General features: G+C 36.6%; 1 protein-coding gene across 1 annotated transcript; it reads right to left on the bottom strand.

The window, feature by feature from the left end:
* Positions 1-19,328: 19,328 nt before the first annotated feature.
* Positions 19,329-59,031, bottom strand: LOC144977961 (acetyl-coenzyme A synthetase 2-like, mitochondrial). The gene is made up of 14 exons (XM_078923374.1): positions 58,590-59,031; positions 48,924-49,020; positions 48,224-48,423; positions 47,641-47,816; positions 41,172-41,324; positions 39,653-39,800; positions 37,948-38,085; positions 36,792-36,884; positions 35,798-35,910; positions 35,194-35,320; positions 28,222-28,349; positions 27,212-27,275; positions 25,734-25,855; positions 19,329-24,256 (listed from the first exon to the last, which is right to left on the bottom strand). Exons 1-14 carry the CDS (start codon positions 58,939-58,941, stop codon positions 24,077-24,079), a joined length of 2,091 nt encoding a protein of 696 aa, XP_078779500.1. The 5' UTR covers positions 58,942-59,031; the 3' UTR covers positions 19,329-24,076.
* Between the last annotated feature and the right edge of the window lie 13,058 nt (positions 59,032-72,089).

Raw genomic sequence — 72,089 nt, 5'->3', positions numbered from 1 at the left:
ATTCGCGATGGTGGTGTACGAACGAATCGGCGGTCTCAAGAAGTGGGTGAGAGAGGGATCTAGTAATGACTTTGAGTTTGAAACGAATATTTAAGTGTTCGTGGATAGCTCACACGGTAGAGCCACGCTCTCACCTGCCAGGCGGAGTTGTCGTACCAATAAGGTCGCAGGTTCAAACCCCACCACCGCCGCGAAAAAATTTTATTCTCTATTGTCTTCTGGCACTTTTCTATTCACTTCATATCTTAATATTAGGCCTTTGTGTGATAATGAATATTTACAATAGTTTAGAATTTGGGGGCTAATACTAATAAAGAGAATATTAAGATGATGACGACGATGGTGACGATAATGATAATGATGATGATGATGATGATGATGATGATAATGATGTTATGATGATGACGACGATGATGATGATGATAATGGTGAACATAACTTCTTTCAAAGTAAATACACACAAAATTAGTAGTTTTAAATTATCACTCACCAGTACCCAGCAATGGATAGATCTATAATCCTTCATCTCTAGCTCTTGGTTACAATATTTTTTCATGTATAAAATATTCCGTTTTTACCCCGTCTTAATCACTGTTTCAATGGTTAGTTTTATCCATAATCTATCACAATTTAATGTCGTCTTTTCGTCGTGTCTATAAGTTTAAGTGCAATCAAAAGCAGAACATTTTCGAGGCATTTTCGGTAATAATAAATGATAAAATTGTTTATTATTTGCTTTAAATTATAAATACATTATAAATACATTATTGAATCCACTGTACAAAGAAAATGAGCAATAAACAACGGCGATCCACAACTACAACAAAACTTAATGGTCACTACAGGAAAATGAACTAGGCTATAAAATAACACAACTACAAGTGATCAATAAGAGCAAGACTGAATTCTGAAAAGTGCCACATACGAAACTACTTAACTCTCGTATATTTGATGATGCTATGTGTGTGTGTGTGTGTGTGTGTGTGTGTGTGTGTGTGTTTGTGTGTGTGTACGCGTGCGTCTTAGTATCAAAACTCTAGATTGCTTCGATATACGCGGGTGTGTTTGAGTCATGTAATTTAATTACTGCCATACCATACTAGTAACCGGGGTAACTCAACTTCACCCCTTCCCTCAGCTAAAAAAAAAAACATGGGCCTTCCAGATTTTTTTTGGCTACGGTCGTTCGAACTGCACGTCTCTAGATTGCTATGGTTCAGGTTCATCGTGAGAATTAGTACAAAGATAATGAAGAAACTAGTACAATTTATTAAATTCTTTGCGGTTTAAAGTATTTTTCGGTTTAGCTTCTTTCGGTTTAATATATATGAGCCAAGGTCAATAGGTGCCAATTTTTTTTCTCAAAATAAAAGTGACATAATAGTCCATTCATGTTTCTATATGTGTAGCAAAAACCCTGTACTTCATGAATCAAAGGCTCTTTAGATAACTTTAAGGTCTAACGCAGCATAATATCGTCAACAATGCCTTTAGGATGCTGGTGTCACCTGTGACCGGTGACACCAAAATGAGACAAAAAACTCAATAACCAAATGATTTTTGTTGAGTATCAAACTTTATTTAGTAAGTTATAGACAAAAAGACGCAATCAACAACAATCATAGTACAATAATATTACCAACTATTGAAGAAAAGGTTGCTTTTTGGTGTCATCGGTCACAAGCAACATAGAATGCAAATATATTATTTCATAAACATGTTTATGCATTAACAACAACAACAACAATATTGCATATGCTTAATACCAGCAATGTTCAAAAACTTTTGAAATAAAATGTTAGGAAATAATGTGACCAAATCATATCTTATTTAGCGACATTGTGTCACTTGTGACATTAGACCGATGACACCATTACTTATGTCACATGCAATACCAAATTGCAATTACGACAATATATCATTAATTTCAGTCAAACCAGTGTAATAACCACAGTTAAATATGGAATTTAATAATATTTCAGAAACCAAAGACTTCAAAAATAGAAATATACATGGAAATTAGAGCATCTGAATGTGACTTGTGACATAAGACCGGTGACACCATTACTTATGTCACAAGCAACACCAAATCACACTTTCGTCCATAATATATCATTATTTTCAGTCAAAAAAGCACAATAACCTACTCTAAAATTAAATTCAATAATATTTTAAGAAACAAAAAACTTTCAAATTGGAAATATACTTAGAAATTAGTAATACCATTGTTGCTATTACTTTGGTCAAAATCGGCACTAGAACGCAATTTTGCCTCAATAAATCAAGAATAGCAACTGAACACATGTAATATAGCCTGTTAAAATGTAATTCAATGACATTTCAAGCTTTGAAGAACATGAAAACAGAAATACATTAGAAACTTCAAACTTAAGTGTCACCTGTGACATTTTAACCAATGACACCAATGGTCACAAAAAGTACCCGAAGTCACACAAACACTAGATAAATATCAGCCATGGTAATGAATTCATGTAACCATACCGTAACATCCGCCCTACTGCTCAAATCTGCTAGTTTCTAGTAATTTAGTGTGTTAATAGTAAATGAAATCAAATTTCTTGTCAACCCTTCTTTTATCTGGATTCGTCAAAAGCTTGAGTTTTGTCTTTTTCTTGATTGATACAACCCTGAAACATAAAAAATTAGAATTACAAGGAAATAATTAATTGTGTCAAAATCAGTCTTATGTGATAAATAGAATAACAGATGAAAACATATTTTTTTGGTGGCACTTTGTAATATCCAATATCAAGTGCTGCTTGTGACAATGTAAAATAGCGATGACACCAACGTTCAACTTACCTTTTCTGCCTGGAGCCACGCTGGAAAGGCAAATGAAAGTGCTGCACTTCAAAGACTGGTAAGAAGGGTCGATCAAAATTGCGAATCGCCATTTAATGAAACAAACTTCCATGTGTTCACGCATGCCGTGTTGCTTGTGACAAATGACACCAAAACCAATAAACCTCAACATCGGCAAAACGGTATACATTTACTCCAAGATTTGAATTCAGATAGTAAATCTATGCTTTTTTCTCATAATAAAACATGTTATAAACATTAATCATGAGCTTTAAAGTTTCGTGTCGAGTCTTAATATTGTGCTGTGTTTGATGACACCAAAGGTCACAAGCAACACCAACTTTTTAAGAACTCTTTATGAAACTTAATCAGATATGTAATATACTGCAATTGCGTTTAAAATTAAATTTTGACTTTATACTATTAGTCAAATTTAAATCCGGTGAGCTAAAACATCACATTTAATTTCTACATGATTTCTAAAAAGGTGATGCGTTGACCTCGTTTAAGCACATGCCAAACAGCATTCAAATTTGACTTTCAAGTTGGAAATATCCTGTTGAACAGAGTATGTTGAGCTATCTCATTTTATCTCTTCTTCATATTATCAATTGATTACAAGCAACCCAATGAAAACAGCCCATAATTAAGTAAAAATCACATTTTCTTAACACTGGTATCAAGCGGGCACCTTTTAGATAGATAGATAGATAGATAGATATATAGATAGATAGATAGATAGATAGAATGAAGTTGATCAATAGTTTGATGTCATGTCGCCCAGCTCGGCGAGCAGCGTGGTTCTAAACAAAGAAAACCGGTATTTTATTTTATTTTTTAAAATTTATTCTTCATGCTGGCTAGAACTTTTTATATGTAATGTGATCAGAATGTAAAAAGTCAAAGAATGACCATATTTATAATGTTTTTCTCCTCTGGATACACTTTTATGCTCGTCGGATTTTGACGTCATTTTTTGGTCAGTGTCAGGCTATAACTTAACGATGGCAACGCTGACACTGACCAAAAAATGACGACAAAATGCCAGTCTTTGGCCACAAAAGAAAACAAATCATGAGTTGTATTCAATAGTTCAACCAGTGGGACCACTTGTTTCCATGAGCACTACAAACGACAACTCACTAGGCGGTGCAAAAAAAAAAACAAATGATGACGTCAAAATGCCAGTCTTTTCAGCATAGCCATCGTTAAGCCTGACACGAGATCCGTGGCCTTCGTAAAGTTATGGCCTGACACCGTCGCCATCGTTATGTTATAGCCTGACACTGAAATCCAAAAGGACTGGCAGTTTGACGTCATTATTTGTTTGTTGTTTTGTTTTGTTTTTTTTTTGCACCGCCTAGTGAGTTGTCGTTAGTAGAACTCATGGAAACAAGTTATTTCATTGGTTGAACTATTGAATACAACTCACGATTTGTTTTCTTTTGTGGCAAAAGACTGGCATTTTGACGTCATTTTTTGGTCAGTGGCAGGTTATGACTTTATGAAGGCCACGGTGCCAGGCTATAACATAACGATGGCTACGACATAATACAGATAGATCAAAGTTGACGTCACTCCGGCCTTTGTTATTGTTTTTTGCCATCAGCGTTTATGAGTAGTTCTCACATTAACTGTATTAAACAGACAAAAACGTTTAAGGTTACACATAGTTTTGTGTGTTAATCTGTTATACTTCCGGATGGCAATGTTGTGAGCTTCTTAGCCAAGCGCACACTATCTATAGATAGTATGCGCTTGGCTAAGAAGCACATAACATTGCCATCCGGAAGTGTAACGGACCAACACACAAAACTGTGTGTATCCATGAACGTTTATAGACGAGTTAACACAGTTCAGTGAGCATTACTCATAAACGCGGATGGCAAAAAACAATAACAAAGATCTGAGTGACGTCATCTTCGAACTATCTATAACTTCACAACCTTCTGGTGGATTTTAATGATAATTGGCTCGAGCACTAAAAGTGTTAGTGACATTAAGCCGATTTTTTTTTCATTGGTTACAGTACCATACATTGGGATTTTTCTTTCTTAGGTATATAAAAAACGAAAGGTCTGGGATGAGTGAATTTTTGGAGGGTATAGATAGTTCGAAGATGACGTCACTCGGGCCTTTGTTATTGTTTTTGCCATCCGCGTTTGTGAGTTGTTCTCACTAAACCTTATTAACCAGACTATAAAAGTTCAAGGTTACACATAGTTTTGTGTGTTGGTCCGTTATACTTCCGGATGGCAATGATGTGAACTCCTTGGCCAAGCACATTCTATCTATACGTTAACAATATTATACACAGTGAATTATGTTGTGGTCTTAATCACTCAACTCTCCACAGGCTTGACAAGGGGTTGGATTTTCACGAGATTAATGTGCACTACTTACGAGCATTGCCACTTTGAATTCAAAATAACACAGCACATTGTACACTTTGAACACATTTGACATAAACAATGGGAGTGATCTATATTCACGTTTTCGTCCAACATGGTTTGTTGATGTCCAACGATTGGATATTTCTTAACAAATATAAACACGCTGCTTTGTTTATGAAAGATGTAAACATACACATGTGTCAAGCTGAACAAAATGACCAATCGTGATGTTTGATATTTCAAAAGCTGTGAATACTTTTCACTATGTGGGTCACTTTGAGCACATATTCCAATGTGACCAATGACCTCGACCACAAGGAAAGGGAATGTAGATAATGCCCATTGCTACATTTTAATAGTTGAAAGCCAGAGGCGTGGCTTCCTGTTGTGACTTCTACATTCATAAAAACTGATTACAGTCATGAGGAAAATTTACAAGTAGCCTATTTCCACAAAGAGGCGAAGCGCAGATTTTTTTTCATGGCATAGGGCGAGTAGCAATACTATTCATAGATTGCCGACAGCCAGGAACTCAGAGCGGAGAGGTCAAATTAATAATTATATCATTTTAATTCTGCATCACATGTATTTGAAAACCGCGGTTCCTTAAAAGGTTATACTATACAAAACATACATGGAATAGGGTTCAGAATCGTGACGTCACTTCCCTCGTAATGACGCATAGTAACTAGTTCTAAACTATCGGAACAATGGTGGACACCATTATCTCCAGCACCGCCCTTATGAAATACGTCTCCGACATGCATAAAAATGTATTCAGATGAGAAAAACATTCTAAATCTGATCATTTTCTGACTTTTATACATTCTGATCACATGACATGTGAAAAAGTTCTAGCCAGCATGAAGAATAAAAAGTAACAATTTTCTTTGTTTAGAACCAAGCTGTTGGTTGCTGGGTGGGCGTGACATCAGGCTATTGAATCCTATTTGGTATTAAAGAAATTTAGCTTCAGTGATATTTCACATTATTACCAGCAAACATAATTCAAGAATAGCAAACATGTACCGTGCTCGATGGGAAACCAGTGAGTTTTCGTGACTGGCTTGTGTGACCCTTATAAGTTGTCTTGCTCAACAGTTGGTCAAAGAATATGTCTCGGTGAAAGGCATTTCTCCTCGCCCTATCGAAGATGAGCGTCACAATTTGGAAGGACCCCCCCCCCCCCCCCCCACACACACACACATTTAGGTTATATCAGCGCCAGAACGTTGTCATTGTCGAAATAATTACAAGCGTCATATATGTTTTGGACTCATTGTAAAGCACCTTGAGCATATTTAGTGGATATCGCCCTTTATACAAGTCATTTTAAAGGTCACTGTTGAAAAATGGGTAATTTTTCATGGTCTGAAAAATTATCCATTTTTCAACAGCGAACCATTAAAATGGCTTGTATATAGGGCAATATCCACTAAATATGCTCAAGGAATTCGACATATTTGTCTCGTATGTGTATCTTGTATTGACGAGTTACTTAGAATAAAGCGCCTTATATTTTGGATAACTTCCTCTAATCATATATGAGGTGTAGAAATAGATTTCGACTAGAAGATCGCCCATGAATTTGTATTCTTAAGTTTTGATGTAGTCATAGGGATGACAATTAAGTCGCGAATAATCTAAAACAAAAAGAAGCAAACCTTGCCTTTTCGCTTTCTGTAACCATACATATATATATATATATATATATATATATATATATATATATATATATATATATATATATATATATATATATATATAAAATCTTAATTAGGGATTTATTATTTTTGTTGTTTGTACACCTCACAATGATTAATCTCAAAGCTGATGAAAATTGCTGGGTGCAAACACAAAAAAATGGAGTAGCATACAATTGGTTGCTCTTCTTTCACGAATTGTACTTTGAATCCAAATTATGATCTGTTTGATGCATACCAAATTGTTCATTAAACGCATTGGCCTTGATTATAAGTGATATAAAATTATTGTCATATTTCATATCTACAATATAATCATCCCAACTGCTTTATATCAATATCACTTTTCTAACCATCTTAATCAAATAAAGGGACTTAATGCAATTCCATTCTTCATAATATTATAAGATATTTAAAGTGTTATTTCCTTTGTATTGAAAAGCATGCTTTTAACAATCTTAGGACATTAAGATAAATATCTGAAAACGTGTGTAAGAAACAGTGCAGACAAGGCAAGAAAGAAAAATACAAGAGAATAAATCAGTCTTCCTCGACTGGGGATCGAACCTCATACCTCTTGATTACCGATCAGACGTGCTGAAAGTACATCACAGAGGATAACATGAGTTAACCAATAGTTGGGACGATATCAATGCCCATATTCTTCACAAGGGTACGCATTTTACGCTGTGAACCCTCGCTTGCATCACAAAACACAAACATGAAACACGAGAGGATGGTGACAACGACTTTTTCCGATCTTTATCTTACACCAGTGCTTGTTCCCTAATTTCTCAATTTGAGAACTACATATAAAAATGGCTGGCTAAAAACAAAAACAAAGAGGTTATTGATGTCAACTTCGTTCTATCTATTGCTGATGAAATACTCACCAATTCTACCCATCATATCAATCTTACCAACTTACAAAACTATGTGCAACCATGAATCTCTGACATAAACCAGGTCTGTGCTGTAATCAATTAGGGTAAATTATGTTTGATGTCCGGTTATGCTCCTTTGCTATGGCGAAAACACTGCGAGAAACGGAATACTTGTTTGTCTTCCCTTGACTAAGACACTGACTTAACACACATTACTCCACTCGACGCAGATGTGAGTGAGTATCCCGCTTTAGGTAGAGACGGATATTAGAGAATGCAAGAACTGCAGAGCCGAACAGGCAGCTAGTAAGTAATAGAAATAATGTTCAAAATGGCCTGCTGATGGAATAAATGTAACATTGTGAAACGTACTGAACCGGTTTGAGAACTGGGAAATGTGCTATATAAATGATATGATTTATTCATTTAGTAATTCTTGTACCCTTATCCACGTAGCAATATTGTGTGTCCTTACCTTGAACGCTGAAATGACCATTTCGAACATTTCCGTTTTGTTTTGTTTTCTGTAGCAAAACCAACTGCTGCTACAGCAATCACAGGGTCACATTCACACATTCTATCTCATCGGGTTGCTCTGACGGATAGAATGGCGAATATAATTTTTCTGAAACGCATAGCATCAATATCACTATTTGATTGGCTTTGCTTGTAGACGAAAAATGATATCGAGACATGAAACTTTTAGGGGCTCATTCCGTATGTTTTTAACGTCAAGTCATTAAACATGGTATTTGAGTATTGATGATATGTGTTAGATAAAATACTTACCATTTCTGCCCGCTATATCAGTCGTACAAATCTATTTTTAAAAGAAATCGGGTTGGGGATCAACAGTTTTCCGTACAGCCAAGGTTACATTTTTATCATCGATCACAGAATTACTGGCAAATCTAAAAATTATAAAACTATTTTTTTATGGATTGATATACGAGCAAATTGCAAACCTTTATTAAATTAAGGTTAATGTATTGCCCCGTTGAATCAAATGATTATTTAGAATTTCTGCTAGGACGTAACCATGAGTCCTTTGGTCTTCGAATTTGCCATAATTTGGTCGCCCGTTATGCTCGACCCTTGGCCCTGGTAAATGGAAATTTGGCAGGCCACTAGGCACTTGATTGAATAAAAACGGAAAAAAAAAAAAAAACCACGGAGGCTGGGTTTAAAAGTAAAATAAATAAAAGCGTCCGTTCCCTCATCGGTCATTTGACGTTGCGAATGGCCATCTGGCCGGCTGCCCTATCGCCAAATTCATTCGCGCGCACCTAAACACTTTATACTTAACCAATTTTGTCCACAATGTGGTAGGATAGATATAACGAAATAGACGCCAATCAGGTCTTTGTTATTGTTTTTCGCCATCCATTTTTATTAGAAATTCCCACTAAACTGTATTAACCAGACTGTAAACGTTTAAGGGGCGGTTTGGGTCTTTTCAAAAAAAAAATTAATTACCAATATTGGGCGATTTTAATCATTCTGTATCGGCATTATAGGTTAAAAAACAACATTTATGGTGAAAAATTTTAATTATCTGTGTCGATACCCATTTTGCGACCTAATTTGGGGGTCTGACATCAAAAAATATAACAATCTTGTGGCTAACGTTCCACAAAAACTAATGAAGGAATGACCTCCATATTCTTCCCTCTTGTCAACATTGTATTATTTGTCACCATAGAGAGTTTTTACGGCTTTAGCTTATGGGATTTTTATTAGAACATTACAAAGTTAAGAATCAAAATATTATCACAAAATTGATGTTAAAAATTCAGAATTAGGATTATAATTCAAAATTCACATATCTTATCAAAAAAATCTCTCTATGGTGACACAATACATTATCTCTGTGATAACTGTGGAAATTTTCAGACAATTTCATTGAATAGATTCAGAGAAACGTTTGACACAGTATCCCATACCTTATAAATATGACATTTTGAGAAAATAGCAAAATAGCTTCCCATTTTTCACACTTTTCTTACTATCTGTACCATTTTCCACTGTGTTTTTCATGCCTTTATAGTCTAAAGAATTTGGACTTCAATTATATTATTTCTAGGGTAATAAAAGATCAATTTCCACCAAAATCTCAAAATCAATTTTTCGAAGGATTTTCCTAATAATTAGACCCAAACCGCCCCTTAAGGTTATACAACATTTTGTGTGTTGGTCCGTTATATTTCCGGATGGCAATGTTGTGAGTTTCTTTTTCAAGCGCAAAACATCTATAATAAGTAAAATAGATGAGTGTCTGTTTGTGACAGCCTTTATTTCCCCGCAAATATTGCGGGGATCTCAACTAGAATACAATAACTTTATAGTCTGAGAGAATTTAGTGAGAAAGAATCACCCAACTGAATAAAGATAATATGAAGTTGATGTCAATCAGGTCTTTGTTATTGCTTTTTGCCATCTGCGTTTATGAGTAATTCTCACTAAACTGCATTTACCAGACTATAAACATTCAAGGTTACACATAGTTTTGTGTGTTGGTCCGTTATACTTTTGGATAGCAATGTTGTGAGCTTACCAAGCGCATACTATCTCGAAAGATGCGAAAACCCGTGCCAAATTTCTTTTGTATTACATTCTGAGCGATAGGATGTTTACCGACTTGACACGGCTTGGCATATTGATGCTGTGCGTTCAGATATTTTACTCACAACAATCCGCCAGCGGGATATAACGAACCAACAAATAAAACTATGTATAACCTTCATAATCCGATTGATTCAATTTATTGAAGACTACTCTTAAAAATGGCTGGCTAAAAACAACGACGGCCATCGTGGTTCTAAACAAAGAAAATATGTACTTTTTATTCTTCATGCTGGCTCTAACTTTTCATATGTGTTGTGATCAGAATGTGTAAAAGTCAAAACATGATCAGATTTATAAAAAAATTCCCCCCCCCCCCCTGGATACGCTAGGACTGTTGAAGCGTCACTTCCCTCGTAATGACGCATGGTAACTTGGTAACTGGTTCTAAACTATCGGAACAATGGCGGACGCCCTTATAAAATATTTCTCCGACGAGCATAAAAGTGTACCAGAGGAGATGGTATTTTTGTTCATTATGGGGTATAAAACATGGTCTTGTCGGAAGCATTCTCGTAGAAGGTTGAAGATTTCTTTCCTGATAGAGGTTGTCACGTTTATACTGAAAGGGGGGGGGGGGGGGGGTTAAACCATGTTATCTTCCTTCTTCTTTTGTGCCTTATTGAGCGAATACATATTTCAGTGTATATTTGTATCCACATTCTGTAAGTGCGTCCGTGTAAGGTGACGTTGCGTCGTTGAATATTTCGCTGTTTGGGGAGTTGTTGGGTAGTCGTTTGTTAAGGCTCTTTGGAATATTGTTTATTATAGATGGGGGATGATTGCTATAGCTTTGGATGTACAATGGAGTGTTGGGTTTCGAGAATGGTTGGTATGCACCTTTGGTTAGATTGATTGTTATGTCCAAGAAATCAAATATCTTTTTGATAGTTTCGATTGTAATTTTTAGGTTGTTGCTGTTGAAGATTCTGCATATTTCTTTCTTTATCATTTCTGTTTGTCTGGGGGTTTTTTTGTTGCATAATTCGGGCCCGTCATCTATGTAGAGTCCAATTTTTATGTCAAGTTGTTGAAGGTGTGAGAGTTGGTATAATCCGACTAGCTCGCATGTCTCTGCTCCATGGTAATTCACCAATATGACATCAAAGTTGTTGGATTTCTTCATCCATGCATTTCCGTTTTTGTATAGGGTTGTTTTCTTGGAGTATAGAATGCTATGGGTTTCTTCGTCTGTGATGTTGTCATATTTACATTGCAGATTGTAGAGCTTTCAATAGAAGTGTTTTGTTGATTGAAGGATAGAAGCTACATGTATCAAAAATGATTGCATGCTGTTATTGCTCGTTTCCTATGTTTTTATACCAATTGATGACTTCTGTTGTGTTTTTCTATTGGTTGAGTGTGGTTTTCTTGGTGATTTTTGTTGTTTATTCTGCCTAAGATATTTTTACATTATTTTTCCAATTTGGGATTTGCAAGGGTTAATGAGTCGACATTGATCGTTATTACAGAAGTTTGGTTTATGATCTTTGAATGTGATGAAGGCGTTTGATTTTGCTGTGGTGTCTATCCTGTTGCTGACTTGTAGTCTTTCTGCGATGTTCTTCTCTTCTGCTGTGGTTTCGGTAGTCGTAGATGGTGTTTGTTATTTGTCCTCTTTCTTGATGTTTGCATAAAGTAAATCTGAGTATTCTTTGGGAGGCAATAATTTGTAAAAATTAGCAGTTTTGTCGGCGGCAACGTAAACATGAGGATTCCGTTTTATCGATAGAATATCTTGTTTTAATTTATTTTGGAAGTTATCGTTGATTTGTATAAATTTTATGCTACGAATAATGCCTTTGACTTTTCTAGCTCAGTAATGTCTGGGGCAGGTTTAGTTGATTGTCTTTCATGGCTTGGTCCGGGTTTAAAAAGAAAAAAAAGCTCTCCTTCTGATGTTTCTAATAATTTTTTTCTGTTTTGTTGATTAAGCATTTTATGTATTGTTTGTTAGTTGGGATTGGTATGTTCTTTGTTGAGTATTCAAAGTTAATACATTAACGTCGAGCACTATTATTTCGGAGCGTAATATTTACATGCTCTATATATGCTCTAACCAACATTATTGTACCTACAAGTACCCACCAACACTGGCCACTTATAGCAGTTCATTGATCTATGACTTTCTTGGCTTACATGAGTAAGCTTGGCTGGTGGTGTTTTGCTTTTAAGAACTCGCGTACACCTGTCACGATTTTACCAGTCGGATATATATTCCTCATTTGAAGCTCTTTACACCCTCCAACGGCTGCTGGTCTTCCCTTTTTTTTACGTTTGGCGCTTTTCTTTTGCTTCAATATCATTGTTGTTATACATTCACTGCCAAGTTCCTCCCTAATAATGTAGTATGGTTTGTAAATTTTAAAAGATTAAGATAATTCAGTTGTAACCCAATCGTGACACCCAATCATAATAAAACATCATATTGATGAATGGTATCAGCGATATTCTTAAATGTTAATTGCTAAAAAACCAGTGATATTTCATTTCCTGTTGTTTTTGTTTTTGTTTTTAAGGGTTTTACGGCGCTTGCAACACATTAAGGTCATATCAGCGCCAGTAAAAAGGAAGAAAATGGGATAGTAAAAAGTTCTAGAATTACAATGAAAGCACCAAAGAAATGGTAAGACAAAGGGGAATTAGTTCAAATAAGTTTTTTAAAATGTTTTTAAGGGTTTTACAGCGCTTGCGTCACATTAAGGTCATATCAGCGCCAGTAAAAAGGAGGAAAATGGGATAGTAAAAAGTTCTAGAATTACAATAAAGCATCCAAGAAAAGGGAAGACAAAGGGGAATTGGTTCAAATAAGAAACCGGTGTAGATTCCAAAAGCACTCTATCAAAGTACTTAGTTTGAGATCACTAAAAGTCTCATCCAGACACAAGCACAGGTCCCCGCTAAGAGGAACACACTCAAATGTTTTACAAATCATATATAATATAAAGAAGGCATAATACAGTGCATAACAGAGAGATGATTTACAAGGAAAAAAATATCATCTCCAAAAACTAACTATACATTCGACTGTTTCCCTCTCAGCCAGGGCATCTGGCCAGGACCAGGACAAAACCAAGTAATCTCATTCCAAGACAAAGACGGAAAGCATGTTGGAAAACAGATATAAGGGGATAGAAGACACAGTATGTACCCCCCTGCCCACTATGGGAGGTCAGGAACCCCACCCAGAGTTCAAATAAGAAACAGGTGTAGATTCCAAGAGCACACTATCAAAGTACTTAGTTTGAGATCACTAAAAGTCTCATCCAGACACAAGCACAGGTCCCCACTAAGAGGAACACACTCAAATGTTTTACAAATCATAATATATAATATAAAGAAAACAATACAGCCAGGGCATCCGACCAGGGCCAGGACAAAACCAAGTAATCTCATTCCAAGACAAAGACAGAAAGCAAGTTGGAAAACAGATGTAGGGGAATGGAAGACACAGTAAGTACATCCCTGCCCACTATGGGAGGTCAGGAACCCCACCCAGCCACCCAGATTTTGTTTTTTTTGTTTTTGTTTTTAAGGGTTTTACGGCGCTTGCAACACATTAAGGTCATATCAGCGCCAGTAAAAAGGAAGAAAATGGGATAGTAAAAAGTTCTAGAATTACAATTAAAGCACACAAGAAAAGGTAAGACAAAGGGGAACTGGTTCAAATAGGGAACAGATGTAGATTCCAAGAGCACACCGTCAAAGTACTTAGTTTGAGATCACCTGAAAGTCTCATCCAGACACAAGCACAGGTCCCAACTAAGATGAATACAATCAAATGTGTACCAATCATATAATATAATATAATATGTAAACTAAACATAATACAATGCATAACAGAGAGATGATTTACAAGGAAAAAAATATCATCTCCCAAAACTATAACTATACATTCGACTGTTTCCCTTCCAGCCAAGGAACTCCGGCAAGGATCAGGACAAAACTAAGTAATCTCATTCCAAGACAATGACAGGAAATAATTGGAAAACGGGTATGGGGGGGATAGAAGACACAGCATGTACCTCCCTGCCCACTATGGGAGGTCAGGATCCCCACCCAGCCACCCAGATTTCATTCCCTCGCCTCTAGAGTAGGATTTGTGCCAAAAAAGAAAACATCCACATCAAATTAAAAACAACAATAACAGTTTAATTCTCGACTCTCTCATGTTCACGTGAATGGACAATTGAACATATTTATTACATTTTCATGTATTGTGAGCAAGCTCAAACGCAATACAAAAATGGTGCAATAAAAACCAAAAAAAAAAAAACAACATGGCTTCTTCCAACAAATTGTCCACATAAACCAAAAGAACAAATAGTAATTATTCCCCCTTATTTAGTCAATAAAAGAAATCTACAAGGTCTGTGCATATGACTCAGAACAATGATCAATTTATCAAACCAGGGGCGCCCTTTTCCAGTTTTTTAAAAATCTTCCGCCTGGCTTTGGTCGGGTTCGATGAGTTGATTGTGTGGTTAAAGACAACAATTAAGAGAAAGTTAGATGGAAGTGTATCCTTTTCTATGATTTAAGGATGATATCATTTGATGAAGAGAAGTTATGCACAAAATATTTTCATATATGCTTTATACGTCAAAAACATTTTCAGGCTTTTAAAAAAATTTATTTTAGCATAGGCCATCCCTGATCAACCGAATTTATCTAAATTCCAATGAGTGGTACTTATACTATCAACGCTCAATTGAAAAGGCTTAACCCAATACATTTCCATTCCGGTTTACATAATTGTTCAAATTTCACGTATTGTGAACGTATGGACTTAATAGAAAAATGGGACAGGAATATGATTACACGATATTCTATTCCATTGAAGGACAAAGAATAACGTTGCCGAGTAGTTCTCATTTTAAACATTACAATTAAAAAGTGCTTTAAGTATAAGACACATGGTTAAGAATGTATTTGTGGATAAAATTGAAAGACGGATTACAGTTGATTTTCCGTTTGATGTATGAACCATTTTTCAGACATCTCTTACAAAATTGTGGTATTCTCTGTTTCACTCCAGACAATAGATTGGGATCATGCCTGAGGGCAAATATTACCTTTTACATAATACATCTAAAGGCTTTTACCTTTGGCATGACATCGTGTGTTCTTGTTTTCATAGAGAGAGAGCAGAAACAGCAACGTTGCACTGATTTCAATGAAGTTAAAGTCTTAGTAGCAAGGCTGTTTTTTGCCGTCTAAGTGAAATTATTTAAGTTTGTAGGCCTATTTATAAGCATATAATTAATGTGTGAAGAAATTCGACCTAGTTCTTAAATGTTAAAAATTGGCTTCTATATTTTCAACAATTAGATGAGATTATTCTTAAAGTTATTTGCATTGGTCCCATATCTTCTACATCAAAAAAATAATTGAGCAGTATCTCGCATAAAAGTTGGCTTTACTGGAATTTTCTCCCATTTTCACAAAAAAATGGAAAGCACTAATGACAACACACTTTCTGTCTGCAAAGAAGCCACCACAAGTAATTACAAATGTGTCAGGACTAGGGGAAAAAACTGAGCAACGTCAATCCAGAACAAAGGCAAAAGAAATGTGGAAGGGAGAAACAGATAGAGAGGGATACAAAACTCAGCAGACTTTGTTTGTTTGTTTTTTGTTGTTTTTTTTTAATTATATCAATGAGTTTTACGGAGCTAGCAACATATTTTGGTCATTTTAGTGCCAATAAAAAAGAAAAAAGTTGGATAGACAATGTTTTTTTTTTAAATCATGATTTACAATTAAACACACACGAGATAAAGTATGGTATAGGAGAATGGTTCACATAGGGAACATATGAAGACTCCAAGAGCATACTTTCTGTGTAGTTAGCTTGAGATCACGTAAAAGTCTCATCCTGAAATAAGCACAGAATCCCACTAAGTAATACACTCTAATGCTTACAGAAGATTATATATTTAAAAAAGAAAATATAACAGTGTATAACAGAGAGATGATTTGCAAAGAGAAAATATCATCTCTAAAATTATAACTATACATTTGACTGTTTCCGTCCCAGCCAAGGACTCCAGCCAGGGCCAGGACAAAACCAAGTAATCTCATTCCAAGACAAAGAAAGCAAGTTGGAAAACAGAAATAGGGGGATAGAAGACACGGCAAGTGACCTTCCTGCTCACCATAGGAGGTAAAATGATCCACCCTGAGATGGGATTTAAATTTAATTAAGGAAAAATAATAAATAATAATATATAAGAACAAATATGATGGAATCTTGAATTAAATAAAGTTAACAATAATATTTTTTTACATTATCTCATATTATTCTTGTATGGAAGCAAAATACTGTTTAAGATCTTATATTTAAGAATTGTAATTATATAGGATTTAACAATTATATCTGTATACAATTATGGCATTTCACGAAGTGTATAAAAATAGTGTTGATGAATGGGGTGGGGTTTATAATCAATTAAAGGAAAGTAAATATATAAGGGCATAACAATTTTACTTGAATTGAAAATAAATCAACAATTTAATTCATGATTGTCGGATACATCTCCCCATGGCGATTAAAATAGATAAACATGATAAAAGTAAGAGCATAAATTTACCATAAATAAGTAGAAATTCGTTTATAAACTTGAAAAGTCACTAAAAATAAAATAATTAATGGTAGTGAAAACAAAACAGGCAACGTTTTAAAAAGAGAAAATTCAAACAGAAGTTAAAGATGAACATTGTCAACAAGTATTTTGATGGGATAAACTTAGGGTGTGTTGCAATCTATATGTGGTACTGTAGCAATAAATCAAGGTGTTAAAACTTGTGATTAAACAGAAGTTTTTTTATGGCAAGATATCAATTAATTTATCCAGTGCTGAATCATACCCAATCCTATATATACATATGATGATTAGTAATATCAAATTGAAGTAAAACACACATCAAAATAATAATTCCTCCTTAAGAAAATGAAAGCTTATTCCTTAAAATCTGTCAACGAATTAATATGAAAATCTTATTCCTTATTTTTTCTGATGCCTATCTCACAAAAGCTCCAACTTCGAGTCACCCATTTATCGAGCTATCACTAGACCAAATTGGAAACTTCCATCCAAGTACGGTTATACCTTGCTGTGCCTCCTTCCATATTGACACAGAACAATTCGGACTCAGGACCCTTCTTCAGGCAAAAACAAAAACAATAAAAACATTAATACATCACTTAAAATCCATCCTTGTTTGGAATTTATTTGTTTTGTTTTTGTTTTTAACGGTTTTACCGCACTTGCAACACATTAAGGTCATATCAGTGCCAGTAAAAAGGAAGAAGATGGGATAGTAAAAGGTTCTCTACAATTAAAGCACTCAAGAAAAGGTAAGACAAAGGGGAATTGGTTCAATTAGGAAGCCGGCGTAGATTCCAAGAGCACAATGTCAACTTAGTTTGAGATCACCTAAAAGTCTCATTCAGACACAAGCACAGGTCCCCACTAAGAGGAATACACTCAAATGTTTACAAATCATATATAATATGTAACTAAAACATTATACAGTGCATAACAGAGAGATGATTTACAAGGAAAAAAAATATCTCCCAAAACTAACTATACATTTGAATGTTTCCCTCCCAGCCAGGGTATCTGGCCAGTGCCAGGACAAAACCAAGTAATTTCAACCCAAGACAAAGACAGAAAGCATGTTGTAAAGAAGATAAATGGAAAGAAGACACAGTTAGTGCCTCCCTGCCCACTATGGAATTTATTTCTTTTTTTTTTTTAAAGCTGCTATATTCATTTTTGTCCATAATTAAAATGTATGCACAACAATCACTGTTTTCAGCAAGAAAAACGTAATGCTCTATGTCTATCTCCTAAAAGATTTTTTAAAAATGCACGTCGACAAAAACTCTTCACATTTACAAACATATCTAATCAAAGAAAAGACATAAATCCCTAATGACACCTAGGCTTGAGCCCTTGACTTCAAAAAGTAGCTTCAACACATATATCCACATCTGGTGAGAATCGTTCTATGGCAGTCATTTCTTTATATAACTCCTGGTTAACAAAATACAGAGATGAATGGTTATTTTTATGTCTCTTTGACAATGTGGTCGCCAACAAAAAAAAAATACATTCATGAATTCAAATAACAATCCCTGCCATGACAATCAGTGACAATGGGCACGATTTAAGGTGGAGTATAATTCTTCTTTTAAAAAACAGTCTTTAAACAATATTCTAGTGTATATTCAATAGTGTTTTGTTTCTTTTTAAGGGTTTTACACTTCTTGCAACACATTTAGGTCATATCAGCGCCAGTAAAAAGGAAGAAAATAGGATAGTAAAAAGTTATAGAATTACAATTAAAGCACCCAAGAAAAAATTAAGACAAAGGGTAACTGGGAACAAACAGAAAACACGTAGATTCCAAGAGCATGCCATCAATGTACTTAGATCACCTATGTCTCATCTGGATACAAGCACAAGATCCAACAAAGAGGAATACACTCAAATGCTTACACATTATATATTCAAATTAACAAGTTTAACAATAAATAACAGAGATATGATTTACAAGGGAAAAAATATCGTCTCCCAAAACAATAACTATGCATTTGACTGTTTCCCTCCCAGTCAGGACTCCGGCCAGGGTCAGGACAAAATCAAGTAATCTCATTCAAGACTAAGACAGAAAACATGCTGGAAACACAGATATAAAAGGATAGAAGACACAGTAAGTGCGTCCCTGCCTGCCATGTTAGGTCAGGAGTCCCACCCAGTATTCAATAGTGTGATACAAAATATAAAACGGTCATAATCAAGTAATAATTTACAGGTAAAACATATTAAGGCAGATTAAATATCAAGGCCATGGTGGAAAATAATCGAGAAAAAATCAGCCAATACATCACATCATTAAGATTAATTTAACATTATTTATTTTTCTGATAACACATATTTAATTTTTATCAAAGCTAAGATTGTGGAATACTAAATTACAAATAAAGCTTGATGGTTATGTTTGTTTTGTTTTAAGGTTTTACAGCATTTGCGACACATTTAGGACATTTCAGCGCCAGTAAAATGGAAGAAAATTGGGTAGTCAAAAAAGTTATAGGTTTATAAATGGAAAACACACAAGAAAAAGTAAGATAAAGGGGAAGTGTTCAAATAGGGAACAGATGTAGATTCCAAGAACACACTATCAGTGTACTTAGAGATCACCTAAAAGTCTCAACCAGACAAAAGCACAGGTCCCCACTAAGAGGCACTAAGAGGAATACAATCAAATGTTTACAAACCAATAGATATTCAAAACCAAATAAATGTAACAGTACATAAAGAGATGACTTAGAAGGAAAAAATTATCGTCTCCCAATACTAAAACTAAACATATGACTGTTTCCCTCCTAGTCAAGAACTCTGGTCAGGGCTTGAACAAAACCAAGTAATCCCACCCCAATACAAATACAGAAAGCAACCCCGAAAACGAATATAGAGGATAGAGACACAGTGAGATCTCTGCCTACCATGGGAGGTCAAAGACCCCACCCAATTGATGGATATAATTACAAATATTATGTAAAAAATGTGAACATGGCTCATGATGACAACAAACTTTTCATGCAGTTTCTTTGTTTTTTCCCATTATTTAAAGTCATCCACGGCCATTTAGTTAATATTGAAAAAGACAGGTAATGGGCTTGAAATTTATACAAAAAGACTTCCATCCACTACCCAAGCGCTAGTCAATTAATTAGAGCAGCGCAACACACAATATGTTAGATTGAACAAAATCAAAGATTCGTGTTAGTTTTTAGTTGGCACAATGATCTGTTCATCCATATCTGATTACTAGACAAAGATTGATATTTCCCAATTTACTCTCTTTACTATCTAGGACATCTTTCATTTTCAAATATCACAAGTTAAAGGTTGTTTTTAAATGTTATTTGTTTATAAGCGCTTACAACGCTTTTAGGTCATTTCAGCACCATTAAAAAGGAAGAATATTGGAATAGTAATAAAATACAAGATTTGCAATTGAAAGCACCTGAGAAAAAGTAAGACAATGGGGATTGGTTCAAAAGAGGTATATTCCAATAGCAAACTATCAGAGCACATTGCTTTAACTCACCTAATGTCCCCTCCAGGAACAAGCACAGGATTCGATTAAGAGGGATACACTGAAATGTTTACAAAAGATTATATTCAAAAGAAAAAGTACACAACAGACGATGATTTACAAGAAGAAAAAAAAAAGTTTGTTTTTGTTTTTAAGGGTTTTACGGCGCTTGCAACACATTTAGGTTATATCAGCGCCAGTAAAAAGGAAGAAAAAGGGATAGTAAAAAGTTCTAGAATTACAATTAAAGCACCCAAGAAAAAGTAAGACACAGGGGAACTGGGAACAAATAGGGACACACTCAAATGCTAAAATTATACATTCAAAATAACAAATATAATAATACATAACAGAGAGATGATTTACAAGGAAAAAGATATCATCTCTCAAAACAATAACTATGCATTTGACTGTTTCCCTCTCAGCTAGTTGTTTTTGTTTTTTGTTTTTAATGGTTTTACGGTGCTTGCAACACATTTAGGTTATATCAGCGCCAGTAAAAAGGAAGAAAAAGGGATAGTAAAAAGTGCTAGAATAACAATTAAAGCACCCAAGAAAAAGTAAGACATAGGGGAACTGGGAACAAATAGGGATCAGATGTAGATTCCAAGAGCATACCACCAATGTACTTAGTTTGAGATCACCTATAAGTCTCATCCGGACACAGACACAAAATCCAACAAAAAGGAATACACTCCAATGCTTACATTATACATTGATAACAAATATAATAATACATAACAGAGAGATGATTTACAAGGAAAAAAATATCATCTCCCAAAACCATAACTATGCATTTGACTGTTTCCCTCCCAGTCAGGAGTCCAGCCAGGGCCAGGACAAAACAAAGTAATCTCATTCCAATTTTGTTTGTTTTTAAGGGTTTTACGGCGCTCGCAACACATTAAGGTCATATCAGCGCCAGTAAAAAGGAAGAAAATGGGATAGCAAAAAGTTCTAGAATTAAAATAAAGCATCCAAGAAAAGGGAAGACAAACGGGAATTGGTTCAAATATGAAACAGGTGTAGATTCCAAAAGCACTCTATCAAAGTACTTAGTTTGCGATCACTAAAAGTCTCATCCAGACACAAGTACAGGTCCCTGCTAAGAGGAACACACTCGAATGTTTTACAAATCATATATAATATAAAGAAAGCATAATACAGTGCATAACAGAGAGATGATTTACAAGGAAAAAAATATCATCTCCCAAAACAATAACTATGCATTCGACTGTTTCCCTCCCAGCCAGGACTCCGAGCAGGGCCAGGAAAAAACCAAGTAATCTCATTCCAAGACAAAGACAGAAAGCATGTTGGAAAACAGATGTAAGGGGATAGAAGACACAGTATGTACCTCCCTGCCCGCTATGGGAGGTCAGGATCCCCACCCAGAATCTCATTCCAAGACAAAGACAGAAAGCATGTTGGAAAACAGATATAAGGGGATAGAAGACACAGTATGTACCTCCCTGCCCGCTATGGGAGGTCAGAATCCCCACCCAGGCCCTCCCAGCTAGGACTCCGGCCAGGGCCAGGAAAAAACCAAGTAATCTCATTCCAAGACAAAGACAGAAAGCATGTTGGAAAACAGATATAAGGGGATAGAAGACACAGTATGTACCCCCCTGCCCATTATGGGAGGTCAGGAACCCCACCCAGGGAAAAAGGGAAAAAAATATCTCCCAAAACTATTACTGTTTCCATCCTAGCTAAGGAGTCCGGCCCGAGAAAGGACAGAACCATGTAATCTTATTCTATGACAAAAACAGAAAGAAACTGGTAAAGTAAAACAATTATAGGGTGATAGAAGGTACAGCAAGAGTAACCTCCATTGTCCATCATGGGCGGTAAAATCTAGTCACAATTTAAGAGTTTAGTTTCTATTAAAGGGTTTTATGCACCTGCAACACATTTAGGTCATTCAGTGCCAATAAAAAAGAATAAATGCAATAGTCAAACAATTATAGATTTACAATTCAAAGTACACGAGAATAAGTCAGACAAAAGAGAATGGTTCTGATAGGGATTTAGATTCTGAGAGCACACTATCAGACTATCAGTGTAAATAATTTGAGATCACTAAAAGTTTCATCCAGACATAAGCACATAATCCCACTAAAATACACTCAAATGCAAACAGATACATGTATATTCAGAACCAAAAAAGAAAAACCAGTACACAATGGAGAGATGATTTAGAAAGAAAAAAAATTATTTATAACTACACATTGACCCTTCCCTTCCCACCTAAGGACTCCAGCAAAGGTCAGGACAAAACTAAGTAGTCTCATTCCAAGAAAAAGCAGAGAGGAAGTTGGAAAATTGATATAGGGGAGTATAAGACACAGCAAGTGACATCTCTGACCAGTATAGGTAAAAAAAGCCGCACCCATACAATTCAAGAGTTTATCTTGCAATTTTGTACATAAAAAAACGAGGAAAATTGTAATAAAATTTCATGCTAACATGTATAACAGAGGTAGGCTATCAAAGTTCCATAACAATACATTATCAACACAATTTCATTCAACTGTTTTAATTGAAACCAGAGGGCAGGAAAATCTGGAATTAAGAATGTGAGAAAATGGCTTCTAAAGTTGACATAAAACATATTACAGTATTACATATTACTATGACTTAGTTTATATCTTAAATACAATTTGAGAGACAAAACTAAACAAGATAGAAGATGTCAAACATTTGATTTCTTGTGATCTCTATATTTCATGAAGAAGAAAAAATGGACAAAGTAAATTTTTTTTTTTTGCTTCTTTGTTGTCTTTAGTGCTGCTGGGGCTGAATTTTCATATAATGCCCCATAGACAAATACAAATATTCATATAAACAAGGTAATATCTTCAGAATGCATATAAAGCCATTGAACTTGGTAGAATATCACATTAACATAAAAACAACTTGGACCGGACACACAGTTCAACTGCCAATATATCTGACCACATCATTCCAAGCAGATGTTAAATTTAGATCTGACAAAAATAACTTCAGTGAACCATATTCATTGTCCGTTTCACAGGAATATACTTTTTTGCACATCTAAAAGATTTAGTGATAAAATTCCACTACTTTTAATTACTCTGACGGATTGTAACACCTTTACCATCAACCTAAAATATAGCATGTCCATAAAGGATCACGAGTCACTGGAATCATATCAACAGTTTTTGGCTTTATATTTATGGTCTGTCCACAAAAATTCAACAAGCCATGAATGTGCAACACATTCTGACTAGTCCTTATATGACTTACAATTTCACAACCTAATACTAAATTATTCAGCAGTTTAAAAAGAAAAGAAAAGAGACAACAACATCACATATTGAGTGCAATCGGACAAAAAGAAAATAAACATAGCTATAATTAGTCATTCCCACTGTCAAACCAGATTTTTTACAAAACCTACCTTTGAATATCCATTACATACAACACTATAAATATAGGTGATACAGTAAAAAAATCACCATCTGTCTTTCATATCATTAAATTTCTTTCTTTTTTCTTATAAAGATCTTCAGACTTAAGAACCGTTCTTCTTCTTTTCCATGAGCTCTTTGTGCTTCTCTGCAATAAAATCAACAACATGAGGTTCATTAAGGGTGCTGACATCCCCAAGTTCTTCGGGTTTGTTGGCTGCTATTTTTCTAAGAATGCGACGCATGATCTTTCCCGACCTAGTTCGTGGAAGACTGGGTGTGAACTGAAAAAAAGTGCATAATAGAGCCAATTGAAGTTAAAACAAAAATTTTTCTAAAACTTTTTTTTCAGCTTATGTATTTTTAGGATTTAATAGCGCTACAATACTTTAAGGTGGTATAAATACATAAATCTTTGTAATCAAATGTGTTAAAAAATTTTTGATATGACATTTCACTCAAAACAAAACCTGGAATTTGTTGTTATCTACTTATCAGTTTATTGAAGATGTAGAAAAGATGATGGGAAGACAAGAAACTTTCATGATTTGGACATCTGGTCAGGCAAGAAAGTTGTGCAAGACAGTCATGTATTCAAGGCACAGTGGGTGGTCAGCAGGGAAGAATCAGGCAAGGGAAAATGTGGCAGGATAACATCAAGGAATCGACAGGATTGACTTTATACTAGTTAACAGAGATGGCCAATGATTGAGATATGAGGAACTGGAATTATGAAGGTTGCATCCGGTCATGAGAATGGGTGATGTTTGTTTGTTTTAGGTCATATCAGCACCAGTAAAAAGGAAGAAAAAGGGATAGTAAGAAGTTCTAGAATTACAGTTAAAGCACCCAAGAGAAAGTGAGACAAAGGGGAACTGGGAACAAAAAGGGATCAGACGTAGAATCCAAGAGCATACCATCAATGTATTTAGTTTGAGACCCCTATAAGTCTTATCCGGACACAAGCACAAGACCCAACAAAGAGGAAAACACTCAAATGCTTACATTATACATTTAATTTTGTTTGTTTGTTTGTTGCTTTAGGTCTCTTCCAACACAATTGAGGTTATATGAGAGACCGCTGAAACAAAAAAACAAGCAATCTAACAAAAATAGTACAAATGTAAATCAAAATCATAACCTAAAGATATCATAAGCTAAATTATAAATAACCAAGAACAAACAGGCAGAAGATTTACAGAAAAAAAATATCCCCTGTCAAAAATACAATCACAAACCAAAGAAGCAGGATAGGCTAGTAAAGAGAAGAAGAAACGACATCACTATCGGATCGTACACCCATGCGAACATCATAGGTATATGATTCAAGGGTGATGCTCCCATCCAACCACCCGCTTATACATTTAAAATAACAAATATAATAATACATAACAGAGAGATGATTTACAGGGAAAAAAATTTCATCTCCCAAAACAATAACAATGCATTTGACTGTTTCCCTCCCAGGCAGGACAAAACCAAGTAATCTCATTCCAAGACAAAGATAGAAAGCAAGTTGGAAAACAGATATAGGGGAATAGAAGACACAGTAAGTACCTCCCTGCCCACTGTGGGAGGTCAGGAACCCCACCCAGTGAGAATGGGTGAGTGAATGAGAGTAATCAACATAAGAGACATTGCGTAAATAAATTCCAATACCCTCAAAGTATTGTAATTAATTTGGAATACGCCGTACAGCTAACTTAGAAAGAAATAAGATGAGCGACACTGGTATGTGCCAAAATAACTTTTAATTCTTACCATGATAAAATCAGGCTGTGCTATATTTCCAATGTGTTCCTTGATTAGAGATCTCACCTGTCCCTCAATATCACTCTCAGGAAGGTTAACATTGTCTTTCAGGACCACAAACGTGTAAATTCCTGGAAAATAATTAAGAGAATTTAACTTCATTTTAAGCTATATACAGTACACATGCACTTTTGGATTGCGATTCCAGCATAAGAATTAAAATGTGACAGATGTTCATGAACAAAATAAACTGTGATAAAAAAATAAATCTATAACATTTGGTTTAGTGACGAAGCTCACTTTTGCACAAACCAAAATGTCAAAAACAAAAACTTCACTTCTTGGGCATTATCTCTCCCAGACAAAATGTACGAGAAGTGACTTCATGACTATATGATAACTGCATGGACTGTGTTTTAATTTCCATGAATAAAATCAGACCATAATTCACAAGATCAGGTAGGGAAATGCATTAGATCTGTTGTGAACAAGACATTCAGTGACTGGAAAGAGTTGGTGACAGGTCAGACGCCTGACGTCGATACCATCTATTCTATTCTATTCTATCTCTTAAACATCTTACTAGACTCTTTCTAGTTCTGAATGAACCAAAATTTTGCAACAATGCAACTTCAAACTTTGCATGTTCTTATATCAATTCAGATGAACGGACTTATTCCAAACACTGATAACGGCCAAGTACTCGTTTTATACCTGAGTAAGCTGAGAAAATGTGATTAAAGAGCCTTTTCCAAGGACTCAACTTTGTGCCATTCAGAGAGTGTCTGGAACAACACTAAGTCAAAGTAATCAAACTAACAAATTAGTGAAATCCAGATGTCATATATTCGAAATGCCATGGTCTGAGTGATCAAACTTTCTATAAGCAAAAGATTTGCTAAATCAAAATTATTCTGACATTGAAAGGATAAAACATACATTAGGTGTTGTGAGCACATATATGCAGTGTATTGGTTATGCCAGTCAAGTCCATATCCTCTATTCTTTGAAGATGAGACAGGAATTGTGCTTTGCAAGAGAAAAACAGGGAATGTCAATTTTCACCCCCAAGGAAAAATTACAATGTCATAGCTTGAAAATGAAGGGAAAACATTACTAAATACCTTAATTCTATCGCAAAATGATTGTTCTTTAACATCAATGAACGAGGAAAAAATGTTAGGAACAACAATAGATCAATGAGTGTTCAAAGTTTGTTTTTGAGTTTTCTCAAAATAACAAAAAATGACATTCCCTGTTTTTCCCTTGCACCCTTCATATATATATATATATATATATATATATATATATATATATATATATATATATATATATATATATATATATATATATATATATATATATATATATATATATATATATATATATATATATATAGCAGGTGACTATATATAAAAACAAGGAACCTCAAGAAGTGTCCAAAAAATATATATATTGTATATATATCTTTCCAATCAACTGCTTACCTTCCCCTTTAATTTCATGAGGATATCCAATGACTGCTGTCTCTGCAACGTCATGATGGCTATCCTGAAAACAAACACAATGTAGAAGTGACACTGAATTAATTAAATGTGTACTTTGAAATTATTAAAAACATCACCAATCCATATATTAACAACAGAAAAGAAATGATTGGTTAAATGAGATCGCGCTATGTTCTTAACTGATTTATCATATTAAAATCAGTCACTTATTCTCCTCCTCTTTCATTTTTTTTTTTTGAGAAGGGGGGGGGGGGGGGGGGGGTCTTCATTTGTAAAAGAAACTTTCCCCCTCTCCTTAAAAAAATTATGCATCGACAATAATAATCAGTTTACAGAATCAGTTGGCATATATGAAGAAGAGAATAAAATATATTTGAGCAATGTAAAAACTTAAACCAATGAGAGAGTGGCTCAGTCAGTTCAGTTTTTCCAATGTGGTTGTCACTAAGACCCACAATATAGGATTACTCAAACAATAGAGCTACAACTATTTATGATGGTGTCGATAATAATATGTTTTACTTTTAACTAAAAAAATAAAAAGAAGATAGAAAATGTCATTCATAAGTTGAAAAAAGATTAAGAGAGGTGTGATCAAAATTGCCATTAGACAAGTAGCCCTGTGGTATAGTAGCTATGTTATAGACTTGTAACCTAGATGATTAGGGTTTGAATCTCAGGGACGTCAATTTTATTCATTTATTCATTGTTTTTGTTCTTACCATTAATATGAGTATTCGCTAAAACTGAGAAATTGTAACCATTGAAATCTGAAGTTTCATTCCAACTCAGTGGTAAACTCCCATTTTTGCTCTCTTTTTTTTTGAGAAAACCAATTGGATTGGGATTTACTCATCCGAGAAGTTAATAAAATTTATTTTTATAAAAAGTATTATGTTTCTTGTAGGCCATTATTCATAAACCAAAGTACTCAGCACAATAGTTGGTTGGCCTTGAAATGATTTCAATACAAATTTGATCATTCTTACAACTATGTCTTCAATCTCTGCTGTGCCCAACCGATGACCACTGACATTCAAGACATCATCCATACGTCCAGTAATTTGGTAGTATCCACCTGAATGTCTGTGAGCTCCATCTCCAGTGTAATAATACCCTGAAAATAATATATATCTTTGTATTAATATCACTTCCCATGTGTTGTCCCGGGTCCCTCAACTGAGAGGGTCAAGAATAGCCCAACACCAAGTCAGTGTGTCGTAAAAGGCGACTAATGGTGTGTGATTCCCCCATTTTTGAGTCACCTGGTCGTCCAGGTTGGGGGTTGGCGAAGGGTTAACACCCCTTTCCGTAAAACTCAAACCATTACAGAAACGCAGATGGACAAAACAAATCCCTTTTTTAGCTTGGGCGAATGAAGAGTTTCCGGAATGACAGAATTTGTGAAGGACAACAGACAAAGCCGAAAGGACTCTGCTGACCCGATGATGTCTTCGCCAAACAAGCAGCTTCGAATTGCGTCGTGGAACGTTCGCACCATGTATGAAGCAGGAAAAAGCTCTCAAGTTGTGACTGAGATTAGAAGATACAGGCTGCATATACTTAGAGTAAGCAAAACCCACTGGATACAATCCGGACAGAAACACCTCAAGTCTTGGGAGAAGATTTTATATTCAGGGAGAGGAGACAGGATTCATACACAGGGAGTAGGAATAATTTTAAGCAAGCTTGCCCAGAAGTCACTGAGAGGATGGGAACAACACGGAAAAAGGATCATCATGGCATCCTTTACAACATGGAGTAAGAAGATCAACATGAACATCGTACAGATCTATGCCCCAACAAATGACGCAACAGATGAGGACAAAGATGCATTTTATAGTCTGCTACAACAAGTCATTGACAAGTTGCCAAGGAAAGACAGAAAAGTGAGTGGAGCAGGCACTTATGTTGGTAACAACAAGATATGAAGTGAGTAGAAAAGTGCCAGAAGACAATAGAGAATAAAAAATTTTTGCGGCGGTGGTGGGGCTTGAACCTGCGACCTTATTGGTACGACAACTCCGCCTGGCAGGTGAGAGCGTGGCTCTACCGTGTGAGCTATCCACGAACACAAAAATATTCGTTTCAAACCCAAGTCATTTCTAGATCCCTCTCTCACCCACTTCTTGAGACCGCCGATTCGTTCGCACACCACCATCCCGAAGTCATTTTGACCAGCAGTTAAGCTTAATAGCCAATATTCTCAACACAAACATATAACATAGAAACGATTGAGTATGCTACGGTGTATGGGGTGAATTTTTAATTCAGAAAAGTGAGTGGAGCAGGCACTTATGTTGGTAACAACAAGATATGAAGTGAGTAGAAAAGTGCCAGAAGACAATAGAGAATAAAAAATTTTCGCGGCGGTGGTGGGGCTTGAACCTGCGACCTTATTGGTACGACAACTCCGCCTGGCTCTCTATTGTCTTCTGGCACTTTTCTACTCACTTCATATCTTGTTGTTACCAACATAAGTGCCTGCTCCACTCACTTTTCTGAATTAAAAATTCACCCCATACACCGGAGCATACTCTATGTCTCAATCGTTTCTATGTTATATGTTTGTGTTGAGAATATTGGCTATTAAGCTTAACTGCTGGTCAAAATTACTTCGCGATGGTGGTGTGCGAACGAATCGGCGGTCTCAAGAAGTGGGTGAGAGAGGGATCTAGAAATGACTTGGGTTTGAAACGAATATTTTTGTGTTCGTGGATAGCTCACACGGTAGAGCCACGCTCTCACCTGCCAGGCGGAGTTGTCGTACCAATAAGGTCGCAGGTTCAAGCCCCACCACCGCCGCGAAAAATTTTTATTCTCTATTGTCTTCTGGCACTTTTCTACTCACTTCATATCTTGTTGTTACCAACATAAGTGCCTGCTCCACTCACTTTTCTGAATTAAAAATTCACCCCATACACCGGAGCATACTCAATGTCTCAATCGTTTCTATGTTATATGTTTGTGTTGAGAATATTGGTTATTAAGCTTAACTGCTGGTCAAAATTACTTCGCGATTGTGGTGTGCGAACGAATCGGCGGTCTCAAGAAGTGGGTGAGAGAGGGATCTAGAAATGACTTGGGTTTGAAACGAATATTTTTGTGTTCGTGGATAGCTCACACGGTAGAGCCACGCTCTCACCTGCCAGGCGGAGTTGTCGTACCAATAAGGTCGCAGGTTCAAGCCCCACCACCGCCGCGAAAAATTTTTATTCTCTATTGTCTTCTGGCACTTTTCTACTCACTTCATATCTTCAAGGAAAGACAGCAACATATTGATGGGAGATGCTAATGCTAAAGTGGGACAGGTTATGAAGGTATCATGGGACGTCATGGCATGAGAGAAATGAACGACAATGGTGAGAGATTTGCAAATTTCTTTGCATTCAACAGTTTGGTGATTGGAGGATCAGTGTTCCCCCATAAGAGGATCCACAAAGCAACTTGGGTCTCACCAGATGGTGTGAGAGAGAATCAGATTGATCATTTTTGTATCTCTCGAAGATTCAGATGTTCATTGGAAGATGTGACAGTACGGAGAGGGGCAGATGTTGGATCAGACCACCACCTGCTATTGGCGAAGCTTAAGCTCTGACTCAGAAAACATGGGACCAGATCACATACAAGAAGAAAATTCGAGGTGAATGCACTAGATGGGGAAAAGAATGAGGAATTCAACTACAATTGAGTAATAGATTCCAACCTCTTACTGAGCTCGAGGAGGACATAGATGTAGAGTCACATTGGGCAAAGATCAAGGAAGTCTACATAACAACTTGCCACGAGGTATTGGGTGTAAAGAAATCGGAACATAAAGAACGGATAAGTCCAATAACCTTGGACCTTATTGAAAAGAGAACAAGGAAGGAACAAGTGAATGCAAGCCAAACAAGGGCTTCAAGACTGGAAGCACAAGAGTCGTATCGAACCATAGCTAAGGAAGTCAAAAGATCTGTGAAGAAAGACAAGGAAGCATTCATGAACAGACTTGCAGAGAAAGCAGAAGCAGCAGCGACGGGAGGGCACATGAGGATCCTTTATCAAACTACCAAGACACTTGCTGGAAAATATGGGAAACCAGAGGTACCAGTCAAAGACAAAGATGGGAAAACTATTTTTGGAAAAAAGGCTCAATCTGAACGATGGAGGGAACATTTCAACAGCCTTCTGAACAGACCACCACCAGACAACCAGCCAGAAATTTTGCCTGCAAGGAATGAGCTACCAATTAGCTGTGATCCACGATCGATAGCAGAGATTGTGGGTGCTATTAACAAGATGAAAAGGGGGAAAGCTGCTGGACCAGACCAGATTCCACTGGAGGCACTAAAAGTTGATGCTGAAAGAAATCCTGAGGCCCTGCACCCACTATTTGAGAGAATCTGGAATGACGGGATATTCCCAAAGGATTGGAAGGAAGGACATCTTATCAAGCTTCCACAGAAAGGGGACCTCAGTAATTGTAATAACTATCGAGGAATCATTCTTCTCTCTATCCCAGGAAAGGTTTTCAACCGTATTATTCTAGAGAGAATGCAACAGATGCTAAACTGCGGGACGAACAGGCAGGTTTTCGGAAAAACCGTTCAACCACCGACCAGATTGCCTCTCTGCGAATCATAGTGGAACAGTCTATAGAATGGAACTCTCCTCTTATTGTCAACTTTCTGGATTACGAGAAGGCTTTCGACAGTATTGACAGAGAAACATTGTGGAAAATTCTGGCACATTATGGACTCCCTGAAAAGATAGTAAACCTCATTAAGGAAATGTATGAAGGATCAAGTTGCAGGGTTGTATATATACTGACAGCTTTGAAATTAATACTGGTGTCAAGCAGGGATGCTTGCTCTCACCATTCCTGTTCATCCTTGCCATTGATTGGCTAATGAAGGAAACCTCCAAAGGGCGATGAAATGGGATACAGTGGACCCCCTGGACACAGTTGGATGATCTGGATTTTGCAGATGATCTGGCTCTTTTGTCCCACACCCAGGATCAGATGCAAGCAAAAACCACAATTATAAATACCCTCTCGGAATCAAATAGTCTAAGAATTCACCCTGCAAAGTCAAAGGTCTTGAGGATAGGTATGCGTCAAAGGGAGCAGATCAAAGTAAAAGATCAAGAACTTGAAGATATAGACACTTTCTGCTATCTTGGGAGTATAATTGACAAGGATGGAGGCACGGAAGCAGAGGTGAAAGCACAGATAGGAAAGGCACAGGCTGCATTCACATCTTTGAACAGAGTTTGGAGAACTAAAGATATCTCCCTTCGACTAAAGCTAAGACTTTTCAACTCAAACGTGAAGTCTGTCCTACTTATGGATGTGAAACTTGGAACGCATCACAGGCATGTATAAGGAGGGTATAGATTTTCGTAAACAGGTGCATGCGTAAGCTACTCAGAATAAAATGGATGGATAGAAAAAAAAATGAAGAAGTATGGAAAAGAACACAGCAGAAACCAGTGGGAGAGGAAATAGGAAGAAGACGATGGAGGTGGATTGGATACACGCTTAGAAAGAATGACTCCACTATAACAAAGAAAGTATTGGACTGGAACCCTCAGAGCAGAAGATCAAGGGGAAGGCCACGAGGAACATGGAGAAGAATTAAAGAAGCTGATATACAAAGAAGTGATAAGACCTGGAATGAGATTTTTAAAAAGTTAGCTCAGGATAGAGAAGGATGGAAACTGTTTGTCTGTGGCCTATACCCTGACCCAGGGTGAAAAAGGCAATGATGAAGATGATTAATATCACTGTAAGCCAGCTTTGATTGCATTGGAATATCATTAAAATAAGATGGATCAATTGTATCTCCTATTATCTTAACTAATCTAGAACACATGTTAAATCGGTGCAACATAAGATGCATCACAATATAAAATAGCAACAATGCTGCAAACATAGAAGAAATCTTAATTGTTTCCAAAAATCGGAACCTGAGATTTAAAAAACTCCATTAGAGCAAGAGTTCCACTCCACATCATAAAAATGAACATTTGACAGAGCTTTATAATAGAAAAAGTTAAAAGTTAAATTTGAAAACAACTCTGTTAATGGATAATTGAATAAACTCCAGAAAGGGGCTATGTCATCTCATCTCACTTATCAACATACTACGACAGTGGAAGCAGCTATGTGGTCTTGTGATATAATCTGGCACAACTGCTTTTTGCAAAATAATATCCAAAATTTTGCAAGCAAAAGACAACAAAATTTGCATAAAATTTTCAAAAAATTGTGACTGATTTTCGTAAAAAATGGCAATACATTTATGAAAGAGAAAAGCGTTGTGGGCCTGAGTAATTGGTAGAGAGAGAGATTAAGTAAAAATGATCATTACAAAAAGCTAATAACATTTTTTTAAATCCTCCCCAACAAAGCTGTTGCAGGCATGCCTGAGGTCTACTCCCGATTCGAGTCTGTATCCCGTGGTTCCAGGATCACTCCTGATCACTTCCCAGTGGTGTCTGCATCTCTTAGCCTAGGGTTCATTTCCCACTAGTGTCCACCTCCCATAGTTCCAGGTTGACTCCTCACTGTAGTCCATATCCTGTGGTTCCATGATCACTCCCTGGTGATGTCCACCTCCCATAGTCCCAGATTCACTCACCACTTGTGTCCTTATCCCTAAGTTACAAGTTTACTCTTCTCAGGTGTCCATATCTCACAGTCCTGGCTTTACTCTCCGCTGGTTTTAACACCCAGTCCCATGCTTACTCCTCACTTGTGTATCTATCCCATATTTACTCCCTACTAATGTCCACCTTACACAGATCGGGTTTACTCCCTGCTGCAATCCACCTCACATTGTTCTGGGTGTCTATTTAAAAAAAAAGTGGATACATTTCTCTCTTGTCCACCCCCAACTTGTGTCTAAATCTTACAGTCCCAAGGTTTACTCCTCACTGATGGTCACGTCCAAAAGTCCTGGGTTTACTCTCCATTGGATTTATATCCCATAGTCCAGTGTGCACCCACATTCGCTTTCCACTTATGTCTACATTCCTTCTTCTCCTCAAGTTTATTCCCCACTACTCTCTACAACCCAGGGTCACAAGGTTTCCTCCCCTCTAATACTGACCACCCATTATCCTTTTTTTTTTATCTCCGCGGATCTCTGTCTCAATTGGTCTCTTGTTCCATCCCCACTGGTGCTCACCAGAGTCCTGGGTCAATTCGTACTTAACTTCAATTTGTTTTATTGAAATAACACGAGGGCACCATCTCTTTATCGGTCGATCAGAAAATAAGCAATCCATTACAGTACAGCAGTTGGAAACAGCCTTGTGATGGAGCTCTTTTTGGTGATGATGTTACTGTGAAAAAAAATTGCTGTGTAATTAATTCCCTTGTTACAGTGAAAAAAAATCCTTCCAAAAGCAAATAAACAAACGGGAAACTGCACAGCTGGCAGAAGCTACTCCCACAAACTTATAAAATTTCCAAAATTTTGCAAAAAAAAATTGAGAAAAGCTGCAGATTTTGCGACTGCAATGCAAATCATGGATTATTTGCAGTTTTTTGTGACTGCAACTCAGCCGCATACGATGCAAAAAAATGCCATGGCAGTATAATACAGGCCTTTGGATCTCGGTTCCAGTCCCACTCTGAAAAGCCCATAGTTGAGTTCTTGGAAAAAGCTCTTTACTAACATTCTCTCAAGTACCCAGCCAATAACAGCGTTGTCTCTGTCAGAAAAAAAAATTATTTCGCCTAACATGCGTCATGTCTCATCCTTCATGTTAAGTGTTGCAGTTTGATAGGGATCCCTTGTAAAGCGCTTTGAGCATGTTAAGAGGATATTGTTCTACTGTATACATATTTTTTTTAATCTCAAAAAGCTCAAGCTCAAAGCAGCCTTATACATGTACAATGCAATAGGAAGTAACAAAGAATGATAACAATTGATAAGATAACTGAATATCATATAACTTAGGGGACATACCTGGAACTACATTGAGGTATGTATCCAAGAATCTCTGATGATCTCCATAAATAGTCCTCGCTATACCCGGCCAGGGTTTTCTGATGCATAAAGCTCCCTCACAGTCATCTCCTTCAATCTCCTTGCCCTGAAAAATAATAAAGAATTCAACCAATAAACAAAACAACATAAGTGCAAATGGTTCAATGTAAACTTACTAAGGCGAAAAATAAAATTGTATTGCAATTATTTGTATTACATTAATTCACTCTATGTCCTAATTAGATTCATTTTGTGACTTTAATTACAATTAACTTTTGTAATGGTTGGCAGAATATTATTGATATTGTTAACGAATAGTGTGAGAAATTTAAAATATTAATATCAATAAAGTAAAATTTGGAACTCTGTCCAAATTCCACATTATGATTTTTTTTTTTAATTTGATGGCAACCCTTAAAATAGGACGCGATATTGTTACAGAGAAGTCTGTCTGTGGATCTGAGGTCTGATACACTTTACTAACTCTACTGAGCGGACATGGGGCCAGGGGAAAAAATTCAAATGTAATCTAGGTCCATCCAGCATGATGATAAGGGAGACTGGTACCAACTGTAATTCTCACATTTTTGTCAGTCAGAGCCAGATCAATGCCAAACATTGGTCTCATGGGCATGCCGGGAAGGATTTCTGCACCAATCTCTGATGGTCTCGGAGTGATGCAGTGTCCACCTGTCTCTGAAATTACAAAGTTATAAATAAATAAAAATCAAATAAATAAGAAAACTAAATTGACTCCAAAACTACAACAGTACTATTCCCTTTGCGTAAATTGTGTGTTTTCGTAAGATTAGGTACACTATTAACCTTTTAAAGACTAAAAAACTACATTTTTAAAAATGATGTTCTGTTGCAAAAAGAACAATACAAACAAAACCTAACATTTATTTAATTTCTTTCAATCTTGATTCAATAAAATGATTTAATGTTTCCCATATAATTTTACATCAACCCATGGCCAGAATGATATGATGTGCGAGTAATGATGATAACATGACACCTATAGAATATCTTAACTGATGAAGTGAGGTTGATATGACACACCCAGATCATGGAAGAGCTATCACACATGCAAGGAGAAATAATTAGAATTCCCTCTACTTCACTGAACATTCCATGAGATTGTAAATAAATAAGATAAGATAAAATATTATATTTGGTTAAAAGTAAGTGTAGTTCATAAGCAGAGTGTGCGATTATCTAATCTGTACCTAATATGAATGAACCTTTCTAACATTTTCGTTAGCATTTATATGAATACCACGTTCTTGTAACACACATCAGTCCACTAATGGGTCTAATGATTCGGATAATATATATATATATATATATATATATATATAAAACAGATGCGTCTCTCTAATCCAAAACTCCACAATCCGGATGACTCCATTATCCGGACAGGTTGCCTCAGGACAGATTTTTTTTCCTTTATTTGTTGTACAATTTAGGGACTAATTCCACTGTCCAGATGTCTATGAAATCCAAACAAAACACCAGGAACAGAGGTGTTCGGATTGGAAAGACGTGACTGTATATATCATATCAACCAAACCTACCTGTTTGCCACCAAGTATCCACAATATCACAACGTTTCTCACCAATAACCGCATAGTACCATTCCCATGCCTCTTTATTCAGGGGTTCACCAACTGAAGCATAATTAATAAACATTAAATATAAAATAAACATAATACATACTAGCAGAGGTACTCAATGATGATTAGAGTCAACATTTGTATTTGCCAATTATTTCACATCGTTATGGTTTTAGAAGATGTCACATTTACTATTTGTTGCTCTTATTTTTTCATTTATTGATGGTCAGGAGACCAAAACTTTTACGCAGCATACATTTCTAAACATGAAATATAAATTGACATTGCAATGATAAAACACTCACCCACCTACACATACACACACATACACATACATACATACATACATAAATACATACATACATACATACATACATACATACATACATACATACATACATACATACATACATACATACATACATACATACATACATACATACCTACATACCTACCTCTCTCCCTCCCCTCCCCTCCCCTCCCCTCCCCTCCCATCCCATCCCATCCCATCCCATCCCATCCCATCCCATCCCATCCATCCATCCATCCATCCATCCATCCATCCATCCATCCATCCATCCATCCATCCATCCATCCATCCATCCATCCATCCATCCATCCATCCATCCATCCATCCATCCATCCATACATACATACATACATACATACATACATATTCACTCACTGGGAGGAGGGGGGAGGGGCGTCATCAATCCCATCAGTAGACCAAATGAACAGACCCGATTCGAATATGTGTCCATTTAATATTTTGTCAGGCTCATCCACTAACCCACAAGTGATTGTGTTGCTGGTCTTAAGTTCGGTATGGCAAAACGTACTAATCGATAGATTAACATCACACCAAAAGCACCACTAATACCTCTCTCTCTCTCTCTCTCTCTCTCTCTCTCTCTCTCTCTCTCTCTCTCTCTCTCTCTCTCCCCTCCCTCCCTCCCCCCTCTCTCTCTCTCTCTCTCTCTCACACACACACACACACACACACACAAACACACACACACGCACACACACACACCCAATCCCTCTCAATAAGTAAAAAAAACATATTGTAAAAATCTACAAGTCAATTATTTGAGCTGAAAAATGATATATATCTTACCACATCCAAGTTTCCGTAAAGAGGACCTGTCATATTTTGTAACGTATGAATCTCCTGCTTTCAGTAGCATTCTCAGAGAAGTTGGTGCCAAATATATGTGATTTAACTTCAGTCTTTCAACCATTTCCCAATACCGTCCTACAAAATAAAAAGAACATTAAATTATCATTGACTCTCAATTACATTCCACTATTGTTTTTTTTTTTTAAACGATATTTTAAAAAAGAAAAAGAAAAAAGAAAAGAAAAATAATTGAAAATAAATTAAATTTGCATTACTAAAGACACCTAATGAAAGGGAACAGACAGTCATTAACATATGTTAAGAGATGGCAATCAGTGAAAAAGTAAGCTAACTACACAGTATTGCCATTGATGGTATGATTTGAGAAAAATACTTCTAAATAGTTCTACCCACCTGATCAATCATATAATCACCAAAAATAAAGATATGTGAATCACACAATTAGCAGTCTAGAAACAATAACAATAAGCAGAGTGATGTCAACTTTGGCTATTTTTGTACTAGCTGGCTTGAGGGTGTGTCACACATTTCGTGTTTTGATCGGTCCAAAATCTACTGGTTAATTTCAAAGACATTTTGTAATAAAATGTACAATATGACAAAAGTATATTTTGATTGTCTCTTTGTTTTTTGGGGGTTTTTTTATTGACCCTTAAAGCATAACGACTCATGAAGTTAGAAATCATAACAATCTTGGTTTCTTGTGCGTGAAGTAGCTAGTACCCTCTTAACAATCAACTAGTCAAGTGAAAAGTACTTTCTAATCGAATAAGTTGGAAACCCAGCTATCCAATAAATACTGGGTGTATAGGGGGATAAGTAAAAATTGGATGTTAAATGGGGTCAAACAAGCCCCTTTTGCTTGTATCAATTAAGCTATAACATTTTTAAAATGTTAATTTACTTAAATATAAATCAACTGCTCATCTGCCTCAGGTGACTTATCATAACAAATGGAATATGAAAATACATGCTCTGCAATAGCAAATAAACCCTAATTTGGGGGCTTTTTTTTTTTTCTTTCTAATTGGCCAAGTGATATATTATAGCCTTTTTGAACGCTATGGCTTGATTATCTATATGACAATTTCAATGTTTCATCAGCCTGAAAGGTTTTTATAACAATTGAAGAAAAATTATTTCAGTGAGGTCAATTTCTATGAGCTATTTGTCAGATTATGAATGCCACAAAATAGAAAAAATCTGAAAGCAGATTAGGCAGTTTTTGAAATGGTAGCTTATGGATGACCAGGATATACTCCAAAGCTCGTTTATCAAATGAAACCTTGCTTCTTATCTGGTATTGTGATTAATCAAATGCCGAAAGTCAAATTTAGAGGCAAAATGCTCATACAAATTATATCATAAAAATTTATTTTTTTAAAATAATTTTTTGTACTAAAAATTGAAAATATTCTACTTAATAAAAGCATATCAATGGTCAGTGGATCAAACCTCTGAAATCTTGATTTTCATGATTGGTGGGTAAAAACACTGAAGTCTGAAGCTTTGATCTGCCGATCATGAAAATCGGAACTTCAGAGGTTTGATTTATCAACCATCGATATCAGAAAAAGATTTTAAAAATCTAAATTTTCATAATTTGGATTTTCTCGATTCAATTTCCCGCATCTTTGGTGTTAACACCAGAGGAAAATGATGTCATTTTCTCAAAAATTACCAGGATCAGGATATACAGGTGTGCTTTCAAACAACAAAGTGGTGGCTCCGTTTGACAGTGGCCCATACAAGACATAGCTGTGGCCAGTAATCCATCCAATGTCAGCCACACAGGCAAATCTCTCCCCTTCTTGGTAGTCAAATACGTGCTACAGAATAAGAAGGGTAAGAAATAAGAAGGGGGTGGGGGATGGGAGGGGGTTTCTTCCCCACACAACTATCTCCTGCTGTAAAAAAAAGTCTTTTCTGTGCAAGGAAGAATATGGTCCTCAGGAGGGGAGAACTGAATCAATACTCTTAATCTCATCCCATTCCAACTTATTCGACCTATTTACCTACCCTCTCAATGTATCTCTTTTGCCTATTTTTTATTCTTTTCATTCTTGAGCAAATCTTTAATCTGACAGCTAGAAAGTTGAGTTCTAATTTGATGGTAATCATTTCTTCTAAAATGGTTTTCAAGTATCTTCAAATATTACTCACTGATTAAGAGCTAAATGAAAATAACGACCGAAGAATTAAGATGAAATTGATGATATGGATAGAGAATTATGTAGACACTGATAGTGATAGTAATGTTGGCAATGAAAGACAATCTGGTAGTGAGACAGTAAGAATACCAGAAGTGATAATAAATGTTGTCCTTAATGTGGTAAACGTTGTAATTTATAAAAGATCATTTATTCCTGGATAGAGTGCACATTTTTGAATAGAAAAAATAATTTGATAAAATCATGATCAATTTTAATTATAATGCCAACTGAAATGTATCCCTTCGGTTGGACATTTGACGGCAGAGGTCATAGAGCAGGCAAGGCATCAAACATACCACTAGAGATTTGGTTTGGCAGGAAATGGTTAAAAGAGGTTTTCCCATACATATCAACTGTGAGAGTTGAATATTTAACCAAAATCGAAGTTAATGCTCTTTCTCATTTTATGAAGAACCGTAATCAAGTTCTCTGTGATTTCCATTTTTTCATCAAATTTCACAGAGGCTGTAAACTGACCGTTTTAAAAGAAAACAGAAAAGCTGATTTAACATTTTTTTTGTGCATAGTTCACAACATTATATGAAGGAAAAGATATTTAAGTATGAATAAACATTATAAATACAAAGACAGAGAAAAGAAATAAAAAATAGAAAATAAAAATCTATATGCGCATAAGAGATGGACGAAATTCTGCCATGGAATAGAATGATCAAATCTATTATCCATCTTATGACAATAATATCAATACAAAAATGAAGATTATAAAATGTTGTAAAGTTGACGACTGTATACAGGATTTAATTATACAATACTGAAAATTTGTAAGGGGTGAATTTCAATTTCACAGGTCAGCAGCAGAAGTGTTTGTCAACAAAGCATGTACCTATAATAACTTCAAGCAATCTTGAGTGCAATGAATTTTGAGAATTCCTTCTTTATTTTCAAATATAACGACCTACTTCTTCAAAATGTTTGCGTATATGTACCTTTTGCAGTAAAAATATTAGCATTTCATATGACACAAACCTTAAAAGTAACATTGGAATAGAGTAAGTATCCTGCTGTTGAGTGTGTAATTCCCTTTGGTTTTCCTGTGCTGCCAGATGTGTACAACATGAACAGTGTGTCTTCACTCTCTCTGTCAAGGACAGGACAATCACTCGATTCTGTTTCCATTGCCTGTATGTCCAAAATATAAAGAATATTTACTTCAGGGTATATTATATTGAATGCTAAAGTCTGCTTAAGGCTAAAATTACTTCTCTATCTCTGTTAGTGGAATGAAAGGAATTTTTAAAAAAAATAATCAGACAAATATTTAAAAATAATTGACCGAGAAAGTTATTGTGAGCATCATTTAAAAGAAAATGAAAAAATATGGTGAGAAAGAGGCATGAACATTATATGAGGAATAAAGACAACATTAAGATGGATGGCGCAATCAAAATTTTTGTGAATGGCGCCAGATGGTGAAAAATGAAAGCAAAAGGGAGAAAGCAATAATTTCATACTCTCGGAGTGAAAGTTAAAAGCAAAAGAGAAAAGGCAATGATTTCATACTTGTATAATGCAATAGGATAGAGCTTCTTCAATGTTAATTTCCAAAATTTGTTCACAGGAAATGTTAAAATCTTAAACAATCAATACTGGGGGGGGGGGGGATGATAAGCAGTGTTCCTATGACACAAGAATTCCAAGAAAAAGTGTGTATGAAACAGTGCCAGACAAAACAGAAGTTAAAAATACAAGAAAAAATCATTTTGAAACATCAATCTGCTTTAGCTGGGGATCAAACATAAGACCTGATTACGGTCGGAAGTGCTACCATTACACCACAGAAGTTACCCCATAGTTGGGACAATTCAAAACTTATTTATATATATAGGGGGAAGGCAAAAACCTCCTTTCAACAATAAAAGGAAGGAAGCCCCTTGGTTTGACACCAATGTGCGCCATGAAGGAATCTGTAAAACAGTGATGTAGGGCCCTATGGGAGGACAAAGGAAAAGAGGTAGGCAAAAGATGTGGATAGACAATATCAAAGAATGGATGGGTCTCAATATAGAAGAACTACTGAGCAAGGCCCTCAACAGAGATGAATGAAAAGAAGTGGTTAAGGGTTCATCCTACATGTTCCCCGGACAACCATCCAGCTATGGGAAAGAGTGAGTGAGTGAGTGAGTGAGAGAGTAAATGCTTATATTCTTCACAGGAGTAAGCATTCCCACTGTAAATCCTGTTCCACATCATATCAAAAAAACATGAAAGGACGAGAACCAAGACATTAAAGTCGCTCCATTTCTATCTCTATATCAAAGTGACAAGGCACTGGTGTAAGAATCCAGACAGGCTGATTTTTTTGGGAAAGGATTACTTCCTCTATTTTATTTCTGCTTTGTCTGGTAATGTTTCATACATAACTTTCCGGATTTTTATCTTATACCGGTGCCTGCTCCCTAATTTTTCACTTTGGGTAATTCTAAGGCCATGCCGATTGTGAATCATGATCATTAATCACTCATGTCATTATACCAGACAGCAGCTTTTTTCTTTTTTTAACATTTAGGCAAAACAAAGAGACAAAAATTTAGACTACACAGTAAGTTTTACAGAGAAAATTAGTACCTTTCAATCAATCAGGAAAATAATGGTGGACGATGTTCATGTCCTACAAGATTGATCACTAGTATTAATAACAAGACATAATTTTGTTTGTTTTGTTTTGTTTTAACAATAAAGCTATATAAAGAGATTACACTCGAAATCAGAGCAAGTCCAGGTAAGCCATCCATCTCGTCTCATCACCCCCCCCCCCCCCCCCCCACCCACCCACACACACACACACATACCCACACACCAACACCCACAACCATTTGCAAAAGTGGAAATGTATACAAATCTCCATTTAAATGGCATATCCTTCACACGATCCTATGTTACACTGAATTACTAATGACTGGTAGCTGTGACCTTTACGAACATTAACCTGATTTTACTGCATTCTGACAAGTGACTCTAAACGTTAGTGTAACAAAAAAAGAATAATAATAATAATAATAATAATAATAATAATAATAATAATAATAATAATAATAATAATAATAATAATAATAATAATAATAATAATAATAATAATAATAATAATATGTAATAATAATAACAATAATAATAATAATAATAATAATAATAATAATAATAATAATAATAATAATAATAATAATAATAATAATAATAATTATAATATGTAATAATAATAATAGTAAGAAGAAGAAGAAGAAGAAGAAGAAGAAGAAGAAGAAGAAGAAGAAGAAGAAGAAAGAAGAAGAAGAAGAAGAAGAAGAAGAAGAAGAAGAGAAGAAGAAAGAAGAAGAAGAAGAAGAAGAAGAAGAAGAAGAAGAAGAAGAAGAAGAAGAAGAAAGAAGAAGAAAGAAGAAGAAGAAGAAGAAGAAGAAGAAGAAGAAGAAGAAGAAGAAGAAGAAGAAGAAGAAGAAGAAGAAGAAGAAGAAGAATAATAAAGAAAATAATAATAATAATGATAATAATAATAATAATAATAATAATAATAATAATATAATAATAATAATAATAATAATAATAATAATAATAATAATAATAATAATAATAATAATAATAATAATAATAATAATAATAATAATAATATATAATAATAATAATAATAATAATAATAATAATAATATAATAATAATAATAATAAATAAGTAATAAAAATAATAGTAAAAGAAGAAGAGAAGAAGAAGAAGAAGAAGAAGAAGAAGAAGAAGAAGAAGAAGAAGAAGAAGAAGAAGAAGAAGAAGAAGAAGAAGAAGAAGAAGAAGAAGAAGAAGAAGAAGAAGAAGAAGAAGAAGAAGAAGAAGAAGAAGAAGAAGAAAGAAGAAGAATGATAATGATGATAATAATATTAATAATAATAATAATAATAATAATAATAATAATAATAATAATAATAATAATAATAATAATAATAATAATAATAATAATAATAATAATAAAAATAAATGCAGGCCAATGACCCGTAGACAACGAACAAGGTCATTGACACCTAATACACAGTATGTGACTTAGTGGTCATGGCATGACCGTGAACTAATGGGGTCAACTAGCAGAAGTATTTATAGATTGTTATTTTGTTGTTGTTTTTTTACTTCTCACCCAGGCCTAGACTTCACATTATTTCACCCTAATTCGATGGTGAGACCCTTTTCACGGATTTGTGGGTATGCTCTGATATCCTGGCATTACGGTGTAAATACACATGCTCTGATATCCTGGCATTACGGTGTAAATGCATATGCTCTGATATCCTGGTATTACGGTGTAAATGCATATGCTCTGATATCCTGGTATTACGGTGTAAATGCATATGCTCTGATATCCTGGTATTACGGTGTAAATGTATATGCTCTGATATCCTGGTATTACGGTGTAAATGCATATGCTCTGATATCCTGGTATTACGGTGTAAATTTATATGCTCTGATATCCTGGTATTACGGTGTAAATGCATATGCTCTGATATCCTGGTATTACGGTGTAAATGTATATGCTCTGATATCCTGGTATTACGGTGTAAATGCACCACCTGTCTTGAACGACTAAAAGAGTAAGAGAATTGTGCCATCAACCTTGAAACAAATGCACTACTACTACTACTACTACTACTACTACTACTACTACTACTACTACTACTACTACTACTACTACTACTACTACTACTACTACTTCTACTAATACTTCTACTACTACTTCTACTACTACTACTACTACTACTACTACTACTACTACTACTACTACTACTACTTCTACTACTTCTACTGCTACCACTACTACTTCTACTGCTACCACTACTACTACTACTAAAACTACTACTACTACTACTAATGCTGCTGCTGCTTAAGCTACAACCAATATTACAAGAGATGTCTCTTGAATATTCGTAGGGATCTTGTTCTGAGCCCACCCCCCACCACTCATGGTGTATTGGGTTTCTACTATACATACGCCACACCTACTCATGCAAAATTAAAACGAAAGGATAGCAACTGGTTATGTTTTCCAACAAACTGAATGCAGAGGTTATCGTTTCTTAAGTTATTTAAAAGAAAGTACTCCAAAACAACACTTCATTGAAGAGTTGGAAAGAGGCATTTTTCTTAACCATAGGAGCAGGGATAAAGGGGAGGAGTTGAACTTGAAAGTTGCAGGACAAAGGGTATCGAATTTTCATTTAAGAGTAAAAGAGTTAGACTGAGAATTACAATAGTTCAGAAACAAGATTTGCAAACTTGATATACTTGTTACAAGTGTGAGTTTGTTAAAAATTACTGAGGTCTTAGGAGATCCTTTCTTTATGCTTTTTGCTGAATCAAAATTAAGATTGCTTTCATAGGAAAATAAATAATAGAATATTTCACGGTAAACAAATACGAATAAATGGAGACAGTTTTGCATTATATATTACGAGGGTGGGCTGGAAAGTTCTGCAATTTATCTTATAACTTCAAAAATATTTAACTTAGAACCTGAACATTTGGGAGAAGGAGAGAGAGATTTATCAAATTATCTTTATCTGGTGAATAAACGCTTTATGAATTCAATCACAGGTTAAATATGTTTTGTCTTGTTTTTTCTCCACCTTATTATTTGGTTTGCAATTTTTAAAATTTAAAATACAGTACATAGATAGACAAAAATACATTAATAAAAGAATAATATATAAACATCAAAAGGATAAATGATATACATATCTAAATGAAGATGGCATTACACACACACCCCTCCACACACCCATCCATACACACACACACACACACACACACACTCACACACACACGCGCACACGGGCAGGAGCATAAAAGCTTGTAGGTTTAACATTGATAGTAATGGTCTTCTATACTGCGTTCTTAAAGTAATAATTAATATAATAATATCCCCCTTTACAAGTGCCGCGCTGAGAACGGTCCCAAGAACCGGTCCCATGGTTGTTGTTCTCTGTTTTTGTTCTACTTTCTCCAGGTCATGGTGCCAATCCATAGCCTGGAGGGAGGCAGTCAAATGTATAGTAATAGTAATAGTACCTTTTATTTTTTTTGAGAGATGATATTATTCTCCAAGTAAAATTATCTCTCTTTAATATACTATTATAGTTATTCATTTGCGGCTATGTGGTCTAGTGGTATGACACTCCTCTTCAGATTGGGAGGTCTTCAGTTCAAGTACCGCACTGAGTGGTGCATATTTCATTCCCTGGAAAAGGCTCTATAATCACATTCACTCATCGTACTCAGGTGTAATGTGAGTACCTGGCCTTTAACAGCGGTGTCTCTGTCAGGAGAAAATTGTAATATTGCTTAACAGGTATCATGTCTCATACTACGTGTTAAGTGTTGGCTAGGGACTCCTTGTAATGACTTCAGATCTACATCTTTCCCCTTATCATTCTCTTTTTACTGGCGCTGCAAAACCCAAGTGTTCACAAGCTGTAAAATCCCCAAAACCAAAACAATGCAAATTAACAACAAACAACAGCAAACTCATTTAATTGAATTCTAATAAAAAATTAGATTGTTGCTCTTTCTCCTCTCTTATCAAATCCGTCAACTAAAGGTATGGAGCCTGTTTCAGGGTGACTTCAAGTTGCCTTCCTTATCAAGCATTAAAAAGGTAAAATCAACAAAATTAAGCTAGAGCCATATATAGATACAGACCCATATATTCCATTTATATAATTAATTATAAATAATTAGAACTTTGACTGTTTTCAACCAACAAACCAATAGTTACGACTGCAAAATACTGCTAATGAGTTCACTGCTATTACCCATAGTAACGGTATATGCATCCAAAATAGGAAAATAAGCTATCCAGATTTTTTTCTTGTAATGAGTCATGGGGTGTAAATGCAAGCCCAATCATGAAATCTCAAATTTTAGATGAGCATGTCCGATGAAAACAAAGTATACATATGCAGATTATGATTTTTAGCTTGTAGACAGAGGAAGAAATTTTAGAAGTCAATGTTTCAAAGCTCTACATTGAAAATTGGCGATTTCAGAGCATAAAATCCTTTCCTCAAGGCCACAAATGCACCAAAAACCAATGCCTTTGTGTTAAGCAATGATGCCATAAAAGAATATAAAGTAGGAAGTGAAGGTTGGTTGACTTTAATATAGTCATGACCGCCTTATTCAAGCTTGCAAAATATTAGACATCTCTTACTGTTTGAAGCCACTGAGGCGTGCAAGCTACCAGACTGATACACAACTTATTATGCTCCAAAAATCCATTATAAGAGAGTCTGCATAGCTTTAGAATGTTCTTGGAGACATATCAAAATAATACAAAATGATCATTATTATTACAGCTCATAGACCATAAATGATAAACATCCAAAAGCCATTCACACATATTTACCTGAACAATTGAATTGAATTGAATAAATTGTTTAATTGTCAGTAAAAACACATTATATATATACCTTGAGCATATCAATGTCTTTAGGTCCCATGTCCACAGCATTTTCAGTGCGATTATAGACAAAGACTCTCTTTACTGAAGGACATTTATTGACTGCCTGGTCAACAGTCTTCTTCAGCTCAATTATTTTACCCCCTCGAACAGCTTGGTTGGATGTGACAACTGTTTCAGCTTGAGCTGGAAAATGACCGAAGTTTTAAAGAATCATAGTCACATCGACGGTTTAAGAATAAAACACACACACAACAACAACAAAAACTACAACAAAATGTTGATGTACAGAGCTCTATCCACTGAATGAGTCAAATCAATTTCAAAGGAAGAAATAAAAAGCTCGAATAAAATGTCGATTCATGATATTTCTAATAAATCTATGTGAAAAATGATACTTTAATGTCACTCAATGAATCAAAGTTTTCCAAATTTCATCATTTTTTAAAATGATGAGTATGACACAAATTAGACGAATAAGTATAACAAACAAATGTAAAAAAAAACTTTTTAAAAAACAAACTAAATAGGATAAATTCCACATGAACAAGTCATTATAAAATCCCATGCTTTCACTATTTCATATCACCCACCATCTTCAATCCTTCCAGCAAGAGCCTCACTACTAAAGCCAGCAAAGATGACGCTGTGGATGGCTCCAATACGGGCACAGGCCAGACATGTAGCAATGGCAATGGGAGTAAGAGGGAGGTAAATGGCTACTCGATCACCAGCTTTGACTCCACTGTTGCGAAGTAGGTTTCCCACCTTCCCCACCAACTTTGAAAGCTGACTGAAACACCAAAAAAGTTATTTTTCAAGCTGATAAGTAATTATACAAACAAAAAACTGTATGGGGCTTTAGCTCATTTTCTATTTTGTTTTATATTGTACCTTTTTTCCTTTTAACAACCATTAGACTGCTTATTGTGTGCCAAATACATGTATCTGAAGGCAATGAATGAAGACATCGTAGAGAATAAGAGATAGTCATATTAAAAAAAGGTAACAGTCTTATAGTTAAAGAATCCAATTCATGAGAAGCCGTGTACACATTTACTAGCTTTTTTCACATTAAATAAATATGCATGCTATGATAGCCTACTTTCACAAATTCAACAATTTGTATGCCTTTAGGTGGCTAACAATGAGTGAAGAATGGGTTTCTCAAAGAAAGTGCTGGAGTTTGCTATTATTATTATTGTCAAAGTTGTATATTGCCACTGATCACAAATTTGCCTGACTTTTCCAATAGACAAATCAAGGTATTAACAAGATTCTCATGTTACTAACTTGAAGGTGTAGTATTCTTGCTGGCCTGGTTCATCTTTCTCCCAGATCAAGGCTGTCTCATCTCCTTTCTTTTCCAAGTGGCGGTCAATGCAATTTACTGGAAAGCATTAAAATTATAACACATAAAAACAAAAATAAAAAGGGGGGGGGCAGATAGATAGAGAGAGAGAGAGAGAGAGAGAGAGAGAGAGAGAGAGAGAGAGAGAGAGAGAGAGAGAGAGAGAGAGAGAGAAATCTTGAGACGAGGTATGTTCTAGAATTCAAGTTCAAGTTTAATGTCATTAGCTGCAAAAGGCAGCAGCTTCTTATGGTTCACACTATTATGTAATGACGATCGACCCAATCAGCAAAGTCCGGTCCGCATTCGTGCACCGTCGCGAACCCGCCTGGTAGCATCGTCACAACACACCTTTCGACTAGATGCTCTGCTGTTTCGGGTTCTTGCCCACAGCGTGGACATATTGGACAGGAAGTTAGACCCCACTGATGTAACGCACCGGCCGTTAGGCAGCTCCTCGACCGAAGCCGATTCGCAGCTACCCAGTGTCTCCTCTTACTGGTATCAAAGCCTGGCAACTTCTCACCAAGCTTAGAGGAGTGTAGGTCCCCGCCCCCACGAGGGATTGAATTCGTCCAAACCGACTTCCATCTCGTATGTGCAGCTCTGTCCGTAGTCAGGGATTCTGCGTACAAGGGTTGCCGGGAATTATTTCGGCTCGAAACGGGGGCACCGTTCATTATGCGCATGAGAGGGGTCTCCCCATTCCCTCTCTCTTTGATCTTACTCAGCCAGTTTCCCGTAATGGTCTCCCTCCGGACATCGGGGGGCTGGATCGCTGCCATTATCGGGCCCCATTCTCTAGGGGTTGTTGCTAGCGTTCCTGACACTATGTGCATCGACTTGCGAAGTTTTACATCCACCTTCTCAACGTTTCTGCTTCTACCCCACACTGGAGCGCAATACTCCGCGGTGGAATAGCATAGTGCCAGGGCGGATGTTCTCAGGAGCGCTTGGCTAGCGCCCCAAGTTGATCCCGCCAGCTTCCTCAGAAGACTGTTGCGTTTCTCTATCTTCCGGGCAACCCCTTCGAGATGAACCCGATAGGTAAGGCTGCGATCCAACGTCACCCCTAAATATTTTGGACGCGGCTCATATGGGAGTGGCTGGTCCCCGACTAGGACATTCAGTTTACGGGTGTGCCAACCACTGCATAGGTGAAATGCAGTGGCCATGGTTTTTGAAGTGTTCATCTTCAGGTACCACTTGTCAAAGTAGGATTTGAGTCTGGTGACGTCCTCGCTGAGTACGCTCTCGAGACGGGTCCACACTTTACTCTGAGTAACGAGTGCCCGGTCGTCTGCGTATCCCAGCCTCAGGGAGGAAGTGTTCGGCATATCGCTAATGTAAACGTTAAACAACATTGGCGCAAGTACCGACCCCTGAGGGACCCCATTCTTCAATTTCCTTACTTTGCTCATGACGTCTCCCAGCGCGACGTGGAATTGCCTTTCCCCTAAGATCGAAGAGAACAACTTCAAGGTCTTTTTGCACCTTATGATTTTTGCAAGTTTGAGCATTAACCCATCGCACCAGACCGTATCGTACGCCGCTGATAGGTCTATAAACACAGCACCTGTTTGCTGTTTTCTTTCGAACCCGTGCTCAATATGCTCTGTAAGGGCAATGACCTGCTCCGTGGTGCACCTCCCTTCCCTGAAGCCTGCCTGCTCAGGTGGCAGGGCAGCGTCTAGGACCGGCCCCCATCGGTTTAATAGAACACGCTCCAACAATTTGTAAAGACAGCTCAGCAGCGATATGGGTCTGTAACTGTCTGCCTCCTTCGCCGGCTTCCCTGGCTTCAGGATGGCAACTATCTTCGCATGCTTCCACACTTGTGGAAGCTTTCCTTTTGCAAGGATGTCAGACATTGCCTCTGCTAGCCAGGCCCGTGCCCTGGGGCCCAGATGCGTCACCATATCGGGATATACACCATCTATCCCTGCTGCTTTGCCGTTCTTCACTTCGCTAATGGCTGCACCCACTTCTCGGGGACTGAACGGGGCCGTCCAGTCCGACTCCTCCGCAGGACACCGCGCTCAAAAGCCTGATTAGGGACCCGCTTACTACGGTTCTTAATGTTCTTGGCAATTGTGTCTGCCTCGCATTCCGGTGCAGCCTTCGCGAAATTCCGATCTGGGTCCAATTTCTTTATCAAACGCCAAGCGTGGCGGCTGGAGTGTGTAAAGTCGAGACTTTCCACGGTCTCCTGCCACCGTTGCTTCCTTCCCTCTGCCTGAGACTGAAGTAGTCTATCGGCTGCGTCCTGGGACTGGGTCTGCTGGTACTCTCGGTACAGCTCTTCCGACTCTGCTGTCCAGCAAGGGGTGTAGAATTTCCGTTTGCCCCGTGGAATAGAGCGTTGAGCGCTCTTAACCAGTAGCCTACTGAATCTGGTTATATTCTTGGACTTGGGAGGAATGGCAGGGCAGACCTGCTCGATATAGGAACTGAATTCCTCCCAGTCAGCCTTCCTGAAATTCCATCTGCAAAGTGGGAGAGACTGCACCCTCGGTATTGTCACCCCAGCTGTGACAAGAACCGGCCTGTGCTGGCTATGCGGAAAGTCCCCGAGGACTGTCCGCTTCACCTGCAGCGGTTCACCATTCGCGCCTTTCGTTACGAGGGTGAGGTCTGGAGTATACTCCTTCTTATGGCGGGTACCCCGGAAGGTACCCTTGGCTGTAGGATCGTACACTAGGTGTAGGTCATTACAGTCCATCCATGAGCGGAGTTGCCTTCCTGCCTCGTTGCAGTCTCGGTAGCCCCATTCGTGATGGTGGCTATTAAAGTCTCCCAGACAGATGGAAGGATGGCTGACCACCGGTACCGGTGGTGTAGTCCAAGTCGCTCTAGGTGGTTTGTAAATATTATGCAAACACAGTCCACCTACTTCCACGGAAATTCGGTTCACCCCATTGCTGTCCCGTTACGCTCTCAATGACCCTTACCTTCGATGGCTCTTTAGCGTAAACGCTAACCCCTCCTTTGAGCCTCGAAGTGTCCTCGCGTTGGACCACCGTATAGCCTGGGATCTGGAATCGGGAAGATTGCGCGCCTGAATAAAGGTGGGTCTCCTGTAACAGGAGGATATCTACGCAGTGAACGGCCAATAGCTTTGATAAGAGCTCATTTTTTGCCATACTCTGGCTCTCGACGTTCAGGGACAATATGTGCGTCAGTTCGCCATCCCCGCCGTCGCATTTTCCGATCGGCAGGCCGCGAATCGATTGATGCATGGGACGTTTGCTTTTTTCTCGGACGTGCCGACGACCCTGGCGACACGAACGCGATATTATTTGGCTAGGCGGCAGACCGCTTCGCCATTGACGGGACTGATTGGGACTCGACATAAGGATAATAGTGTGGGGCCCGGGATAGGGCTGCTATTCGGGCACCGGGTTTGGATCAAATTTAGTCACACACCGGGGCGAGCAGCTCATGTGGCTCGTTGGCTCGATACCCGGGATGGTCTCGTGACGGTCGACCGGTGTTTACACCTTTGCCCTCCCGTGTGCCTCAAGCCCCCTCACCAACTGCAAGGTAAAGATCCACGAGGGGGTGCAAAGGGCGAATTACCCATACTGTAGATTTTATAGAAAGCAGTAGGGGCTGCCTGAGGCCGGTGATCATAAAATACTAACGAAAGAGTGAAAATGGAGAGGCTTCGTATGGGAACAAAACACTTTAAATATATATCATGCTATGATAACCTACTTTCACAAATTCAACAATTTGTATGCCTTTAGATGGCTAACAATGAGTGAAGAATGGGTTATTATAGCAGTTCTATAGCAGAGCCAGTCTTCAAGCCAATACAGGAGCTTTTGTTCCTTCCGTTTTGAGTCATTTTAATTCATCAATGTTCTTTTAGGGAGACTTTGGGTCAATGTTTTAAATTCCATCGATCTGTTTTGTTCCCTTACAAAGCTTCTCCATTTTCACTCTTTCGTTAGTATTGTAGATTTTATACAATACTGGGGTGACTTTCTCCGTTATTGTGTTATTGAGCTGAAAGAAAAATGTTTAATAGTTGATCAAATTTGTTGTTGTTGGTAATATCTAGGATTTCTGGTGGGAGAGTGTTCCATTCCTTGATGGTTCTTGGGAAGAAACTGTTTTTATATGAGTTGGTTCTATGGTGTTGGAATTTTGAACTTACTGCTATGACAATTTCTTGTGAATGTACAGTGTTGATTTGTAAAATATTGTGGTAGAGTTACTGCTGTTTTGTTGGAATGTACTGTTCTGTGGAGAGTTGGCGGTGTTTTTCATTCCGCCTACTCTCCTGTGTTTTCCACTTCAACAATTTCAGGGCCTCAGTATTGCATCTTGGTTCGCACATGTAATTGTTGGTGCAAACCTCGAAGCTGTCCTTTGAACTTGTTCGATTTTCTTGATGTGGCCTTGCTGATAACCATCCCACACTGTGCATGCGTATTCCAAAATGGGTCTGAGAAAAGCATTGTATGCCTGTTCTTTCACCTTTGGGGGGGCACTGGTATAGGTTCTGCCTCATGAAGCCAAGGGTATTATTTACTTTAGCCACAATATTATCAATATGTTAGTCCCATTTCAGTGAATTGTTTAGTTGGATTACCAAGTAGGGTATTGTGTCCACATATCTGAATAACTGACCGCTTATTTGGTAGTCATAATCAATATGCTGTTTTTTGTTTGTTATTGACATTGGCATTTCTCAGGGTGGAATTTCATCTGCCAGGTTTGTGCCCATGATACAAGTGAGTCGAGATAATTCTGTAATATGTCTGCATCGTTCTGGGTTTCAATGACTCGAAATAAGAAGCTGTCATTGGCGAACAATTTGAGCTTGGTAAGAGTTGATAGGTTTCTTCCTATTTCGTTAATGAATGTTAAAAAGGAGAGGTAACCCCAATAAAACGTTGCATTTTTCACTTCTATGTCCATCCAGGACTGCTTCCTGAGTTCTATAGCAGAGCCAGTCTTCAAGCCAATACAGAAGCTTTTGTTCCTTCCGTTTTGAGTCATTTTCTTCATCAATGGTCTTTTAGGGAGACTTTGGGTCAATGTTTTTAATTCCATGGTGTTCCAGTTTTCTGAGGAATCATCTATGTGGCACACTATCAAATGCCTTCGAAAAGTCTAAAACAAGTAGATCTATTTGTTTTCAGATGTCTAATGCTTTCCTATTTCTTATATGGTGTTTACAAGCTGGATTTCACAAGATCTATGTTTTCGGAAACCCATGTTGGTAATCGACTAGCACATTAAGTCTTTCATAGTGTTCCATTATTGAATGAAACACAATGTGCTCGAGTACTTTACATGTGACAGACGTCAGGGACACTGGTCTATAGTTCGAGGCAATATCTCGTTTCCCTTTTTTGTATATGGCAGTGACTAATGCATGCTTCCAGTCTTTGTGGCACACGGCCTGTATCGAGTGACTGTAATTTCTTTTGTGCATTCTTTGAGGATCCAGGTGGGTATCAGATCTGGGCCACTTGCTTTGGAAGGATTTAGACCCTGGAGCTGTGTGGTTATGCCGGATTGGGTAATGGTTATTCTTGACATTGGAGGAATGCTGTTTCCATTTGTAGTATCTAACGTCATGTTTTCTATTGAGAGTGCGCTTTTGTACTGTTTGTTAAGGATGTTTGTTTCTCTAAGGTATCAGTAGGTTCTGTTCAATCTAGTTTTTGTAAAACTGCTATGCCTGATGTATCCCTGCGTTTAAATTTGATGTATTTCCAGAATAAATTTGTGATGCTACCGTTTCGATTTATATTAGAATCGGAGTCAGCTTTGAGCATGTCAGTGACATATTTGTTATGCTCTTTCTTATGTTGTGTGTTTATTTCCTTACAAAGAGCTCTAAAATTGTCCCAGTCCTGGTTTTTGCGAAGTTGTAGCGATGTTACTTTTGTCGAATTACACGTTTGACGTTTTGTGTCATCCAAAACAAGTGTTGCTTTCTACTTAAGATTTTGCTCGGGATGTACTTATTGACTGATTCCATGATGGTTGTCTGGAAACTCCCAATTTTTATTTATATCATTTAGATTTGTTTGGTTTTCAAAAGCTTCAAAGATGTCTTTAAGGTCATTCATTATCCCGTTCATGTTTCCTTTTGAGTATACAAATACTTTCCTCAATGGTTTTCATCTGATTTGTAGTTAAGCTTTAATTTCAAATTTGACAATATCATGATCACTCAATCCTAGTAGAACTTGTATGCTTTGGATGAGGTCAGGATGTGTGCTGAGGATGATATCAAGTGTGTTTTCTCCACGAGTTGATTCCAATACTGTTTGGGTCATGTTGAAGTCCTGGACGATTTGAAGCATCTTTTTATAAATTTATTTGCCATATTGTGGATTTGTGGATTTGCCATATTGTGGATTTGGTTTCACGCTTAGGTTTTCCCAGTTGATATCAGGAAGAATGAAGTCTCCATCCAGCAAGCACTATATGTGCTCGAGTTTTCCCATTATTGTAGATTTTTGACACTGATTCTTATAGTTGTTCCATTACAATTATTCTGCTTGACGGTTTTCTATAAAAGTAAAAGCCATCAAAGAGGATTTCTCTTCAAGACAGTGACATTTTTTTCCAAATAATTTCAAAATTAGTGTCTGTATTTCTCTCAACATATGTTACATTACTTTACACCACTATTAAGATGCCTCCTTCACATAATGCACAGTCTTTCGGGTAAGGTGGAGGGTCGAGGTAGTTGTCATTAAAATTGGATTTGCTGTCAATATCTTTGTTAAAGAGTGCTTCTAGTTCAATTAGAACACTGGATGGTGGGTTTGTATTAGTTGTTCCAGTTTAACCTTTATATTTACGCTAATTAAACTACAACAATTCAGGTTAATAACCATGATTGTGTTTCTTGTATTTGTTCCTCCACTGTTTCTACTTTAATCGCTGGGCTGATCTAAATTGTCTGTGTGTGTACTTAATTGTGTATTTATAGTTGTCATTTCTGTTGGCTGGCACAATCGTTTTAATTCATGATTAATTATGGGTGTAAGAAAATAACGACGTTTATAAGTAAGTTGTAAACGACATAATTTTGGACTAGATTAGTGACCAATGATGGTTTCAATTGTGTGTTGTTTACGACGATTGCCATGACTGTCGTTGTGAACATTGGTAAGAAGTTTCACGTTGTATATTGATAATAATATTAAGTTCTGACAATGTAAGGATGGCAATTGGTAGGGTTCCCAAAATAGCTGATAAAAACAGTTCACGATGATAAAGCATTGTAAAAATAAATTGTATCCATTTCGTTGAAATGTAAAAAGTCACAATTTATTGTAAAAATCTCATTTTTTAAATTATAATAAATTGCAAGAGACAGTCTTTCTACAGACAGTCAAACACAAATGGTATAAAATTCCAGTGATAAAACGAGGGATAATAATATAAAAATCACAATAATATCCAAAGCACATGATTCATGTCAGTCAATAAGGCGAGTTAGGTTTCCCTGTCGCACAATGTACCCACATAATATTATGAATAATCTTATATTTTGTATAAATGAAACTTTATTCAATTAGCTATTCAACAAAAGAACCTTTAAGTTCCACATATTTCTGCGTTTGGTGTACCTAATGGTCAAAGATGGTGACAGTGGTTGTTTGTGCAAGGCCATAATTGCATTCCTCATCGTCTCTTGGTCCTGGTCTTCAAATTGTTGACTTCGCAGCATTTCTTTTGCCTTAGGCAAGAGATGGACCGGAAGTTGCATGTGGCAAGATCAGGCAAATAGGGGAGGTGTTCTAACAGCCTTCCCACGAGAAGCTCTTTCACAACTTTTGACTTGTGAACAGGTGGGTACATTGTCATGATGCAGAATGACACTTTGTTTAAGCAAACTGGGTCTTTTTTTTCATATTGCTAGTCTCAGTTTGTCTTTATGAATTTTATGAACAAATTTGTAATATTTTCCGTTAACACTGACCAAGTGGGACAGGCCAGTTCAGTATAATGTCATGTGTGTCAAAAAAAATGATGTGCATCACTTTCTTCTCTCCTTGTTTTCTACGAGACTATGGTACGTTCCATCTCCCATCTTCAACTTCCCTGACCCACCTTCTAATAGTTTGAATTGAAAGAGAATTATGTTCCAAAACTTTACAAAGATTGCCATGTGTTTTGACAGCAGACTTGCCAAGAAGAGTTCAAAAATTTGATGACAACCCCAACATTGTAGCATGAGTGGGTTGCACCAATGTTTTGCTCTGCCATTTTCCTTTCATTACGCTTGGACACGGAGCAAAAGGACAACAAGCTTGCCATGTCACAACTCTATGACACGACATCCAATAGACTTAAAATTTGGCATCAAGATTTTTTAGATATGACATTATATGTATTGTCTCAAATTTTCGTGGCTCTAGGTTGCTTATTAGACAAGCTATAGGAGAGGGAAACTTAATTCTGAAAGACACCTCGTATAACAATACATAAATCTTGAAATTCTTGTGACCCACTAAGCAATGGTAAATGCATTAAAATTAGATTGACTTTATGGTGGGTAATAATGCATATCAAGTTTTTAAAATTGTTATTGAAATACAAACTAAAACTAGTTTTAAAGTACGATTTGGGGGATATATAAGGCGAAATCACATTGCCAGAGCATGCTGTGATAGATATGATATTTCAATTCCAAATTCATCAAAAATCTATACAAATGGGAAATAAATTTAAGAACTGATTTATACCAAATCACTAAGATGTGGTTTTCCAATCTTTATATTTCCAAGTTTCAAATTGTTGAAATACTCAGAACCAAGTAAATGAATAAATAATGATTTCATGTAGCAGTAGTCAAACTTCATGGCTAAGAAAAAAATCAGTTTAGTTGTTTTAATTTAAAAGTCTAATTCTTGTAAAGTATATAAAATAGCATTATTAGATATAATGCTAGTTTTTGTTGTAAACCATCATAGTGTGTGCCAGTGAATTAAAGTATGTCTAATATATCCTTGAACCAAAACTGTTTCGTTCTTAGATATAAAGTGAGGTGGTTAGTTGGCTCATAAAAAGTAGATATGAAGTTTCAGATAAGAGTAGCAACTAAAGAATGCAACCTTATCAATACGCCAGAATGGACTGAACACACCGGTAACTTTTTCAAAGAAATGTAGGTCAGCTCAACATAAGCCTGCATGCAGTGATTTATAGCATTGTTCTTTTTGGCAACTGTGTCTGGATTATTCGTGTCTCAAATCTAACTTTTGTAAGATAACGTAGGGCCCAGATAACCAACCCGGTATGATCTCTCTCTCTCTCTCTCTCTCTCTCTCTCTCTCTCACACACACACACACACACACACACACACACACACTCTCTCTCTCTCTCCAGTTATCTTTAAATCCCTTTCTCTACTCTATCCTCACCCTCCCCCTTTATTTATCCACTTTTCTCACGGACCATCACCATCAGAAGACAATGACTAGATATCTATTACTCATCATGACCACTTTTCCCCTGTCTCCAGAGAGAGAGAGAGAGAGAGAGAGAGAGAGAGAGAGAGAGAGAGAGAGAGAGAGAGAGAGAGAGAGAGAGACTCAAACTCAAGCAAAGTTATAATATGACAAACCTGACGCATTCAACCTGCCACCTTCGAACCAGGCAAGTTTCCCAGTGTGAAAATCGCAGTTACTTGCACTCGTGAAATCTTTGCTCCATGTCAATCTCGACTTTGCTAAACAAGACCAAAATACATCCGAATTGTCTATGCTGTATTTGTACAAATCTGCGTGTGTTGTCACATTTGGTAGGCCCTCGAACTCTGGAAATGTTGTTGTTGTAGATATCGCTCTCATAGATTTAGAAACACCATACTTTGGAAACAACTGTCGATTAATAATTCTACCGTTTGAAAAACATTTTAGTTCACTAAATTTTCTTGGGAATAAAGAAATCCCTACCGTTCTCCACAAGTTAGCCATGTTTACGTTTTCACAACACAACGCTCAAAACCCGTGTGTCGTGTGTCGTGTAGTGTAGCAGAAGCAGGATGCGTGTAGTGGAAAATAAAAGAGCGAGACAGCTGTTCAGTGGCGGCCTCACACGACCTCTCGCTAATCTGTGGCCTCACACCAGTGGCCACTTTTGAGTATCATGGGCGGAGCGTAATAAAGCTATAAAGTCATAGCCCATAGCCAGACAGGGACCAAAATATTACGCAAGGCGAAGACTATACCAAAAGAAAGTAACTGGGTGTTGTGTTCAAAAGCGCAACAAATGGGGTCATTTCTTTCCTTGAGCACAACCTACATGGAAAACAACAGCGCTGTTAATTGCACTTTCTTTTGGTAAAATGTCAGACGGAGACACAATATCTGTGGACGGAGTCTACGGGCGGAGACAGATCATTCGCCTCGAAGCGGTATTAATTAAGTCGGGATGTGGAAAGCGAAGAAAATCGGTTTTGAAAATGGTCAAAAAATCGTTCGTCTGTTTATGATAGCCTCAACATTCTTCTATACATCCATATCTCAAATGCCTCTAATCTCCTAGTACATTCTTTGTCAAACGTCCACGTTTCACAACCGTATAAAAGGAGCTTAGAACATAATATGTTTCTACTACTTTCATTCTGGTCTTCAACTTTAGGTTGTTGTTTGACACAACTGTCGCATTTTATGTAACACGTTTTTTTTTTTTTTTTTTTTTTTTTTTTTCTATTGCTATTCTTTGTTTTATACCGGGTAATGATAGTGCCTAAATATTTGAATTTATTTACTTGTTTAATGGACTCTCCTTTACTTTACAAGTGAATGGTTGTGTTGTCATTCTTTGAAACCACCATGCATTCGGTTTTCTTAATATTTAGTTTCAGGCCCATCTCTTCACCTTTGCTCACCAGTAATGCCTATATCTAGAATTTTCTGCACGTTTTCTGGAGAGTATGCCATCAGGTACCATCTTATACTATTCATATTCTGCCCTCCAACTACGACGCCTTTCATATCTTCAATTTTTTGGAATATTATTTCACTATATAAAAAGGTCCGGTGATAAGACGCAACCTTCTTGTACTCCCTTCTCGATGTTAAAGAAGTCCGATGTTTCATTGCCAAGTTTGACACACGCTGTTTGATTTCAGTATACGTTTTTTTCACAATTCGAAAGTCATTACTGTCTACACCGATCTTCTCTAAGATTTTGAAGAGCGTTTCGTGTTGTACTGAATCAAAAGCTTTGGAATAACAAATGAAGCATAGATTAAGTGATTTTTATTTTTCGATTGACCGTTACATTATTGTTTTCAAGGTAAAAATTGCATATACCGTCACTTATCTCTGGAAAGATATTGCTCCTCATTCCTTTCATAAGTATTCTTCATATCATTTTTGTGGCCTGGCTCATTATGCTGATGGTTCTGTGTTGGTCACAATCTCAATAGTTCCTTGTTTTTTGGGGATGGTAATAAATACCGATTGTCTTTAAACGTTATGCAGTTCACCCTTTTCGTATATGACATTAAAGGCTTTTGTCAGAATGTCTATTCCCAGATCGTTGAGAGCGTCAATCAATTCTATTGAGAAACTATCTTGGCCTACCGCTTTCCCCCTTTTTTTATCTCTTTGCAAGCAGCTTCTACTTTTTCTCTCATAATCTGGGAGACCCGTGTTCACAGTAGAGGTTTCTTTATCCAAGCACAGCCCTCTTTTGTCATCCGAGTAAAGATTTTTTATGTATGCCCAACGTAAAAAAATTCGTCATTATCGTTTGCGTCCTTAATGCAGTTTCTTGCCATGGCTGGTCGTTTTCCACTTAGGTCTTGCACAGACTAGTTTGTGTGTTAGATTGTTTTAGTCATTCAATTATGTGAAATTCATATTCAATATAATCTTCCCTTGTTCTCTTACACTTATGTTTTATACTCTTATTAGTTTCTTTATATTCATTGCTGTTGGGTTCTAGTTTTCTTCTTTCCTCCATCATTTTCAAGATCTTGCCATTCATCCATTTTTTTATTTTTTTTTTGGTTTGTGTTTTTTTCACAGATGGAATAGTTTCTCTTGCTGATTCTGTGATGTAGGTCGATACTTGATTCCAGTACTCATCTATGTTTATATCTGAGGTCAAGTTTTTACTTTTTTTTCTCACTCATTCTTTGCAATCATTTCTTATTCAATCGTTAATTCTCAATATGTCTAAGTGCAGTTTTGGTTCCACTGTCTGTTTCTTTATTTGTTTAGGTTTTACTTTTAGCGTGGCCTTGACAGGTCGGTGGTCACTATTACAATCTGCGCTTGGAATAGCTGTTGCGTTGCGTACGATATTTCTGAATAAAGTCTATCTGATTTTTATAAGACCACTCGGACTTATCCATGTCCACTTCTTTCTATCGTGGTTTTAAACCACTATTGATGATGATAAGGTTTTCCAATCTGCACCAGTCGTCATGTATTCCCCCTCTTTCATTTTTGGTACCTGGTCCGTGGGGGCCATAGATATTTTCAACTCTCTCTTTACCAACCTTAGCATTGAAATCACGAATTATTAAACGAATTTCATAGGATTTACATTGCTTTAATGCCTGTTCCATACCTTGATAGAATATCTCAATTGTGTTTTCATCACTTTCTGATGTTGAGGCGTATATTTGAATAATATTAACGTTAAACGGGTTTCCTTTTAATTTTACTAAAATAACATAATGTTTTCCACCTGCATAAAACAATACAAAGCCATCTTCTTTAACTACTCCTTCTCCTTTCCTATTCGTTTCTGAGATACCAAGGATGTTAATTTGGAACTTTTTCATTTCTTGAATAACGTTTTCAAGTTTACCTAAATGGTTTGAAGTGTTCCACGTGGCCAATGTGATTGTTTCATTTCGCACCAGTTCGAAGCGTTCAACGTGTTTGGGACAGCTGATGACCTGGGAAAGTTTGTTAGTGACGGTGGTTTTCCGTTTCCTTCCGTCATTGATATTAGTAGAATTTAAATTATGGCATTTTAATTTGACTGAGTTGTGTTTGATATTTTCTTTGGCTTCTCTTTGTTTTTGTTTTGGTTTCCTTCCATCTTTCTTTCCTCTGTTTTGTTTTTCAAAAGATTTCAAAGTGTTCACAATTTCTAAATTCGGTATATTATTAATTGTGTGTCGTATAGATGAATGCGCTTGGCCAAGGAGTTCACAACATTGCCATCCGGAAGTATAACGGACCAACACACAAACTCTGTGTAACCATGAACTTGTATAGTCTGGTTAATACAGTTTAGTGAGAACAACTCACAAACGCGGATGGCAAAAACAATAACAAAGGCCTGAGTGACGTCATCTGCATACTATCTATTGTTCGTAGGTGTTGAGGTGAATAGTTATAACAATAAGGTGTTTTCATTTTCGATGTTCATCGTCGACCGTCGACGGTTGTAATTAGATTAAATTAGCTCACTGTGTTTGTCCTTAAATAATGCAACATAAATATTTGCGATAAGTTGTTTCATTAATTTCAAGTTTTAAAATGAAACTATCTTTCAGTGACACATTCGAAACGAGAGTTGACTTTCTCTCAGATGGCCACCCTTTCCTAAGCTTGATAATTCTGAGTCCTTTCCTTCACCAATAGCATGTAAGATATGACTGCAAAGGGCGTGTCTTTACCTATCTCAGAGAATGCATGGCTGAATCGTCAGTTACATGGTTCAACCAATAATGAACTTTAAAACTGTAAACAAGGAATGGAAAAGAACTGCTGATACAATCCGTGAAGTGGCCAAAGAAGTGATAGGGGTCAGCTCGGGAAGAAGAAAAGTTGGAAAAGAAACATGGTGGTGGAATGAAGAGGTTCAAGAAGCAATAAAGAAAAGAGGGAAGCAAGGAAGAACATGGAGACAAACAGGGATGCTATGAAAGTATATTAATATAAGCAGGCAAAGAAAGAAGCAAAAAGAACTGTTGCAAAAGCAAAGCCCGAGACATTCAAAGATATGTATGAGCAATTAGCAAGTAAAGAAGGCCAGAAAATATTTTCAGAATAGCGAAACAGAAGGACAAGAATAGGGGAGATATACAACATATTAAGATGAGGTTTGAATTACCACAACTAATAGAATTTTTATTGTACTCAAAAATTCCTTCTTTCCTCAGTCTGCCAAACCAGCAATGCACGCCCATTCACCCTCATAAACACACACACACACACACACACACACACACACTGATCTACAAAAACCCGTACAAACAGTGAGCGATAAAACGAAAATGAAAATAATTGAAAACCGAATGCATAGGATTCAATCATGGCTAATAGACAACGATATAATCCAAATAACACGTGTCATTATCTTATTCATTGATGCATTCAGAAAAGAACATGAACCAGCAAATGAGGCAACAGAGATTATAATGTGAAATTGTCTCGTCTAATTATCGGTTTGAGAGTTACACGTTATGCCGCGGTCATGTGGATTTACTCTAGCTTTATTTCCATGTTCTTGAATGGGACTTGGGGGCGGCGTTGGTTTTTTTAAATTATGAGTCTTTTTCTGAGAGGGAATCAGTTGGATGGTTGGGGTTTGTTTTTGTTTTTTTTTTTTTTTTGTTTTTTTTTTTTTTTTTTTTTTTTGGGGGGGGGGGGGGGGTTCTTTTGTTTGTTTGAGGAAGTTGGGGGGGGGGGGGGGGCTTACCTGGAGTCTTTTTCTGAAATGGAATCGGTTGGATGGATTTATATTTTTATGAGAAATTGTTGGTTTTTGTTTGAAGTGATCAAATTAATTACTGGGTGGAGTCTTCTGACCTTTCATGGTAGACAGGATGTCACTTTCTGTGTCTTCAATCTCTATTTTCTAATCTACTTTCTGTCCTTGTCTTGGAATGTTGTTCCCCTGTTTTATCCTGGCCCTGGCCAGCCTCTTTAGCTGAGAGGGAAACAGTCAAATGTTTAATTAAAGTTTTGGCAGATTATATTTTTGTCTTTTGAGTCATCTGATGTTATACACTGTTGTATTTGTAGTTTTGCACAATGAGTTGTAAACATTTGAGTATGTTCCTCCAAATTCTTGCGTCTGGATGAGACTTTTAGGTGATCTCATTTTAAGCATATTGATGGTATTCTCTTAGAATCTACACCCCCCCCCCCCCCTCTATTCCAACTGTTCCCCTATGACTTACTTATTCTCTGGTCCTTTAATTGCATATCAAGATTTTTTTTTTACTATCCCATTGTCTTCCGCTGCACTGGCGCTGGAATGGTCTAAATGTGTCGCAAATGCCTTAAAACCATTAAAAACAAATAAAATAATCAAGTCTAAAACCTTGTTCTGGCGATTTGGTCATTGTGAAAATTTCAACCAGTGGAAAACAGCTTTGATCAGTTCAGTTCAAAAACTGCAATCCATTGGACGCTGATGGCAAAAGACAAAGTGGTAGACCAATAGACACTTGAAGACAGACCATGGGCATGACGTAACTACAGTATAGTTACGCCATGACCATGGGTAAAGAGCCGAACTGAAAGACCCTAGCCTAACCAGGAATAACATCGGCGTCCATAATGTAGCAGTCCTTGATAGATGCTTCATGCGTCACATGACTCGACGAATATGAAATACGACATGTAGGTGGGCCGTTTGACATCCCATGATGGGCTATCGAAGTATATCACTACTCTCCAACACCCCCCCCCCCCCCTCAACCTCCTCCGAGCCCATAACGGAAAAGCAGCAAGAATAGATGGCATATACCCCGATATGGTGACGCAACTGAGCCCTGACGTCCTTGCAAAAGGAAATCTTCCACAAGTGCGGAAGCAAGCTAAGATAGTTGTCATCCTGAACCCCGGGAAATCGGCGTAGGAAGCTGACAGTTACAGTCCCATATACAATCACTTCTGAGCTGCTTGTACAAACTTCTGGAACGAGTTTTACTGAACCGATGGGTGCCGCTCCTAGACGCAGCCCTGCCACCCGAGGCAGGCGGGCATCAGGAAAGGGAGGTGCACAACGTAGAAGGTCACTGCCCTTACAAATCATTCTGAAGCAGGGTTCGAACGGAAACAGCAAACTGGTGTTGTATTTATAGGCTATAAGCGGCGAACGATACGGCCTGATGGGAAGGAGTGCAAAAAAACCTTGAAGCTGCTCTCTTAAATCCAAGGGGAAAGACAAAACGAGCAAAGTCAGGAAACTGAGGAAAGAAGTCCCTCGGGGATTTGTTCTGGCACCAATGTTGTTTAAAGTCAACATTAGCGACATGCCGAACACTTCCTCCCTGAGGCATGCTTGGATTCGCAGTCTACCCAATGAACTCCTGAAGTGACAAAGAACATGGCTGTTTGTGACTTACATTGGCTCCTAAATACAGCTATAGTGCAAGGAAATAGACACCTTGTCCCTGCTGGGCCACCATCGATATTTAATGTCAAAAAATCATTTGTGTCAAATACTCACAGTCAAACCCTTCGACTTACGTGTTAGGCCTTGCCCTTTGTTCGCTCAATAGAACCTGATCAGCTTGCAGAGTTTGAAAGATTAAATAAGTTTCACTGGGTGTGGTTCCTGGCCTACCATAGTGGGCACGGTGGCACTTAATGTGTCTTCTATCCCCTTATAGCTTTTCTCCAATTTGCTTTCTGTCTTTGTCTTGGAATGTGATAAAATGATTTTGTCATGGTCCTGGCCGGTGTCCTTGGTTGGGGGGGGGGGGGGTACAGTCAAATGTTTAATTATTGTTTTGGGAGATGATATTTTTTCCTTGTATCATCTCTCGGTTATGTACCGTTATATTTGTTGTTTCGAATGTATACTGTACGCATTTGAGTGTATTCCTCTTTGTTGGATCTTGTGCTTGATGAGACTCAACGGGGATCTCAAACTTAAGTACATTGATGGTGTGCTCTTGGAATCAACATCCGATCCATATTTGTTCACAGTTCCCCTTTGTCTTACTTTTTCTTGGGTGCTTAAATTGTAATTCTAGAATTTGATTATGCTGTTTTCTTCCTTTTTACTGGCGCTGATATAACCTAAATGTCTTGCAAGCGCCGTAAAGCCCATAAAAACAAAAACAAACAAATAAGTTTCACAGCGACTACTTGTATGCAGAGTTGAAAAAAAAAAGTTGAAGATTTTTTATGCATAGCTGAAGAAATTTTTTTAATTGAAGAACACCACTAACTCATCCACGTCAGTTTCTCGCTGAATTGAGTTTGATTAACTTACACAGTATTTGAGATTGGATCTCATCTCTGGAGCTAAAAAAAAAAAATTAGTGTCATTTTACTACTTTGTACAATTTGCTGACCTCCCATAGTGGGCAGGGAGGTAATTACTGTGTCTTCTATCCCCCTATATCTGTTTTCCCACTTGCTTTCTGTCTTTGTCTTGAAATGGGATTACTTGATTTTGTCTGGCCCTCACCGGATACTCTGGCTGAGAGGGAAACAGTCAAATGTATAGTTCTTGTTTTGTGAGATGATATCTTTCCCTTGTAAATCATCTCTCTGTTATGTATTATTATATTTGTTGTTTTGAATTTATTGTGTGAGCATTTGAGTGTATTCCTCTTAGTAGGGATCTGTGCTCGTGTCTGGATCATAAAAAGTGCTAAATGGTCAGATCTGATTGATTTTCATGAACATAAAAAAATTCTCTTGTCTCAAACTTTCAGATTTATCCAAATAACATTGAAAAGCAAAACGTTTCTTTTTAGCTCAATGTATTTTCTGAAAAAAACGAGTGCTTCCTTGAAATCTGCAACTAATGTCAATGCCAGTCTTGACTATAAAGATACAGCATCATTCATCATTTTAATTTGAAGTTTAATTACAGCCTATAGAACATGTAATATGATGATGATGATGATGATGATGATGATGATGATGATGATGATGATGATGATGATAATAATAAAATAAATAATAATATAATAATATAATATAATAATAATAATAATATAATAATAATAATAATAATAATAATAATAATAATAATAATAATAATAATAATAATATAATAATAATAATAATAATAATAATAATAATAATAATAATAATAATAATAATAATATAATAATAATAATAATAATAATAATAATAATAATAATAATAGATAATAATAATAATAATAATAATAATAATAAAATAATAATAATAATAATAATAATAATAATAATAATAATAATAATAATAATAATAATATGATGATAATAATAATAATAATAATAATAATAATAATAATAATAATAATAATAATAATAATAATAATAATAATAATAATAATAATAATAACGGACTCTTATACGTTGCATGGTATCCTTATTCAGCAGGCGCTTGATGTTTTAAATTATCATAAAATAATTTTCAAGGAATTACATGAAATAAAAAAATAAACGTGCTCAATGATTCCTTGAACACAGACAAGGATTTGGACTCGTGAATGCTGTGTTAAATGGTTTATTGACTACATGAATTTGTGTTTCTTGATCGTGCCTAATTCACTCTGTCTTTATAATGAATCATGACGTGAGATCGCTTGAAATATGTAGCTACCGAGAGACTTTTCCACTTAAGGAGCTCAAACAAAAATACGCCTGAGATCAAGTCCGTATAAAATTTATTAATATTATGAGCATCAATTGGAACAAAAATGTCAACAATTTGAGCTGTTTTCATTTCTTTGTTGATTTTTAACTTGAGATTCAGTCATTCAGTCCCACACTCTAAGGGAAGTTTTGTAAACGTTTTGGGGACTTAAAAGCTGACGTCACTATCAGCCTGTACAGACATCACATAATCTTCATCTTTTATTAAGGAAATAATTTGGCGGATACACTTTTCAAAAAGATCCACCCAAAATGACTTTGGCAAAACTTTAGTGTTATTTTGGAGGCGTTTGCCGCTGTGACAAAAAACCGGCAAAAGTGTTTTCTTCTTTTTCATCTAGTGAGGCGCATAGAATTTTTTTCAGTTAGATGAAGGTTCAGGCTGTTTGCGGCTGTTATCTTCACCCTGTCATCGTCACAATTGAGGATGGACAGGGCAAAGGATAAGTGTTTTACGTAATAAATTATTTTAGGGTTTGGTAACCGGAGACCACCTTTTATCTCGGACAAAACATGAATGACCTTGTACTCGAATTATTCAAATGTATCAAATTTCTGACTTTGTTCACAATTATATTTTCAATTTCATTAAGGTCTTTTTCGTAAACATAAGATTACAAAAAGAAAACATTAGAATTGAAAAGCATATTGAACTAAAGAGACACAGTTTGGCTGAAGACGGCAGAGGGGAAACATCTTAAAGCTTCATATTGTTTCTAAATTTTTCAATTATCATTTTTCGTTGATGTTCATCACTTTTGTTTGTCAGGTTGATAATGTGTCCTAAATACGTGTAATATTCTTCTTTTTCTAGTGGTGGTATTTCATGTTGTTGTATTGTTATAGACCAAAGACCCGAGTGACGTCAACTTCATTCTATCTATACCTGTCCGAGCGTTGAGGGTAATCACAAATTCCGCGTTTTCATTGGTTAAAATGTACTACTAACTGAAAATAGTTGACGTTACTTGTTCAGCAACAAACAGTGATCATTCAACTGAACGTGTAGAACAATGTGAATATATATTTATGGTACGGTAAATAACATGAAATAAACTCTTTTATGTTTAGACATAGTACATTTATTTTAAAGCCTGTTGTGAGTTGTTGTTAGCCCTTGATCTTAGAAAACAAAAAACAAAAAAAAAAAACAAAAAAAAACAACTTTACTTTGGATGATGATGATGGTGATGATGATGATGATGATGAGGAGGAGGAGGAGGAGGAGGAGGATAATGGTGATGGAGGCGGTGGTGGTAACTGACAAAACAAAACAAAATAATTACCGCATAGTTCTATGGTGGTTTTAAACTTGAATGTTTATACAGTGCAGTATCAACTTAACTTAAACTCTAGTGCGAGCGACGGAAACCACGCTGATGCGAGGAACTCATTTTTACCTGGGTACGGTGAGAGAATGTGGTAAAAAGGCGAATGTCATAACACAAGATCATAAAAGACACTCGGGCAGGGGGGTACATACTGTGTCTTGTATCCCCTTATATCTGTTTTCCAACATGCTTTCTGTCTTTGTCTTGGAATGAGATTACTTGGTTTTGTCCTGGCCGGATGCCCTTGCTGAGAGGGAAACAGTCAAATGTATAGTTAGTTTTGGGAGATGATATTTTTTTCCTTGTAAATCATCTCTAATAATGTTTTTTTTTTACGTATTATGTATGATTTGTAAACATTTGAGTGTATTCTTTTTAGTGTGGACCTGTGCTTGTGTCTGGATGAGACATTTAGGCAGTGGCGTGGGGCCATTGGATCGAATGGTGCCAGGCACCGTACCAATCTTTTAAAAATCATTAACAGCATAATTTAATTAAAAATAAAACTGAGAAATTTTAACTCCACTGTCTTTCGCCAACTCGCCAACAACATACTGCCTTTTTAGTCTCCACTATTCAAGATTCCGAATCACGCACTGCGCCGACTCGTGTGTTGGTGACATCACTGCGCGAAGTAGTGACTAAATCAAACACCGTGGTGCAAAGCAATCCAAGCTCCAGTTAATGCTCTATCCATTAGTATCGCTACAGCTGATTGAGCGAGAAACTGGGTCGAATTATACTATCTTCAAATAGCGGAAAACCCCTCGACTTGTGCCAGGATCTGAGAGCTCCACCGTTGGACGGGGGATGCGCCAAATTAGGGTAACTTCGGCCATCCAAAATATTACATTAACTGTCAAAAACACTGATTATTGTCAAGTTTATTTGTAAGCAGCAAAGACAACATAAAACTTAAAAATATGACATATCAACCCCCCCCCCCCCCCCAACTCTTTTTCACGATTATTGAATAAAGTAATTCTTTGCAACGCAGCATTGTTGACGAATTTACCAACATTTTTCTTGCTTGTAGTGCCGAGTTGATGGTTACGTGTGTATGAGTGTTTATTTGTGTGTGTGTGTGTGTCTGTGTGTGTGTTTGTTTGTGTGTGTCTGTGTATTTGTGTGAGTCAGAGAAAGAAAGCGAAGATTGTCAACAGTTATACTTTGGTGTGTTTTTAGATTTTTTAAGTACTTAAGTGGAGTGATTTTTTTCTTTGTGATGCTTTAAGATCTGAATCTACCTTTTATTTGTGCAATCATTAATCGTAGTCCACTAATTTCCATTATTTGAGATATACTTTGAAGTTTTGTTTTGTTAAACAATGAATTGCAATGAATCAAGTTGACTCTTTACTTCACCGACCGTTTGGGAGATTGACACTAGATGACAAATTATAAATAAAAAGACTAGTTCCTCACCAACCAACTGATTTTGAATTAACACAGGTGTGGAAATCTCGAAAACGCTCTTTTTCAGTGACATGGTATGACAGGCATGAATGGCTCACAATTAGTTTAGAAAAAAAAAACGTTTCTTTTGTTTTTATTGTCTACTTTTTACAGATACAACAAACACTGACAAATCATGGACATCTATAGGCTATAGTGACCTTAACCACTTCCATCGTAATTCTTAACCTCCTGAACGTTGTTTTAGCACCCTTAAAAGAGTGAAAAATTTCTTGCGAAATTCAATGAAACACAGAGCGGTTAAATTCGTTAATGATTCTGTCAATTCACAAAGCTGAAATAGATGCCATTCCAAATTTCAATAAACACATTATAAAAAGATTTGCAGAGATGAAACATCGCCGTGCAGATTTTCTTTACAAGTACCAAAAGTAAGTAATTTCTGTCATAGGCTTTTTTTTTTCTCTTTTGATTTACATTTATCACATATTGATTGCATTATCGACCAAAACCAATCCTTTAAATGGTGGACAAAGAATAATTACAAAGACCTTTTCATATGGGACTTGTATCTCAGTGTTGAGGCTTGATGTTTTCATGAATTATTTGTTTTTGTGAGTTTTGTCTACTCGTAGAAACCATCGACCCTCCCCCCACCCTTCCAAAAAAGAGAGTTTTTAACATGTGCTCTCTCCTCTTAACCGTGTTCACTGTTTTAGAATTTTTTTTATTCTTCTGATCATGGCACCACCATACGCCGTCAATACGCCACGCCGCTGCATTTAGGTGATCTCAAACTAAGTACTTTGATGGGATGCTCTTGGAATCTACATCTGTTTCCTATTTGAACCAATTCCCCTTTGTCTTACCTTTTCTTGGGTGCTTTAATTGTAATTCTGAAACTTTTTACTATCCCTTTTCTTCCTTTTTACTGGCGCTGATATGACCTTAATGTGTTGCAAGCGCCGTAAAACCCTTAAGAACAAAAACAAAACAAAATAAAAGACACTCGTTGATGTCATCTTTTCTGTAAACAATGTTCTTGACGCATATGGGGCCAATAAATCACGTTTGCCTCTATGCACAGCTTCGATTCACCTAATTGTCTTTGTACCTAATATTGCAACCACACCATATGTCCACATTGTACCCTTAAATTTTGAAAACAATTCGCTGTCGGTCTAAAAACAATAACAAAGAGTGACGTCAACTTCATTTCTTCAAAACCTTTATCTGATAGACAAGAGGCATTAAAACTTGACATGTAAACAAACCAATGTGGTTGATTTGGCTGCAATCGACACACAAACTGCTGTGACCTGAAATTTGGACCGAGAAGGTCTGTTGATGATGTAGGTTTAAGTAATATACTCACATTTGCCCACCAGATGAAATTTACCAAAACACATTACACTATGTGTAACATCAGACGTTTATAGAAGGAACGAACTTGACGTCATTCACTTCTTTGTTATTGTTTTTAGCCAGTCATTTTTATGAGTATTTCTCACTAAATTCTATCTATCAGACTATAAAGGACACACATAGTTTTGTGTGTAGAAACGTTATTTCCGACTGTCGAATGTTGTGAGCTTTTTGGCTAAATGCACAGCATTTATATATACACTGAACCACAAAACTCTCGCCAAAAACTTAAAATGGCTTCAATCTTTGAACCGCTCAATATATTTGGATAATCTAAAAAGATTCTAAACATCACCTTCCGACCTGTAGATTGACATATTTTCTTCTATCTTTAAGATTAATAAATAAAAAGGCGGTTTGAATG

The sequence above is a fragment of the Berghia stephanieae genome, chromosome 1 (assembly GCF_034508935.2).
Source record: "Berghia stephanieae isolate SIO BIC M18660-M18661 chromosome 1, UCSD_Bste_1.3, whole genome shotgun sequence".
NCBI classification, from domain to species: Eukaryota; Metazoa; Mollusca; class Gastropoda; order Nudibranchia; family Aeolidiidae; genus Berghia; species Berghia stephanieae.
The sequence above is the reverse complement of the archived record's forward strand: the minus strand, read 5'-3'. Positions and strand labels throughout refer to the sequence as shown.

What these genes read in the sequence shown, in the direction of transcription:
- LOC144977961 (XM_078923374.1), bottom strand. Translation starts at nt 58,941, where the DNA reads ATGGCTAACTTGTGGAGAACGGTAGGGATTTCTTTATTCCCAAGAAAA. An exon ending in ACCTGTATATCCTGATCCTG is followed by an intron (nt 38,086 to 39,652) that starts GTAATTTTTGAG and finishes TTTATTTTGTAG; the next exon opens with GACGGTATTGGGAAATGGTT. An exon ending in TTTACGGAAACTTGGATGTG is followed by an intron (nt 36,885 to 37,947) that starts GTAAGATATATA and finishes ATTATGCTTCAG; the next exon opens with TTGGTGAACCCCTGAATAAA.